At 48.4% G+C, this 70,533-nt stretch overlaps 2 protein-coding genes and 1 pseudogene across 2 annotated transcripts; 2 read left to right on the top strand and 1 right to left on the bottom strand.

The window, feature by feature from the left end:
- Positions 1-1,650, top strand: part of LOC128844497 (zona pellucida sperm-binding protein 3-like) — a 7,956-nt pseudogene extending 6,306 nt beyond the window's left edge.
- A 2,305-nt stretch (positions 1,651-3,955) lies between these two features.
- On the top strand, positions 3,956-8,365 carry LOC128844632 (zona pellucida sperm-binding protein 3-like). Its single transcript, XM_054042527.1, has 9 exons — positions 3,956-4,381; positions 5,711-5,829; positions 5,911-6,014; positions 6,459-6,636; positions 6,732-6,852; positions 6,944-7,035; positions 7,725-7,870; positions 8,024-8,131; positions 8,208-8,365. The coding sequence occupies exons 1-9, from the start codon at positions 3,974-3,976 to the stop codon at positions 8,294-8,296; spliced, it is 1,365 nt and encodes a 454-aa protein (XP_053898502.1). The 5' UTR covers positions 3,956-3,973; the 3' UTR covers positions 8,297-8,365.
- A 15,931-nt stretch (positions 8,366-24,296) lies between these two features.
- On the bottom strand, positions 24,297-67,709 carry LOXL1 (lysyl oxidase like 1). Its single transcript, XM_054042607.1, has 7 exons — positions 66,181-67,709; positions 35,202-35,310; positions 32,115-32,252; positions 30,795-30,951; positions 28,734-28,829; positions 27,732-27,847; positions 24,297-25,071 (listed from the first exon to the last, which is right to left on the bottom strand). The coding sequence occupies exons 1-7, from the start codon at positions 67,382-67,384 to the stop codon at positions 25,065-25,067; spliced, it is 1,827 nt and encodes a 608-aa protein (XP_053898582.1). The 5' UTR covers positions 67,385-67,709; the 3' UTR covers positions 24,297-25,064.
- Between the last annotated feature and the right edge of the window lie 2,824 nt (positions 67,710-70,533).

Genomic DNA, 70,533 nt, shown 5'->3' with positions numbered 1-70,533 from the left:
CACTACAGAGTATGGAGGCTGCTGAGTGGGAAGCTGATGGTTCTAGTTCTAACCTTCCACCCATGGTCTCCTCCTCCAGGTACATGAGAGGAGCCTGCAATTACACTGTGATGGGCTGTTGTGGCTCTGGATGTAGTTCTGTCCCTTGCTGCCCTGCTAACTTTGACCATATGCAGGAAGTAGAATAACTCCACTCAGGGCCGGTGCAAGGAAGTTTTGCGCCCTAGACGAAACTTCCACCTTGCACCACCCCCAGCCCTGCGGCAGCTCCCCCCCCCGAGCCGCCCCCCCCACGGCAGCTCCCCTTCCAGGGAGCCGTGCAGCAGCTCCTCACCCCAGCTCACCTCTGCTCCGCCTACTCCCTGAGCACGCCGCCCCCGCTCTAATTCTCCTCCCCACCCAGGCTTGCGGTGCCAAACAGCTGATTGGCGCTGCAAGCCTGGGAGGCGGGAGAAGTGGAGCGGCGACCGCGCGCTCGGGGAAGGGGGGTAGGAATGCTGTAAAAAAAAAATGGAGGCACTGCTTTTTGGCGCCCCCAAATCTTGGCGCCCTAGGCAACCGCCTAGTTTGCCTAAATGGTAGCTCCGACCCTGACTCCACTGCCTGGTCTGTGTATGATGTGCAAATCTGTACAATAAAGAGTAAACCCAGCTTGACTGGGGTCTGTGGCTGGATTGTCTGGGCCAAAATTGGTGGGAGGAAAATATTTTTGTGACTAATAGAAGCTGGAGAAGGTTGAAAAGGGTCCTGAGTGCTGACTTATCACTCAGTACAACTTTTCTTGCTCTGGGGGGCAGATCCAGTGCCTGCCATTAGGAGGAGTGAGGGAGAGACCTTCAACAGCCTCCTTGGCAGGGCCGGTTCCAGGCACCAGCGTAGCAAGCAGGTGCGTAGGGCGGCCAATGAAGAGGGGGGTGGCACATCCGGCCGTTCGGTGGCAATTTGGCGGCGAGGCTGTCACTCCCTCTCAGAGCGAATGACCTGCCGCTGAATTGCTGCCGTAGAATGAAGCGGCAGTAGAGCTGCTGCCGATCGCGATCACAGCTTTTTTTTTTTTTTTTTTTTGCTGCTTAAGGCGGCAAAAACGCTAGAGCCAGCCCTGCTCCTTGGAATGTTGACACTCTTCCAAGTGCTAATGGCCCAGCAGCCATGTGCTACCGTGCCTCATTCTCCGGGATGTCAGACTGACCCAGCTCCAGTCACTGCCTACTAACCATGCATGGGCTACACAGGAGTTAGACACAAATGAGATGACTGAAGCTGGGGAGGGCTTTGCCTGCCTGGGGAAGCACAATGGTCAAGCACCTGGCTGCCACTGGTAAATAGTCTGTGAAACCCTCATGAGGAGGGGGTGGAGATAGGCAGGCAATGTGCCTGAGCCTGCCTCTTTCAGCCCAAATGGAGGCCTAGATGCTCTTCCCTCACTCCTACCCCTCTTGGTTTGCTTGGGAAGGGAGTACAGCAAACTTCCATCCTCTCTAAGCATAGGGCGCCCCCTCCCTGCCCTGCTGTCTTTCTATGGGGCAGGCATGTATGCTACAGTCCCTTCCATCTACTCCAGTTAGGAGTCAAGCTCCTTCTCTTACCTCTTAAGACTCTCTCTGTTGTGTAATACTCAGGTGCTCTGGGCCCTTCATCAAGGGATCCTGAATAGTGGGGACAGTAGCTTGCCAGGTCTCACCCCAACAGACTGGGAGGGTAGAGATAACAGCTGGTCTTGTATCAGGATACTTTGGATGCAGTGCTTGCTGAATGCCCCTTGAAGACATCTCTCCCCTGGACTTCAGGCAGTATAGGTGCAACCCTGCTCCAGGTCTCTACCCTAAGCCAACAAGGAATACAATAACACCTACAACTCTCCCTAGCACTTATTCCACAGTTGCTCTAGCAGTGGTGGCAGCTACTGTAAAAGGACTAACGCAGAGTGGGCACAGGCATGTAACATTCCTCTTCTGTTGTGGGAATAGCTGCAAATAACTGAAGCAACATATGCAAAACTAGGGAGCAGGCCCCTGTTACTGGCCTATGGCATGTATAGAGTGTTCAGCACTCTGCAGAATCTGCTCTGTCAGTTCAGGTTTATGGTAAGGCCTGATCTACCCTAAAAACTTAAGTCAAGCCAGCTACGTCACTCACTGATGTGAAAAGTCTGCACCCCTGAGCAACCCAGTTAAGCCACTCTAACTTGCAATGTAGACAACAGTAGGTGAAGGGAAGAATTCTCCAATGCAAGATGAGGAGTTTGCTTACAAAGACTTAATCTAGCTCCCAAATGATAGGTATCATCCACATACCCCAGAGGTCTTTTGCCACTCTCTTCCTAAAACTCCCCAGCAACTTCCCAAAACATGAAGGAGGAGTTGTGTTGAAAAGGGTACTGTCTTGGGCCCAACATGGGATGATGTTAATAAACCCTTGGTTATTATAATATTAAACAGGTCAGCATCTGGGGTTTAGGTAAAATTATTCCTGCTAGCTCCCCCTGTAACAACCACCACTGAGAATCTTTTTAACACATTATTAGTGATAAAGGGAAAAGCAGTTAAAGCATTTGGAATGTCAAGTATTAAATGGCTTTCGGTTTAACAATCTTCCCCATTCCCTTTAGCTGCAGAGAGAGTTCATAGGGAAGTCCTCGCTATCAGTCTGCAGGTGGGATTAAAGCTGGTGGTAACTCTCTGGGGGAAAGACAAGCAGTAACTTGAAGTAGGGTGCTGCTGCTGTTACAAGTCAAACCCCGCTTCCCTGAAGCCAACCCCCACAGAAAGGCAGAGATAGGACAGCAAAGAGAGAAATTGCAGTGTCTGGCTCTCATTGGCAGCCTCCCTGCTGGAGAAACACAGGCCCAGCACACAGTCTGATCAGCCACTCTGAGACCTGGCAAACTCATACCAGCAGCAGGCTCTTTAGGGCAGTGCTTTAGCTGGTTTACAGCAGTATGTTGCAAAGGTAGAGTTGCCTCAGCCACATATGCCAGATTCTGATTAAATAGAGGAAAGCGAAGCAATAAGGTGGGGAAGGAAAAGGGCACGAAGGATGGGGTGACATCAGGAACCCAAGTATCATGGTCCAGGTGTTTGTGGTGATTGCCAGGAGATCCCTCTCTGGGCCTGTCTAGTCAGTGACAGGCTGGGCCACTATAAAAATAATTTTCCCTCTGTTGATACTTACACCTTCTTGTCAACTGTTGAGAATGGGCCACATCCACCATAATTGAATTGGCCTCATTAGCACTGACCCCCCTATTCGGTAAGGCCATCTTTTCATGTGCTGTGTATTTATATCTGCCTACTGTATTTTCCACTCTATGCATCTGATGAAGTGGGTTATAGCCTACGAAATCTTATGCCCAAATAAATTTTTTAGTCTCTAAGGTGCCACAAGGACTCCGCATTGTTTTTGCTGATACAGACTAACACGGCTACCCCTCTGAAATCTAGTCAGGATGTCTCTCAGGATCAGGAAGGCCCAGGGATGTGGTGGTGGGTCCCAGGAGATGGGGGTGGGGGCAGCCACGATGATGAAGTTCACTCCTTCCATTCTATCCTGCTCCCAGGATGCACCCAACTCCCACTGCTGGAACCCTTCAGCTTGTCATATCAAGCCATGACTTCACCAGGAGCCTTGAACACTCCTTATCACCATTCTTTTCACCCAAACAGTCCAGTGTGCACCTGCCTATTTGTCTCCAACTTCCGATTCCATCTATAAACAATTGTGTGTAACAGGCAGCGTGGGATTTTTGTTACCTTGGACAGTTTAGAGAGCAGGCCACTGATGGCCAGCTGGGTCTGATTCTCACTGTTTTCCCTGCCTCAGGGTCAGGGCAGTGGCTGTGATTGGGCCCCGGCTGCCTGCAGTCTAAGGGAGAGTGTTAATTATCTGGGCAGCTGGGAGCTGGCTTTAGGTCAGGGTATAAAGGACCCCAGAGTAGCAGTTTCCCTCCAGGCTAGGTTTGCTGCAGGCAGGTAGAATGAGGTACAGCCTGGGCTTTGCCCTCTTGTGCTGGGCAGTTGGTGGGGTGACCTGTTTCAATCCCTGGGATTTCTCTAGGAGTGACTCAGCCATCTGGAGACCCACCCCCAGGGCTGAGCCACCTCGCAGAGAAGCCCATGTGCCCTCTCTTGCCCAGCTCTACCCCTGGGCTCGGGTTGATGCATCCCAGCTCAGGACTGTGTCCCTGCTGCGGCCTGTCATGGTGCAGTGTGAGGAGGCTCAGATGGTGATCACTGTGCACAGGGATCTGTTTGGGACGGGGCAACTGATCAAAGCTACTGACCTGAGCCTTGGCTCGGCTGCCTGCCAGTACACGTCCCTTAATGCTGCAGAGAACACAGTGACCTTTGCAGCTGGGCTCCATGAATGTGGCAGCACCTTGCAGGTAAGCATCCCTCAGAAGCCTCCTCTTGCTATGTTGGGGTGGGAGGTGTCAAGAGCGCCCACTCCTCTATTTTGTATGTATAATTCTACATCTGGTGTTCTAGACATATGTGAAGTATTCTGTGCAGTATCTGAAAGAACTGTTAGCTCTGTGTTGTGACCTGATGACTGTGGGTGGTGTGCAGCTGTGGGTATCTCAGGGCCTGGCTGTAAGTCCTGTCTGAGCCAATGGGAACGTAGATTGTACAGAAGCATGGTAAGCTGTTCTATTGTGCTCTCCAAAATATGGGAGGAAAGGCTGTGGGGAGGGAATCCTTCTAGAGAGAAGATAGTTTGTAGTGACTGGTATCAAATCTCTCGTTGGTCTACTTCCTGGTCTCCTTGTGTGAGGCCTATGCTGACAAGGATGACCTGCAAATTCACTAACTATTCCCAATCTGGAAGGCAGAGTGGTGCTGGAGTAGGACTCTCACCTACTGGGTGGTGAAGGGCAAGTCACTTTCCCTGCTCTGTGCCTCAGTTTCCCTATCTACACTGAGGCTAAGGAATGATAGCTGCTTCCTTTGTAATGTGCTTTGAGATCTGCTGATGAGCAGATATAGATAAGAGGTTTGTGATCCTTCCAGTAAGGAACAAAACTCCTTCAAAAATGCAAAATCTCTGGTGGGATGCAAATTCTAGTTTTTGCATAGCTCTGCTGGACCACTTCCAATTTGAGCCATTGATTAGTTACCTCAGCTGTGGTTTTGTTTCTGCTCTCTCATTGTGAGCCTTAATATACTATAGTTACTAACAACTTACTGCTGGGGCAAAATTCATCACTATGTCTGACTAAAGCCCTCAAAATAGGGCGTATCTAGTGCACGAGCCTTGCATTGGCTCAATTCATCTCTAACAAATAACAAAGCTTAAAATTTACTGTCCTCTCAAGTCTTAGCAGCACAAAGAGACTCAAATGTCTGGGTCAGTGATCACTAAGGCTTGTATGGGGTGGGGGCAGAACTTGCTGTAGGATTCAAACATGCCCTTTACCCTACCTTCCTTTCTGTCTGTGCCAATGTGTGACTGAGTCTAAGCTGGCATCAATGTATGTCCAAGAGGCCCCCACAGTGTGAATTCATTCAGCTTAGATGCCTTCTAAATTCCCCTTCAGTCACCTCTCCAGTTGACCCTTCACTTCCTGATACCTGCCTCATGTACAAAATGTTAAACATGTAACTGAGCAGGTTGGAAAGATGGGGATATTGTGAATGCTCTTCATTAAACCCCTCTAAAGCAGAGGGGAAATGCCAATCTTACTGTGAGCCTTTCAACATCTGCCTCTTCCCAGATGACACCAAACTCCCTAGTCTACAGTACAAGCCTGTTCTACAACCCAACCCCTGCCAGCAACCCAGTGATCCAGAGAACCAGTGCAGCTGTGATTCCTGTTGAGTGTCACTATCCCAGGTGAGGTGAGACTCTAATCTTGTCCTTGCACTTAATGGCCATTCTGGGGTCCGTCTTAATCACTGGGCCTACCTCTCCCAGGAAGGACAATGTGAGCAGCAGAGCCATCAAGCCAACGTGGGTGCCATTCAGCTCTACCCTGTCTGCAGAAGAGAAGCTGGATTTCTCTCTGCGCCTGATGAATGGTAAGTGGGAGGTCCTGTTACCCTCTAGTCAGACATGCCAATAGCTGTTACATTGGACCCACTCTCTAGCTTCAAAGGGGTTGGGAGCTTTCCTGGAGCACTAGGACTCAGTACAAAGCTGGGCAGCTCTTGACACTGGCCACTGACCCCATACTTCAGGAAGGAGACTTGGATGGCAGAGCCAGAATAATCCACAGACCATGCAGTGTTTCCCAGCCAGCTTCTCTTGTCCCCAGTATGATTACCTTTGAGGCTTCTCTCCTATGGGGATATCCCACTAGCTTGCATTCCCACCTGCAGCTCTTATCTGCCTGTTTTCCATCCAGACCCTTTGCATCTCCTCCTCCAAGGGCAATGACTCCTCTCCATGTTGGCCCAGGAGCTAGGGGTCTATAGGAAACCATACCATCTGCCTGTGGTGCTCAGGGTGAACTTGCCTTGCAGATGACTGGAGCGCGGAGAGACCCTCCAATGGATTCCAGCTGGGAGAGGTCATGCATATCCAAGCTGATGTCCGCACTGGGAACCATGTGGCTTTGAGGCTCTTTGTGGACAGCTGTGTGGCCACCTTGGGCCCAGACAGGGACTCCTCTCCCCGCTATGCTGTCATTGACTTCAATGGGTAAGGGCTGGGGCCTTCTTCTAGAGGATATTTACTGTAGCTGGTGAGGATCTATACATGGTTAGCACCTTATTGACTATGACTCTTGTGTCTAGCTGCCTAGTGGATGGGAGATCAGATGACACCACCTCAGCCTTTGTATCCCCCAGACCCAGGCAGGACACACTGCAGTTCATGGTGGATGTGTTCAGGTTTGCAGGAGATGCCAGTGACTTGGTGAGATTGTTCCTCCCCCCTAAACCCAGACTAAGCAGATGTTGGTGTCCCCTTGTGTGCTCCTAACTCCTCTATTCCCCTTTCCCTCCAGATCTATATCACCTGCCATCTGAAAGTCACCGCAGCTGAGCAAGCCCCAGATGCCTTGAACAAGGCTTGTTCCTTCAACAAAGCAGGCAACATGTGAGTAGCTGGAGCACAAAACACTAGCATTTGATGAGAAAGTGGAGATCTGACCTACTGCATGGCTTGGATCCAGAGGCAGGGCTCATGCTTACACTCTGAATATAGGAAGTAGTTTGGTCCAGGCAGGGCCAGCTTTAGGCCGGTTTCCCCCGAATCGGCTTCCCTCCCCCGGCCGGAGCGCGGCAAGCCCCGCGGCCTCCCTCCCCTGGCTGGAGCGCAGCAATCCAAAGTGTCGCCGAAGACTCAGCATGCGCCACCTGGTGAGTACAAGCCCCACGAATCGGGCACCGCACTTGCTAAAGCTGGCCCTGGGTCCAGGGACTGTTGGGCTGGGGGCCCTGGGGTGAAGGATGCTGCCTGTGCACTAAGGATATGACTGATATAGGTCAGCTGTGACATCAGTCACTGGAATTACACCTCTGACATGTGATGTGCTCTTAGGAGTTGGGTAACTGCTCCTAGGGTCAAGATCACTTTTGTGGGGTGGCTGGAGAATCCTCTATGCAGGATTTGCATTGCTGATCTAGAAAACCTTCACCCTAGGCTCCCTTCAGTACCAGTTTTTCTGTGTTCACTTAATTCAGGAAGCTGTGGTGGGGAATCCTGTCTACAGCAGTTACTTGGTCTGGGGGGGGGGGGGGGGGGGAGGGGGAAATAAATGGGTAATCGTGCTCTTTCTATTCCAGCTGGTCTCCAGTGGAAGGCACCAGACAGATCTGCAGCTGCTGTGAGACTGGGAACTGTGGGCTGGTTGGAGGACAGTCCAGGAGCGTGAGCCCTCTGGACAGATGGTCAGGGAGGCGCTTCCAGAGAGATGTGCCCTGCAGGCATGGTAAGGTCTGGTGTGTTAAATATAGATAGATAGATATAATACACACAAATACTTCAAACTGTGAGGTTCAGCTCTGGCCATTCCTATGGGGCTCCATCCCAAATCCAGTGTCTAAGGTGTTACTGGTGAGTTTCTCTTCCATTCTCCATCCAGGTGACTCCTGGGGGAGAGAAGATCAGGCTGATGTTGTGGTTGGACCATTGTTCATCCTTAATCAAGGCTCAAAGGGTCTCTTAGAACATCAACTGGAAGCACCACAGGGTAAGGCAGCTGCAAGCTGTGACATGGCTGAAATGCCCATGGTTTCAGTTCTAATGGCCTTATTGTCTCTCCACAGGTGCTGCAGAAGTACAGGGCATAAAGGTGGGCCTGGTTTCCATGGCAGCGGCCATAGCTCTGGCCTGGTTTCCATGGCTGTGGCTGTAGCTCAAGCCTTTCTTGCCTTAATTGTTCTCTTAGGCAACAAAAGTGACTGTTTGCTTCCTTGGCTTTACTCTTGTGACTTCTCTAATAAAGCATGACAATGGGATTCTGTGCTAATGCTGAATTCTTCCTCTGTAGCTGGGAGGAGAATGAACTCTGCTGTGGATTGGGCTGGGGGGAGGCATGCTCTTTTAATGATGAAACTACCCCTGAGAGGGGTAAAAAATGGTGTGAGCAGGTAATGGAGATTCCTAATACCTGGCCATCAGTGAGAGAGAGTGTTCGTTCTGCAGGGGCTCTGAAACCTGGCCTACTATAAATACACGTAATTTATCCCAAGCATTGCTAACAGGGGTATCTTCATACTAATGAGAACCAACTATATCAACTGCCCTAAGTCTCTCCCTGCTGCACATCCATGTAGCAATAAACAAAATGTAGGGCTGGAAGGGACCTCTAAGAAGTCATCTAGTCTCTTTTGCGCATGCCCCTGGCTGAGGCAGAAGTAAACTTAGACCATCTCTGATAGGGGTTTGTCCAATCTGTTCCTAAAAACCTCCAGCAATGGGAATTCTACAGCTTCTTGGAAGCTTGTGCCAGAGCTTAACTTCCCTTACAGCTAGAAAGTATTTCCTAATAAATAACCTAAATCTCCCTTGTTGCACCTGAAGCCTATTATGTCTCTACATCCATCAAACATAGGGCAAGAACAATTGATCCTTGTCTTCAAATTGGCTACAGGCTGTTATAAAGAGGACTTATCAAGTGCTCCCTCGGTTGTCTTTTTCTCAAGCCTGAACATGTGCAACTTTCTAACCCTTCCTCCATGGCCAGCTTTTCTAACTCTTTCATAGCTCTGAACTCTCTAACTCATACACATCTTTCCAGAACTGGCCACCATACTCCAGCTGGGGCATCATCAAAGCTGAGCTGAGTGATGTATCTTACCTATGACACCCCTCTGGTTTGTGCCCCCTTTTTTTCAACTGCATCAGCTTGTTGTCTCAACTAAACTTGTGATCCACTGTAACTGGGGGAAGGAAGTGGTCTGAAACAGACCGATTGCTTCTTCCTTCCCTACCCCAGCAAGCTCTCTGAAGTGCCAGTGTGTAACTACTAGAACTGTTTGATTAGCCTTGGGTTGGGGCAGTTGCAAACTGGAAGGTGCTAAAGCTGTTCTTACTAAGCTGTAGAAAGTGAGTGTGAGAAGGGAAATCCTGTCCTCCATTGCCACCTTGTGGGGAAAGAGGGCTGGAGGTCATGGAACAAGAGCACTTCATAGCAGAAAAAGTTCCTGTGAGCCAAAGTCAACCCTAGCGTGATCTTGATTAGCTAACAGGCCAAACTGAACTCACTCTCCTACTGCCCCCCTCACCACTCTATACTGAAACATGATGCTGGTCTTTATGATCTCTTTTAGACTGTGGGTCCACTTGTGATCACTCAGACTGCCTTTGATGTGCTCTCCTGCTGTATAAGGACATGTGCACTAGTGCCACTAATGCTGAGAAGATGCAAGAAGCTGGAAAGTCAAAATAGAGGTGGAGGCAACTTTAACAGACCACCTCTTACATAGCCCTTAGCTCCTCTCATCTACCCCTTCCCCATGGGAATTACGTCTATTTAGAGTCCCTCTGATCCTGACCTAGCAGCAAATGGAGTGATGATGTGAAAAGGGGAGGAGTAAATGATTGAGACTAAGTTGGCCTGCTATAAACCGGGATGGGACAGGAAGAAAGCAGAGGTTACACCAGCTGGGTTTCTCTGCAGTCTCTCCTTTGGATTCTGCTGGCACTGAAATTTTGTAATATAGAACAATTCCCCTGAGCCTTATCCCATGTTAAAAATATTTCCAAATTTAAAGAGGTGTAAAGCCCTCCTGCTCACAGTGCTGCTGACTGTGGTTAGCCTTATCCTCCTGTTGCCACTTAAACACTTGTTGCACGTCTTTTTAAATAAAATCCTGCCCACCTACAACTTCAGACAGCTGCTGGTAGACTGGGTTTTTGAAGGACTTATTTTGCTAATCTGAGATACATGAATCCTACTCTTTCCCCCCCCCCCCCTGCTTTGATGCTCATTTGTCTAAAGTTTAGAGGCTTTATTTAAAAAAACAAGTTCCAACAACTATATTTAAATCCCTGCTTCTGAAATTCACAAGTAGCAACTTGTTTTCAGCTATAGCTCCTTAGCTGATGCATATCTGTGTTGTTCTATTGACTTCAGTTGATCAATATTGACACCAGCTCAGCATTTGGTCCTGTCAGGGCAATCAGGTTCCATCAATAAGCTGCCAATAACCGACTAGGAATTGCCTTCTGTTCTGGCTCCTACTAGCCGGAGGATATTCTGCCTGGTGCTGCTACCACTCGGCTGAACATCAGCCAGAGTAAAATCAATGGATTTCATTATACTAGCCATGAAAACAGGTGTCTTGGCCTCACTTCAACTGTGTGAGAGAAGAATAATGGATGTAAGGAGAAGGTGAAAATTTAATGTTTTCTAACATACAGCTTATTAGAAAGCACTGCAACTTATAGGTCCAGTACTGCATGATGCAACAGCATCTACCTAGGGTACTTTTATGGCCTCTTTGACAGCCATCTCTGACCACTTCCTATCCGTCAGGTATTGAGGTAGGACAGTGCTGCTCTTCCCTTTGTACAGGTGGGGCACAGAGCAGCTCAGTGATTTGCTGAAGGTCACTCTAGCAGCAGGGAACTCTGTCTGCTGTAAGAAAGAACGTAATATGTAGTGGGTGTGGGTGTGTGTTCCCCTCTGTGTTATCTGGGCTGGTGATCTGCTAGGTCACTCCAATCCTCGACTCTGGGAGCCAGCCTTACCCTGCTCTGCTGTGAGAACCCCCACTCCTGGGCTGTTCATGCACAGGATCTGGCATGTAAGCTGCTCCGTGGATTGTGCAACCGAATGACACTAGCCAATACCTCCAGTCCCAGACACAACCCAAGGACCTCTGTCCTGCAGTGTCCAGTTACGCCCACTGGATGCTGCAAGCTTCTATGAGTTTGTCAATTTAACAAAGAAATTGATATTTACCAGGCTTGTTATCCCAAGGGGACTCTCTGACACACTTCAAACCAAACGCACTGCCTCAGGTAGAATAAACAAACACATTTATTAACTATAAAAGATATATTTAAGTGATATTAAGTGATAGGCAAAAAGTCAGAGTTAGTTATCACAAGAAAAGAAAATATAAGCATGCAATCTAAACTCTCAACCCTATTAGACTGAGCAACATCTAGATTAAGCAGTTTTTCTCACCCCATTGGATATTGCAGTCCTTAATATACAAGTTTGTTCCTTAAACCTGGGCCAATCTCCTCTGTTGGAGTCTTGTCTTCTTCTCAGTGTCTTAGTTGCTTGCAGTGAAGGTGGGGGCAGGAGAAGGGCCCAGTATGTGTCCATTCTGTCTGTTTTATACTCTGTTCATGTGCTTGGGGAGCACAAGTCCAGGTGTGTCTGGGGGGTATTGCTGAGTCTCTCCAAGCAAGGTTGAGCAATTCCTCTGGTGTGGCCTCATGCAGGTGAGTCATTGCATTGTAGCTCCCTTGCTGGACAATGGCTGTTGATGGGTTGTTTCACACCCCGTCTTGGTGTTGGTTACTTTCCCCAACTTACAGCATGTTTCAGTGACCACCATATAACACAATTCTCATAACTTCATATGTATTAATGATACACATATATGGACAGAGAAATGTCTTTCAGCAGATCATAACCTTACAAGGCATGCTTTATATGTAAGATCACAATTATATGAAAATGAGGAAAATGGGGGTTACGGTAAGCTCCCTCAAGGTATAGAATATCACAGTGAGTTTAATGCAGTCGAAGAATGAGAACAGACAGCAGGGAATGGGAACTCCCTTTGTTCACCCTTGGTGATTGCTGGGTGTCTTTGGACCAGCTCAATTACATCTGTTTTCCTCTGTCTAAAGTAGATGCACTAACATTTCATTGTTTTTTTGGGAGGCCAGGAAGGTTAATTGCAGGCAAGTGCTGTGGGCTCTTCAGCCAGAAGTGGGAGGGGATGCTGAGGTCAGCAGGAGCACTGCTCAGCCCTGGCTATAGATCAGATGAGTCTAGTGGGGCAGCACTAGGGACTCTGATGTGTTGTTCTCACATAGCTCATTTACTATCCCCATTTAATGGCATAGGAAGCTTTCAGCCCAGCAAGGTGAAATGCTGCACCCCAGAGTATGGTTGGGAGCCTGGTGCAGAGCTGGCAATGGAAAGCAGGTCTCTTGAGTGCCAGTTCTTAGCATTAGCCCAAACCCCACCTTCCTCCTTGCACAGTGAGCTGGTGCAGAGAGGACCCATGGTTCCTGCCTGTGTCAGTTCCAAACACCACGCTAACTTTGGTGTTACGTGATGGGTAGCTTGTTCTTCAGGAGCAGCACTAATTCATGCTGCCACAGTTAACGGTCAGGTGCAGTCTCCTTCCACAGCCCTACCCTCACTGAGGTTTACCACTTGCCCATAAAAGTTCTGCAGTAGGTTGACACGTGGAGTGAGGGATCTCTGCTCACAACTGCCTTTTCTTTCCAACTGCCCCATTGTTGGAGGGGAGGGGGGATAAATCAAACAATCCCCGGAAATGTGACCCCCTTATCAACACTTCCTCAGCCCTTGCCCCTTCCTAATCCCAAGCCAGCCACCAAGTCCTCCTTACTCTAGGGCTGGGCCCAGCCCTGACTCTCCCTGTACCCACACACCTCCACACGTCCTGTCCCAGTAGCCAGGTTCTCGCAGCTGGCTTGCCTCCCTCTTGATGGGGCCAGGAAAACTGGCTGCCTGGGTTTGTGGCAGCAGGAAGAAGTGCTGCAGGGGCCTTTCCCCAAACCACAGGAGTGGCTAGCCCTCACTAGCACCATTATGTAGCCTGTCTACAAAACCTGAAATGAGGCAGCGTAGTCTAGTTGCTAGGGCCTTGCCCTGGGACTCAGCAGCCCTGATATCTATTTGCAGCTGTGCTACCTCGCTCATGCAATTGCTTGGGCAATCGCTTCACCTCCCTGGTTCGCTTGCTCTTTAGCCACCAAGACCTATCCTGCTATTGGCTGGGCCCTCTAGGCACTCATGGACTGGCTGTGGTGAGAAAATACTCACAGGCTGCAGTGTCAGCCTGCTGGCAGAGGGCCAGCTTTTCAAGGGTTAAACCAGTAACCTCCAGGGTTGGAGTGCTCCTGTTGCATGTGCAGCTTTGTCGCAAGGAGAGCAAAGCCGGCTGGCCAGCCTGGAGATTCTGGGATGCTGAGAGCTGCCCTGCGTTATGGAAATGACACATCACTGTTTGTTCTGCTTTCCCCTTAGACCAACTCCCACTGGCCCTGCTTTCTCTGCTTCACATGGGCTAGTACTGAATGTCCCAGCAGCCCACCTGAGTTCCGAAAACAGGTGTCACAATGATTGCTTTGCTGTCACTACCTTGCTAGAGGTCAGGATTGGCTGGCCTGCTCTGGGCTAGCTCTGGCAGGGGCTGCAGAGGACTGTGGAATTTATATTAGAGGCTGCAACTACCATCAGCATCTCATTGTTCTAGGTGCAGTCCCTGTCTCCAGGCACTTACAATCTGCATAGGCAGGACAGACAAAGGGGAGGGGAAGTGTCTTGCCCACGGTCCCTCAGCAGAGGTGCCTAGATCGCAGCCTGGTGCCCTAGCCACTAGTCTGCACTGCCTCCTGCCGCAGCATTGGCTGAGTATTCAGCCCTGTTGAGGGGAGAAGGGGTTTTATGTCCCTATGTACAGACCTCTCTGGCCCATTAAGGAGCAGCAATGACCATTGCTGAAACCTTTTCAAGAGTAGCCCCAATGCTGCTGGCTGCTACACCTGAACCTGCAGGTGACACAGCCACCTGCTCCCCAGCCATGCCACCAAGGTCTGTAAATTGGGGGTCGGGGGGAGGGAGAAAGGGCAACAGCACCATAGGGCATTGGGAAAGGGGTAAGAGGGCCACTAAAAAAAGGGTCTGGGAGGCTCCAAGCAGGTGGTTGTTGGGACAGGGATCGTTTCATAGAATCATAGAATATCAGGGTTAGAAGGGACCTCAGGAGGTCATCTAGTCCAACCCCCTGCTCAAAGCAGGACCAATCCGCAGAGAGATTTTTGCCCCCCAGGGGCCCTTCAAGGATTGAACTCACAACCCTGGGTTTAGCAGACCCATGCTCAAACCACTGAGCTATCCCTCCCCTCTGTGGGAAGGAAGCAGGCAGCCAGCTCAAGCAGCTGTTCTGGGCTGGCTGCAGGAGTCACTGGGCGAGGTTCTCTGGCTGGCGCTGAAGGAGGGTGGATGAGATGATCACAGTGGGCCCTGCTGGTCTTAAAACCCATGACTCAGGCTGGGAGGAGAGGTGCATTGTCTGGGAGCCCAGCCAAATGCTGCTACGCCCCTGCCAGCGCCTCCCAGGCAGGGTGCTTATGTGATGTGAAGGCTGGGCTGTGGAAGAACCAGGGTGTTTCCATGAATAACTCCACTGGCTGGGGCAAGAGGTAGGAGGGCTCAGTCCTCTGCGAGGAGTGCAACAGTTAGTTATGGTCTCGTCATCATCGCTCCTCCTCGACTGGGGCTGTGGACTCCCACAGCAGCCCAGGAGCTGGTCGCAGCCCTTGGGAGATGGGCACACAAGCACTTCAGAGGATTAATGTGCCCACCCCAAGTGGAGACACAACTTCTGGGGAGTCCCATTGCAGCTGGCACAGCACAAATGCCATAGCAATGCAGCCAGACTGGTGATCCCAGTGAGGGGCTGTGGGGGCCATGGGGAGGCCAGGAGACAAGACCATGGGGGGCTGAAGAGCAGGGGGTGGGATCGCTTAGGACTGAGCTAAGTAGGTTTGCTTGGCTCTATGGAGTACCAGGCTCCCTGAACTGGAATAGCAAGGGGAGATGGCAGCTGGGCTAAGGGGCACTGGCAGAGCTGTGTATGATTGGCCAGGAGTGGAGGTCAGGCTGCAGGTTGGGACTGAGGGGCATCACCGGGTTGGGGAGGGCTGTCAGGAATCACTGAAAGGGGGGAGGAGGACATTGCCAGGGCTGTCTGAGGGGCCCAGGCCTGGAATAGCAGGACCTGTTTGGAGCTGCATGGATGACATTTGCCGCTGTTCCTGGCTGCAGTCTACCTGCTGGTAGAGAGCTGCTCCCTCTACCAAGCCAGTTACTAGTACCTGTCCAGCGAGTGCTATCAGTGCCGAGCAAGGCAGTCGCCTTCCCTGGCCTCCCACCGACACAGCAGCAGCAGTGTAGGCCTGTGGCTGTGCAGCAGCAGCCTCCCTGGCTAGCGCTCCTGTGCCTCCTGCCAGCAAAGAGTTAAGAGTGGGAGGAATGTGTTGAAGGGCTGCCACATACCAGTCATTCCTGTCTGACTCTGCCTTGACCTGCTTTCCCAGGTCTTTGTTTTTCAAGGATTCCATTTCCTTGGCTCCCCTCTGGGAGGTTGCTTGGGTCTCCAGTTGGGGGAGGCAGAGGAAAGACATGCTTGAGGAGTCTGTAGGAATATGGTTTGCTTGTGGCCTTTACCCAGGGCCGGCTCCAGGCACCAGGCAAGCAAGCACATGCTTGGGGTGGCACCTGGTAAGGGGCGGCCAATCTTGGGGTGGTGGGGGGCAGCACGGCGTGGCATTCCGGGGGGGGGGGTTCCGGCGGCGCGGCGCTTGGCGGGGGGCGGGCTCCGGCGGCGCGGGGCGCTGCGCTCGGGGGGGGGTGTGTTTCCGGTGGCGCAGCGCTCGGCGGGGGGGGCGGCGTGGGGCGCGGCGCTCGGGGGGGGGGGTTACGGCGGGGCGGCGCTCGGCGGGGGGGGGCTCGGCGGGGCGGCGCTTTTTTTGCTGCTTGGGGCAGCAAAAAAGTTAGAGCCGGCCCTGCCTTTACCTCAGGGACAAGTTGGTTCTTGAAACAAGTCATCACAGGCAGCAAGGTAGGTTGGGAAGGGGCAGCCTCCCAGGTGCACAGCATATCTGGGCTCCTTGTTAGTCCTAAACCTCACCATTACTGCTGGTACCTTACATTCCAAAGAGACCTGCTCTGGCTGCTGCTGCTGCAGGGGTCTCAGAGAGGTAGGGTTTCTGGTTTTCCCTCTACTTGCCTGCCAAGCGCTCCAGTGACTTTACCTTCCCTAAAGACTGGGACATAAGATAGCTTCTTTGGTATCCTCAATGTAAGGTCAGAGCTTACATTTGGAGAGGGATGTGCCCTTAAAGTGCAGTGCTACTCTGAAAAGCCAGCGGGCAAAATGGTGCCTTGGAACTAAAGCCGGGTGGGCATTTTCCAACAAAATGTTTGGCATTGAAAAATGGCAAGGTAGTGAAACCAAAACTGTTTCCAAGCAATGGCTGGTGTTGATGAATCTCCTGCTTTGGAGGAAAAATGTTTCCAAATGGTCCTATTTCATCTTTTTTTTTTTTTAAATGAGAAGCTTCATTTTTTGGTTCAAAATTATTTTTGGTTTCAAAATTGTAGTTAATTTTATACTTAGAAAAGATTTAAACGGTCAAAATGTTTCAAAACTAGCTAAAGAAATCAGTTGATTGATCCAATTTGGGGGTGGAGGAGTTATTGGTTTGCAGATATTTTCAAGCTCTTGACTTTTCATCCCTATGCAGCATGGTAAAACATTCAAAAATGATTGTGGGATGGGAAAAACCATTTCCTGCTCAGCAATTCTGTAATAAATGAAGGCGGGGGGGGGGGGGGGGGGGAGCTCCCTTTTATGGACACCCAGCCAGCCAGCTAGCTATAAAATCCCTCTTGGTAGCTGTTCGTTACTTGCTTTATCTGTAAAGGGTTATAAAGTCTGACTGCATGCATAGGTAAAAGGAAGTGACACTTGGCCAAAAAAGCCAATGGGAAGGCTAGAACTTTTTAAAATTGAAACAAGACTCCTCTTTTGTCGGTCTGTCTATGGTTGTTCTCCCGGAGATGAGCAACAGGGCTAGAGCTATGCCATAAAAAGCTGTGGGCCAGGTATGAAAATCACCAGATCATACCTAGAATGACTTATTTGAACCCCCAGATATGTAAGTAGATCAGGAAATGTCTAGGAAGATGTGATTGGGTTTATCCCTTTTATTTCTGTATGGCTTGTGGACTCCTCTGTGCTAACCCTAGGTGCTTTTGTTTTGCTTATAATCTTTAAGATGGACCTTAAGAAAACCATTCTTGATGCTCAATTATTATATTTGCTCTTTTTAAATCTAGCAATAGCCTAAATTCCAGATGTATTTTCTTTCTTTTTGTTTTTAATAGACTGTACCTTTTTTAAGAACAGGATTGGGTTGTTGTGTGCTAAGAGGTTTGTGCATATGTTGTTTAATTAGCCAGTGGCAACAGCTGATTTCCTTTGTTTTTTTTTCTCAGCTCTTCCCCGGGAGTGGGGTGAAAGAGCTTGAGGGTATCCCACAGGGAGTATTTCCCAAGTGTGCCTTCCTGGGTTCAAAGAGGTTGTTTTTTTTTTGCATTTGTGTAGTGGCAGCATCTACCCATCCAAGGTCAGAGAGAAGCTGTAATCTTGGGAGTTTAATACAAGCCTGGAGTGGCCAGTATTAATTTTTAGAATCCTTGCGGGCCCCCACCTTCTGCACTCGAAGTGCCAGAGAGAGGAATCAGTTTTGACATGGTGGCAGAGCAGTGGGATCATTTTGAACCAGAAACACAGATCTCAGCATTTTAAAAGGACACATTTTTCCTTTTGGTAGCCTGCAAAGCCAGGGAATTCTTTCTTTCTTTCTTTCTTGCCTGAGGGAGAACAGGCATGCAAAGGGTTCAGCTTGCCAAGCCAGGGAGTCCAACAAGCAGTTTATTTTATTTTTTCCCCTAGGTTCGTGGCAACAAAATAGCTAGGCTAGAGTAGGGCAGCCCTGTGCCTGAGGTTGCGGTCGGGCACTGAAACCCTAGAGAAACCAGTCTTCCCAAAGTGGCACGCCACAGAGAAGACAGACCCAGATGAACCCCAGACATCCAGCTCCATGACAGAAATGCAGGGAAGGGGTGGGGTAATGGAGATGTCCCAGAAGGGAAGGGTCAGCCCTCCTCCAACTGAAATCCCGGTGCCAGGATGGAGGGATGCCCTTAACTCAGGCCGAGTTCTAGCTGAGGACGAAAGGAGTTTCTTCCTAGAGATGAATCGCTTGGAAGCGGAAGACAAGCGCTTGGAGGTGGAAGTGGAAATGAAGCGCTTGGAGGTGGAAGAGGAGGAGAAGAGAGAGGCGAAGCGTTTGGAAGTGGAGCTGAAGCACTTAGAGCTAGAAAAAGCTAAGCTGGATCAATCAGGTAGCCCTAACAATCCTTCTCCAGGTACCGCTCCCCATTCCAAAAAATTTGCCACATACAAGGTAGGTGATGATACAGAGGCCTTCTTAGAAAATTTTGAAAGGGCCTGCCTTAGGTACAACATTCCTACAGACCAGTATATGGTGGAGCTAAGGCCACAACTCAGTGGACCCTTAGCAGAGGTGGCAGCTGAAATGTGGGCCAGGTACCCACATTGTGAACAAGTACGAACTTTTTAAACACAAGGCCAGAATTAGAATGGGACTAACACCCGAGCATGCCCGTCAGTGGTTCAGAGCTCTAAGGTGGAAACCAGAGGTGGCATTTTCCCGACACGCCTACCACATTGTAAAAAATTGGGATGCCTGGATGTCAGGAGCAAATGTTAAGTCTCTGGAAGATCTGTCTCTCCTAATCCAAATGGAGCAGTTCTTAGAAGCTGTTCCTGAGGAAATAGAAAGGTACATCCTAATGGGAAACCCAAAACTTTAATAGAAGCAGGGGAGATCAGAGCCAAATTGGTGGAGGTGGCGGAGAAGAAGAAAGGTAGTAGCAGTTGGTGTGGATAACAGAAGGGGAAACCTGAGACAACACCCCACCATCGCAGTCAGCCCAAGGCCCCCACCTCACAAGGAACAGCCCTCCAGACAGCCAGGGAAACCCCAGATGACTTCTCATTCCACCACCCTACTCTCCAACCACCCACCTCGCCCCAGCCCACAGTTAGCTGTGTGATGCTTCAAATGTAATGAGCTGCGGCATATGAAGGCCAACTGCCCCAAGAACACCAGCTGACTGCAGCTCATCACCTCAGGGTCCCACGAGAGTCTTCAGGCCCAGATACCTCACAAATACCCCCAAAGCGAAGGGAAACTGTGAGTGTGGGCAAAAGGAAGATTACTGCATGAAGAGACACTGGAGCACAGGTTTCAGCTACCCACCAATCCCTGGTGGACCCCAAATTCATCGACCCCGCTGCCCCACCCAAGCTGCGCTGGTCTGCTTTGAGATGGACTGTGATGATGTAGTGATGGGGCACTGCCCTGCAGCGGTTTCTAGGTAGGGTTTTGTGTGTGTTTGTTGATTGGGCAGCCTCGAGGCTGTGTTCCCATTGCCATGGAAATGCACACTGGGCAGGAAGACAGCGGACATGCTGCAAGCTCTAGCACCCCAGGTCTAGGCCAGGAGTAGAATTCCAATATGACCCACACCAGCCTTGTTTATGAGACAAATCATGCGACTTGGCTGTGAAGGGTGGGCCCTGAAGGTTTCTTAGACGGCAGCTAAAGTAACAATAGGCCCCAAACCTCACCCAGCACTTAACCCAACCTTTTTGAACTTGAGATTTAACATTTTTCTTTTTACATTTCCTCCTGGCCTTTGTGCATCCTGCTTTCTGGCAGGGATCAAAAGCAAAACGAGGACTCTGCTCACCAGATTTACGACCTAGTGGAAACCACATCTTGGTGCACTTGTGGCTGTTTACTTGTATCAGCCCTCTCAAGCTTTGCCTATCGCTGCTCTGCAGGCATGCTGAAACCAGGGGGATTGGTACCAGCTGCAAATTGCCCATGTACACAGTGTGTCTGTGTACCACTACCCTTTAGTGGATGGCATCAGAACTGCTTTGAGTGAGTATTATCATGGCTCTGCCTAGTGGCTGGAGGCCCAGATCTGATAAAAGCCCTACTATAGCAAATGGAGAGTCTCCTTTAGCTCAGGGAGTAGAAGCTTGTGTCTATGGCACAGGAGAAGCTGAGTTCTCTCCCTGCTTATGGCTGTGAAGTCCAGGCATCCATGGAGTACATGTCAGAGGTGACAGCCCTTTGTCTGGAGAAAAGAAGAGAGGGAAGACCATGGGAAGAGAAGAAGCCAAGATTTCTCCCTCCCGTGGTCTGCCTAGGAGGGGAGATGGAGGGAGTGGAGAGCGCTGGGGCATGGGTGGAAACAGGAAGAGCAACAGGATTGAATTATTGAATTATGAAGGGCAGTCTCTTTTTTCCAGTGGGGGATTAATTTAGGCCGGGAGGAGGGTGCAGAGGGAGGGACAGGCATGGCCAGATTGGAGCCTGTTGAGATTGCGCTGGGTCTGTGCAACATCTCTGGAGTGGTCCTAGAGCCATGCAAGATGCATGGTGGCACAAAACATCCATCAGGTGACTCTGCTCTAGAGGCAGCATGGAGATTAAGCTCACATGACGCCAACGATCAATTCCTTCTGGCTCCTAGTGCTGACAGCAACGTGCAGCTCCCAGATGGCTCTGTTCCAATTCTCACTACTTTGTTCAAGACTACCTGGAGACAGGCCCAGAACAAAACCCAGAGCCAAATTCCCCTGAACTTTTGGAAGGTTGAGACCTAGAGCCAAACATTGCTGCTTGAGCTCATCTCTAAACATAACACAGAGGAGCCTCTCCAGAGTCACTGATAAGTGGATTCCTCATTTTCATTCCTGATCCAGCATGGGGGGTAGGGGAGGGAGAGGAGTATGGAAGTGGGGGCCATCCATGTCACATCAAGCAGATGGTGAAGAAATCAGCCCAGGGTAGCTCTAGTCCTTTAACAGCTCTGCTACTCATTGCCATATATTATAGCATCAGATACAATGGCAAAAAGCAGTTGGTACCTCAATAATAATGTTAATTTCCTGTATCATAGTGATTGAAAAAGGATTTTATTTCATTGGTTGGCTCAAAAATATAGTTGCACTGTATCACCTGTAATAGCTTTAAACCTTTCACTGATCACATATGGGTTCATTGAGCTATTGTGGTGCAAGACCAGAAGCCTTAGTCCTGATCCACAAAGGCTGGGTCCAGATCCAAAGTTCAGAGGGGACAGGGTAGTGTTTGGCTCTGGGGCTTTGTTCTGAGGTCCACCCATTCCTCCGTTATGGAGCCTGGGGAAATATAACACCATATGCAGCTGCAGCTGTCCCTGCAATAGTATTACTTAGGGTATATTTACACTGCAAAAGCTGTGCACAGCCTAGCAAATCTGACCTAGCTTGAATCCAGCTAGTGCAGGTAACAACAACCAAAAAGCCAGTGCAGTGTGGGCTAGTAAGCTGAGTACATACCCAGGGCTTGTACTACCTGCCCTGTGCTGTTTTCATTGCTATTGTTAGCCATTCTAGCTAGATTCATGCTAACCCCAGTAGACTAGCCCTGCACAGCTTTTGTGGTATAGACATACCCAGAGGGTACTTAACACAGTACCCCTTAGCGTAGTCACACTGAATTTACTTTGCATCAGCTTCGTGAAGAGTAAAATTCACTCCTTGTCAGAGAGCCAGCACAAGGATCTATTCACCACTTAGATCTTACTTAAGCTCTCCTTGCTGGTTTTCGCCACAAGGGAGAATGTTTCCATTTGTATCCTTCACTTGGCTAGTCAGTTTGACCCTCTGTTGTTAGTCAATTTCATTTCCAGTTTTCATTCCCTTAATCCCTGTGACACTGCACCTGATATTCTTCACAGTGATATTATGATATGATTATGGCATGATCATGATGCATTTTGTACAAGAGGGGTCATGTGAGGTGTCATTGGAAAAGTTATGATTTGCTGAATATAATTATGCTATTTGTATGCATGTTTCATTTTGTATCTGAAGTTTTGAAATACAGATCCCTAGTCAATATTCATATGGGCTTACTCGGGAAAACACCCACAGCCAGCCTTTCAGGTACAACAATGAGGAAGTCGGACGGGGCTCATGACCAATCAGCAAAGAAAATGGACTAATGGCATTCGGGGCTGTATAAGTAGGAGATTGCCAGCAGATCGAGAGATGTGATAATTCCCCTCTATTTGGCATTGGTGAGGCCTCATCTGGAGTACTGTGTCCAGTTTTGGGGCCTGCACCACAAGAAGGATGTGGAAAAATTGGAGAGAGTCCAGCAGAGGGCCACAAAAATGATTAGGGGTTGGAGCACATGACTGATGAGGAGAGGCTGAGGGAACTGGGATTATTTAGTCTGCAGAAGAGAAGAATAAGGGGGGATTTGATAGCTGCTTTCAACTACCTGAAAGGGGGTTCCAAAGAGGATGGATCTAGACTGTTCTCAGTGGTAGCAGATGACAGAACAAGGAGTAATGGTCTCAAGTTGCAGTGTGGGAGGTTTAGGTTGGATATTAGGAAAAACTTTTTTTACTAGGAGGGTGGTGAAGCACCAGAATGGGTTACCTAGGGAGGTGGTGGAATCTCCTTCCTTAGAGGTTTTTAAGGTCAGGCTTTACAAAGCCCTGGCTGGGTTGATTTAGTTGGGGATTGGTCCTGCTTTGAGCAGGGGGTTGGACTAGATGACCTCATGAGGTCCCTTCCAACTCTGATATTCTATGATTCTATGACTGTGGAATAGTTTAACCTTCCTGTGGGCGTTTTGACTAGCCTGTAAGCAATGGTTGCTATAACACTGCAAGATCATGTGACCAGACCACATGTCTCTGGACTTCAGAGATCAGTATTTTCCTCACAGATTGGGCTGGGAACCAAGTTTTAAAACAAAGGGTTCCCACCCTATGCTAATGCTATATAAGGCAGGGGAGTGACATCATCTGTTCTTCTTCACTCCCCACATGAGAAGACTCCTGGAAACACCTGAGGAACAAAGACTGAACTGTGAGGAAGTGCTAGACCCAGGTTAAAGGGATTTCTAGCCTGTGTATGAAGTCCTGAGAAACCCAAGCTGTAAAGTGCTTTAAGAATCTACAAGTCTGCCTGTACCATCAGTTAGGGTGAGAATCTGCTATTCTTATCCAATCTGTCTAGTATAATGAACTTAAGTTGCATTTTTGTTTATTTGCTAGGTAATCCACCTTGATCTGTTTGCTATCCCTTATAATCACTTAAAATCTATCTTGTGTAGTTAATAAATTTATTTTATGTTTTAATCTAAACCAGTGAGTTTGGAATGAAGTGTGTGGGAATCTTAGCTCAGATAGGCTGTTGCATATTCCTCTCCACATTGAGGAAGGAAGTGGCGAAATCTATGAGCTGTAGTTCCCTGTACAGTGCAAGACAGTATAATTTTGGGTTTATGCTCCAGAGGGGCATGCACGCCTGAGGAGCTGAGAGTTACTTTGGCTTTAGTCAGAGACCCTGCATGTAACTGCAGCTGGGTGTGTTCCTACCTCTGTATATGCTGGTGGAAATGTAAGACCAGGAGCGTGTCTGCAGCTTGTCACAGCAGTACAGTTTGAGAAGGAGCCCAGGCTGGTGGGTTAGAGGGCTCGCTGGCACCCCAGTTCCAGGTGGCACCCCATGGGGAACCTGTCACAATCCCCCTGCCCTGTTGGTGTTGGATTTACAACACTGCAGGGAAAAGTTTAACAGTAATTTTTAAAAAAATTATAAAACAACCTGATGTGATTATTATTTTTCTTTTAAATCATAAACTAAAATATTTCCAGTCATATTAGGTATTTTTTAATCCCTTCTGGCTTTTTAAACAAAATATAAATACTCAGTTTACAACATCCCTTTAAACTGAATAAAAATTAAAACTCCACGCCAGATTCTGATCTCAGGTTCACCAATGTAAATCAAGAGTAACCCCTCTGACTGTGACGTCAGTACTAAGTGGCGTTACATTGCTTTACTTAAGTTGTCAATTCTTTGGATGGGGAACGGCTTGTTCTGTATCTGAACAGCACTTAGCACAATGGGGCCTGGGTCCATGACTCGGACTGCTAGGCACTATGGCAATACAAATAATAAAATAACTTTTTATTAACATTACAGTTACTGAGAGCAGATTTTAGCCCTAGAGATTTGGCTAAATGTTAGGTATCCTAAAGCAGAACAATTTGGGCTTGATTTCAGAAGCCCTGAATACCCACTATTCCAGCTGAAGGCAATGGGAACTGCAGGTGCTCAGTACCTCTGACAATCAGACCCAAGAAGTCTTAGACTGAGCACTCAAGAACATAGACAAAACCAGAAGTCGCATTTGAAACTTTTCACCTTAGTTCCTATTTGGGGTGCATTGGTGTCAGATTATAAATAATAAAATACACCCAGATCACAGCTGTATTCTTACTGTGAGGCTGGGGACTAGGATTTGTAACGTCACTAGCAAGCCTGCACAAAAATACAGCCCCATATTGTACAGCTGGGCACAGTTTAGACTATAGAGCTATCTACCGATATAGCATGTAATCTGCAGATACTGGTAGTGCCTGGTACAGTAATAACCTTTGTTTTATTTAACCTAAATCATCAGCAAACTCCACTTGGAAACAGAGAAAAGCCCCAAGATTGAAGAAAAGTATAAAAATATTTAAAATAATCACTCATTTCCCTCATGTTCTTAAAATTGAGAAATACTTTTTTGGTTTCTAGGGGCTACTGGAATGGAGAAACGTTTTATACCCCACTGTATCATGCACCCCAGAAGCGGACATCTCAAGCACCATCTTGAAAGTGTTGAATTTGGGTTGGGAGGTGGGGTCAGGTGTCATGCGTCCCTCCCTGTTTGGATCAAGACCTACAAGGGGAAAATAAGAGCACTCAGCAAGTGGTTGGAAAATGCTCATTCCTCCCCCGCCCCCACCAAAAAATAAAGTCCTGTGTGGCCCTTCCCCTGCCCCTTTTTTTTGGCAAAGATGTGTTTAGTAAAAATTTTCAATTTTTGAAAACCAAAAACTAAACTGAAAAACTAATATGTTTACTGGAAATATGCAAAATGGTCAAAAAGCTAATTTCCACTGAAAAAAAATTTCAATGGAAAAATTTGACTAAATTTATTGTGGCTTGTTATGTGAAGGGAGGGGTAGCCCAGCTAAGGTTCAGCTGTCAACTAGCACAGCCATCATGGCCCAGATCCTGAAAGGGAGTTAGGTACCAGAGAGCTACAGAACAATCTGGAAATCCCAGACCCCATAAAATACAGCCTGGTCTTCCCTGGGATCTGGAGGACCTGTGGATGAAACCCTGGCCCCACTGAAATCAATGGCAAAGCTCCCACTGATGTTAATGGGGCCAGAATTTCAGCCTGTGAGTTTAATTGAAATCCACAACTCGTAGAATGCTGGCAAGGCATCCTGTCCCACTGCGGCATGGAGCACTGGTGGGGGAAGCAGCTCCCAGGACCCCTAGCAGTGCCTGGCAGGAATCCCTCCATCTTGTAAGGCTGTGTGATGTCTGTAGCCCGCACTCCTCCCTGACAGTGCCTTGGCTGGCCATGGGAGTTTTTTTTTTTTTTTTCCCATTCAGGATCAAGCGTGAGCCAGTTGCAAAGTATGTTTTTTATGAGAAAAATGTAAAGAAAAATAATTTAATTTCCCCCCCCCCTTGGTTACTGTGTCCAAACCAACTGCTGTCACTTGGCAGTCCTGGGAGAGCTTCTCCCCAGCAGTCCTGTTTGTGCTGGTTTCCCTAGCTGTGCGCTTATAGTGTTCACAGAGACACCACAGTGCTTCCCAAACACGCACAGAGAGGTTTGCGATGGGACCTGTGTAGGGGCAACCCTGGGCTGAGGAGGGGCAAGGTGGGGGATGGTGGGGCTGGGGACAGAACACAACGTGTTTCTGTGCTCCTGGCTTGTGAAGCAGGCTGTTTGGGAGCTGCCAGCACTGGTGGAAGTTAGAGCAGCCCTGAGGTTGCTCTAACTTGTTCCAGGGTCAAACTGACCTTATCCAGTGGAAAGGTAGCATAATTCCCCTACGTGCACCAAGTGCTGCTTTGACTCACTTGGGTAACTAGCACCTTTGGCTGAGGCTCTACATGTGCTTCACAGACAATCCCTTAATCATCATGCCCCCTGTGCAAAGATTCACCACACCTTACAGGTTGAGACCTAAGGAGGTTAAAGGCCTGATTTCTAGAGGTGGCGAAGTCAATGAGAGCGGCTAGTGCTCAGCACCTCTGAAAACCAAGCCAAAGTGACTTGCCCATAGTCACCCAGTGGATCAGTGGCAGAGGTGGGACGAGGCCCCAGAGCTCCGGGTCCCTAGTCATGTGTTTGAACTACCTTAGGCTGTGCAAAGCAGCAGAGTGTGGGGAACAAGCCTGCACAGGCCTGGCATGGGGGAAGCACGTGGTAGGAGTGGAGGAAATGACATAAGAGGCACGTGGTGTTTCTTGCTTAAGAATTAACGATGGAGACATCTCATGGGAATGGTGTTGATGAGACCACAGCCTAACATTGAGCAAGGGAGCAAAGCAAGGTATGTTTAGTTCTGTGGCAGAGGGCTGCTTGGGGAGCAGATCATTCTGAAGGTGGCAGCTGGATACAGAACTACTCCATTTCAGGTGGCAACTGTTGCTCCACTAGACCAGGGGGTCTCAAACTGTGGGTTGGGACCCCATTTTAATGGAGTCACCCAGACAGGTGATGGCCCTGGGCCCCACCATGTCTGAAACCCAAGCCCAATCCCCACCCCCCAGGGCTAAGGTTACATGCCCCCCGCCCAGGGTAGAAGTCATTGGGTTTCAGCTTTGCCTCTACCCCCCATCCAGGCCAACAAGGCTCAGTCTTTTGTCCCCTCTCCTGGGGCTGTGTAGTAATTTTTGTTGTCAGAAGAGGGTCATGCAATAAAGTTTGAGAATTGCTGCACTAGACTCTCAAGTCTAGTTCTGGAAAGACCTGTCTCTCTCCCCCCCCCCATTCAAGTACTATTTCTGCATTTCCCATGCCCCTCCCCAATAGCAACTTCCTGGCAGCTCCATCCTCACATTTCCCTTTTCATCCTTAAGTCCACACCATCAAGAAGTGATGGAGGCAGAAGAAGAAAGAGGTGAGATGCTTGGACACAGCAGCAACGGGCAGGGCCACCCAGAGGATTCAGGGGGCGTGGGGCAAAGCGGGGGAGCTTGTACTCAACAGGCGGCGCTCTGAGTCTGCGGTGGCGGCATTTCGGCAGCAGGGGGCCCTTCAGTCGCTCTGCGTCTTCGGCAGCACTGAAGGGCCCCCTGCCGCCAAAATGGTGCCGAAGACCTGGAGCGACTGAAGGGCCCCCCGCTGCTGAAATGCCGCTGAAGACCCGGACCGCCGCCGGGTGAGGAAAGGATTCTCGGCCAGGGCTTGCGGGGCCTGGGGCAAATGATCCCACTTGCCCCCACCTCTGGGCGGTCCTGGCAATGGGCACCATGGAAGAACCCAGGGAGACAGACAAGGAATGGGAAGAGTTTCACGAGTGCTCTTACTGGGCAATTTTGCAGTTTGTAGTGGCAACGTAGCGTCCAGTATAGTGAATATTGCACCTCACAACATTGTTTGTGAAGTCTGACTCCAGCACCATGTACTTGGGGTTCACTTGAACCTGAGAAAACAAGACAAAGACCACATCAGGAAACAGTTCCTCTGATAATGGAGGTGGAGAGAGAGAGAGAGAGAGAAAGAGAGCGCGCTTGTAAGTTAGTCAGGGCAAGGACTAGCTACGACTCTGTGGTTGTACAGCACCTAGTGCAACGGGGCCTAGTTCTTGGCAGGTCCCTAGGCTCTACTGTAATGTACATTATCATATGTAGCTAGATTTTTTTGCAATGAAAAATGCACATTTATGGGATGTGGGGGGGGGGTAATTCCTTTTAGGGAAATAAACTGTCATGGGCAGTTCTGCTTTTATACTGTCACATTTTTTAGTTTTAGGATTTCTTCTAAAGGTAAAATGCCTCCACTTTCTTCCAAGAAAACAGCTTGTCATCCTGAGGCAACCATCTTGCTTCTCTGTAGCAAATGGTAAAAAAAAAAAAAAGTGTAAACAAAGTCAAATTCAGCCCTGGTGTAATTGGGCTTAGCTTCCCTTGAACTGAATGGCATTGTGCCTGCTTGTAGCAGGGCTTAATTTGGTCCTACAAATGTGTTTGAGTATGAGTACACAATGGCTCTCTTTCCATCTGTTCTCAGGGGTGACCAGCTATTGTTTAATTTTCATACCCCTCCCCCACCCCCACTGTTGCAAGTTATGCATTGGCAATTAGCAGTGACTAGCCCTCCATGCAGTTGCTTCTGTCCTCAGAAGAATGTCTGATCAGCCCTGTTATTCACATGCTGTGTGGATGGATGTTCACAACCAAGGGGACCGGCAATGGGGCCGTGGACACACACAAACCAAAATCCAGTACCATAGATTTCATGAGTAACTGCCTAGCTCTATTCATGGCAATGGCCCATACAGAGAAGTCCTACATTACAGGGAAACCAACCTTTAGGATGTAATTTCCAGGCTGAATGTCTGTTATGTCAATCCATTGGCAATCGATGTCAGCATTGTAGGTGTCATAGCAACCGGGACTCAAGCCCTGACAGAAGGAAAGAGCAGGGCTCATGTCATAAGGCCCAGACAGAACCATCAGTTCATCTAGTCTGACCTGCATAATACAGGTCTTTATAATACTTTGTTTTTTATCTTCAGCATTTCTCATTTTTCCTTTTCTGTTGTTCCCTCTCTTTCTTTATATAGAAATATGTTCAGGAATTACCCACACTGCTCAATTCTGTGCAGGTGGCCTGCCTAGTCTGCGACTTCTGCTAATGCAAAACACATTTTCCTCCCAGGAGCAGTGTTGCAGAGTCCATTCCATGTGAGCAAAGTAATCCAGTTCAGGTTCTTCTCTTTCCCAAGGGCTGCATGCAGAGTCCATTCCGGGTGGACACCATAATCCAGTTCAGGTGTTTTGAATGAAAGGGAATGAGCAGTCTGAGGACTCTGTCCATTAAATGTGATGCCTGTTATGGCTATATGAAAATACTGGAATGGATTCCTGTGCCCATCTGGAATAACTATTTTACCTCATTTCAGGAAAAATTGGTGCATCTGTGTTTTGCTCACCCCAGCACTCAAAGCATCCTCTGGTAGCTAGTGGCTCACCTGCCTCATGCCCCTTCTGGACCCCAGTGCCCTTTACCTCAGGGTTCTGCCCCAGCAGTACCCCCACACTCTGGGTCTCCCCTCCCAGGGGAACCCCCAACCCTCTACACCCACCTTGCCTCAGTGGCTACTGCTAGTCATCATCTAGCCCCCACTCACTGGGACAAACTGCAGTCTGTCACGGCCACTCACCATTAGCAAGGAGGTTAGATCAGCTGCCTCTGCCTAATCCCAGGCTGCACTTCCCAGCCCCAGTACCTGCATAGGCCCTTAACAAGGCCTCAGCCTGGGGAGTTGCCAGGCTGGAGCTCCCCAGCACTGCTCTGTTTCAGGTACCCTATTCCCAGTCAGCTAGGTATTTCTCCCTCCAAGACTCCTCCCTGAGCCCTTATAACAGGGCCAGGTGTGGCCTGATTGGGGCGAGGCCCCAGCTGTTGCTGCTTCCCCAATCAGCCTAGCTTTTTTCCCACCAGAGCAGGGTAACTGCCTAGCTACACCTATATAGGTGAGCATCAGAAAGATTCAAGTGTAGAGTGCATATTAGTTCTATATACATATAAAAGCACTACTGAGTGCTCAGCCAAAGATACTGCTGCCTTGGGTGCCTCTCCTTCCCCAGCACTGGGCAAGCCCAGGAAACAGAGGCGCCAGAACTGGGGGAGGGGGAGCCTTGCCAGTCCACTTTTCACCAGGGTGGACTCTGCCCCCTTCTCCTCCTCTCCAACCCCCTAGCCAGGCCAGTGTGGAGGGACCCCGTCTGGGGAGCCTGGGCAGCAGCTGTGGGGGAGACTGGGTCCCTCCACCTGCCAGGGGTGTGAGGCGGTTGAGGGCACCCCTGGCCCGTGTTCCCCGCCCAGGGCAGATGGAGGGACCCAGGCTCCCCACAGCTGCCCGTCTGGCTCATATCATAGCCGGGCTATAGCTCTGAGGCCCTTTTCCTCCCCTCCTCCCCCGGGCTGGAGCCAGGTCTGGGAGAGCGGCGCTGGCAGCTGTGGGGAGCCTGGGTCCCTCTATGTGCCCTGGGCGGGGAGCCCAGGACACAGACAGGGGGCTGCTTTCGCTCCCCAGCCCCACTTTGGCTTGGCGGGGGGTGGATCACCCCCCCCCTTTGGGGAAGTGCCAGGAAATCAATAGGACATGTCCACCTGAGCCTTCTTGATATTCCAGAGGGAGGTGTAACACCTGCACTGGTATGATGCCATGAGGGAGATTCCTGACCAGGTTTGGACACTCACTAATCCCTTCCCCAGCTCCCAGAGGTGACTGTCCCTGCCCACTCACACAGCTGGGTGTCCTAGGAGACTGGGTCCAGTAGGGGAAGAAAGCCCTGCACTAAATCGCAGTCAGAAGGTGGAGTGGCCCCGGATCTATTGGATACATCTCCCCCTCCTCTCACCTGGGTATGTGAAGTGCAGGCATAGCGCTTCAGGTTCCCAAAGTCGCAGGTGGTATCCTCCAGACAGAAGCTAGCCTTGTGGCCCTCGGCCACCTTCCTCCCCGTGGGCGCATCCAGCAGGTCGTAGTGGCTGAACTCGTCCATGCTGTGGTAGTGCCTGGGGAAAACCCAGGGCAGAGGCATGTACAGGGCCAGCTCCAGGCACCAGCTTCTCAAGCAGGTGCTTGGGGCGGCCGCTCCGGAGAGGGGCGGCACGTCCAGGTATTCGGCAGCAATTCGGCGGACGGTCCCTCACTCCGCCTGGGAGCGAAGGACCTCCTGCCGAATTGCTGCCGCAGATCACGATTGCGGCTTTTTTTTGTTTGTTTGTTTTGTTTTAGCTGCTTGGGGCGGCCAAAACCCTGGAGCCGGCCCTGGGCATGTACCACAGAGCTATTCACACATGCATGCTGGGTGGGTGCAGGGGCATCAGAGCAGCCAGGAGTGGGTGGGGGCAGGGAACGTGGCAGGATCCCAGATCCTCCCCACCTCACATCGGGAAAATGCTGTGGCTCTGAGCAATGGAGTGTGCGGCTTCTTGAAAACCACCTGCTCCCATAACACATCAATCACAGCATTAGAAGCCCAACCTTCTTTTTGCCCATGGTGCTCAGTTCAGGGGTCTGTGATGATGTGGCCTGACCCGTTGGGTGGGGAGGGATAGCTCAGTGGTTTGAGCATTGGCCTGCTAAACCCAGGGTTGTGAGCTCAGTCCTTGAGGGGGCCACTTGGGGATCTGGGGCAAAATCAGTACTTGGTCCTGCTAGTGAAGGCAGGGGGCTGGACTTGATGACCTTTCAAGGTCCCTTTCAGTTCTAGGAGATGGGATATCTCCATTAATTCTAATTCTTCACCCTGAGCAGCATGGGGCTTATGGATACATGAAGGGGAGCTGGCAGGGAAATGGGGTGGGATAAATAAATTTTGCAGAGAAAGGAAGAAAGAAAAGAGGAGCAGAGGAAAAAAGAAAGAAGAAAAGGGTTGGAGTGAGGGAACAAGAAAAATGGAGAGAGGAAGGCAAGGTGGGTGCAGGAATGGAGGAGGCCAGTCCATTGATCTATAGCCAGGGGTGGCTCTCACCCTCAGCATATTGACGTAGGCCCCAATTCAGCAAAACGCTGAAGCATGTGCTCAAGCTACTTTACTGAGCCAGAGCCTGGGTGGCTCCCCATGGCTGGATACCAGCCTCTGCCCACCAAAGGAAGGTCCCAGTGGCAAGGCCCTGTCACCCAGAGATGGACTAGTAAGGTGCTGAAGAGTGCCAAGTTCTCCTCAACTTACTGGTGGCAGCTGTGCCACTCCCAGTTGTGGCGGGGGCGGTTGGGCAGGAAATCTGCTGTGCCCTGGTTCTTCACCCGCTGCGGGAACCTCAGCAGCACCCGGATGTCATAGTCGGTGGCCTCGGGGGTGTAGGCAGTGCTGAAGGGGTTAAAAGGAAGGAAATGGGGGAGATGGGTGAAAGTCACTTCACCCTGAAAGCAGCTGGGGACAGCTCAGCACTGGAGGGGCTGAGGGATGGGGCTGGGTGAGCTTCTACTTGGAGCGGAGGGAATTTTTTTCAGTGAATAGATTTTTTTGCTGAAAAATGCATTTTTTTTTGGCTCAAAAAAACTGTTCCTGAATTTGGGTTAAAGCTGATGTATCCCTTTTGGATTTGATTTTAAGTCAAAACTTTTCGTTTCAGCTTTTCAGTTTGAAGCAGCATTTTCTTTTCCAATGTGGCTAGTTAAAAAAACAAATGGGTGGTAGTGGTGAAAACACATGAAGATGGCTGAATCAGAACAAAAAACTTGAAAGCAGATTAATTTCAAAACGAATGCAACATTCCAAAATTAGATTTTCCAAGTTTTCAATTTAATGAAATATTTTGAAAAAACATAGTTTTCGTTCGAATTGAACCGGCCTTTTCTTCAGCCTAACTGAAAAATCCATTATTTGCTCCATTCAGCTTGTTATAACCTGCCCCTGGGGGTGGGAGGTGGGGGTAAAATGCTTAGTCCTATTTCCAGGCAATTTGGGCTTATTCTAACATTTATTCAGTTGATGAGAACTTTTCTATTGATTTCAATAGCTGTTGCAGCAGACCAGATTTTCAAAGGAGCTCAGGGTCAGATTCCCAGATGCTCATCACCCAAGTTCAGCATTAGATTTTGCCAATGGACTCCACTCCCAGTAGTAGGGTGACCATATTTCCCAAAGGGAAAATGGGACACCACACAGGGCTGGCCTGAGGCGCCCGCCTCCCTCCCCGCTCCTCGCCGCCTCCGTGTGGCGCTGGGGAGGGCATTGCTGCTTGCTTGAGCCCTGCCTTCTCCCCAATCAGGGCTGGCACTACTGCTTGCCCCCCCCGATAGGTTCCTCTGCACCCCACTTTTCTGACAAAACTGGGCATTTGTCCTGTTTGCTCTTGCCAACTGATCAAGTCAGCAAAAGCAAATGGGACAAATGCCCACTTTTGCCAAAAAAGTTGGGATGGCCGGGACAGGGCTTAAAAAAGGGACGGTCCCGACCAAAATGGGATATGGTCACCATATAGTTAGGCTCCCAAATAAGGGCCAAATTTTCACCAGGGCTCATCCCTCAATGACTCCCGGTGTGACGCTGATGGGCAGATTGTCAAAAGAGCTCAGCGAACAATATGCACCCAGTGCTCTGGGTTCTGGTGAAAATCTGGTCCCTTATTTTGGTGTCTAGAGCGCTGAGTTCTTCTGAGTATTCTGGCTGTAGCAAGTGGCTCTTTGAAGCTTTGCTCAGCAGTATGGGAGCTAGAGCAGATTTGAAAAATAACAGCAAATAAATCTGTATTAAGATTCTCCTTAGCGGAAAAAAGATTTTTTTTTTTTTTAAAAAAAGGACAGAGCCTCCCCACCTTGCAAAGTCATCCCCCCCAAACTCTCAGCACTCACATTTCCCCCTTTTATTACCATCATGGCATACCCTGTTAAAGAAGATCAGAAGCTGCTCCACATTGGCGAGGAGATCTCACTTCTTCTACCAGGAAAAGGCTCTGCTACCCCATTGGAGGAAAAGGGTTATACAGAGTGTGACAAGGCTGAGGCATCAATTGCTAAATTGTTGGGTTTAAGTGGTGCTAAATTTGCTGTCCCCCATCGTAGAGTCCAGCTGAGAACAGCTGCCCAGCTCCGAGTGGGCTCCTCACACAAAGTTCATTTTGAGCACAGGAACTGATTGCAATTCTATGTGTGCTCTCAACTTTACAGTGCGGAGAAGCTGAGATGAGTCATTGCAAGGGGAACAAAAATACATCAAGTAAAATAACCCAGTCCCTCATTAAGATCACTACGAGCCACATCTGCTAATACTGTGCATTCCAAGGCACATCTGCTTAATTAAGGCCAGATTCTGATACCCTTACTTCTGTCAAACACCTTACTACATTGTTGTTAATGGCCTATGTGCAGAGTAATATACTACCCAATGTGTGCAGCAATATCAGAATCTGGTCCTTACTAAGCAAAGGCAATGTTTCATTATATTTAGCACAGCACTGCCTTAAGCAGCTAAAGAAATGCCAAGTAAATTCCAGAGACTATTATTGCTGTTGGCATCTATCTGTCTAATTTAATAGAACATAATCACCAATATATTCAGTGTATGAACCAGGAAGAACAGTTACACTAATCTTCAAATTCCACTGAATCCACAGTGAATGAGGGTAGATTTTCATAAGCACAAATTATTTTTTCTAATAAAAAAAGTCTTCATTGAAATATTTTGACCCTTCTCGGAAATCTGGACATGTGCCGAAAAGGGCTGTACAATAGTAAAAAAAGAATCCTCAGATTCATTCTCTCCTAGACTTCCTGTTTAGTGCCTTTGCTGGCCACATGTTTGCACATCTCTGAATTCACAGCTGGCACCGGAAGCGGAAATGTTATTGCAATATCTCTTCCTGTTCAACCAGAACCAAGCAGTTCTTGGGACTACCCACATGATCTATGGGCCCCAAAAGCTTTCCAAATTCAACCAGATTTTTGGCTAACCCATCATTAATATCAAGGTAGCGACAACAGTATCACGAACTCCAAACATTCAAAAATCATGAGTTGGTCATTCAAAAATCACGAGATCGTTCAAAATCATTCAAAAATCATTGTCTTAAAAATCATGAGATTGAAAAAAATTGGATTCTTTTTCTTTGTCTTCAGGTTTCTGGGCCTTTAAGTTTCATGTTTTAAGCTTTTCTCTTCAACCACGAGGGTTAGAAACTTCTTTTATAAAGGAAAGTTCAGATTCTCCCCTAATCTCCTGACTCCAGGAGCTGGGGATTCAGAGAGAACCCCAAATAGCACAAAACTCATGATATAATCACAAGAGTTGGCAACATGGGATCACCCATCTCCTTACCTGGCGAGGCACTTTTCCTCAGCAGCACAGCGAAGAGAATAGAGGTGAGCTCTCTGGATGTAGGTGGAGGCCTGGACATAGTTTGGATCAGGTACTAAGTCAGGGAGGCCTGTAAAAGATGGAGATGCAGCCTGAGAAAAACCTGAAAATACACCAGCCACTTAAAGACTGACGGGAGCTGCTCGCTGTGTGCATCTGACACAGCAGTATTCTCAGACTTGGAGGCAGCTGCTCCTAACCTTGTTGGGAAGGCTTGCCTTGGTGACTGCCATGTTTTTTTAATTTCAGCTAGAGATGGAAAATCCTCCTTGCTTCCCCCCTCTAACCCCCGTTTCATTGGCAAATCAAACTCTTACATTTCCAAAGGCTGGCTACTCCATCCAGCCTCCTGGAACTGATTAAATGAAAGATTCCATTGGCTGGGTTACCCATCAGATTTGCCATTGATTGTGGCTTCTTTTCCCTTCCAAACCAGCAGAGATAGCAATTACTTTACTACCAACCTGGCTGGGGATACAGCACCTGAAATGAGTTCTTCCTATTTAATGATTTATTTTTAAGTGAATTTAGTGGGCATGAAAGGTGTTAAATTAACAATCTTGGTAACATGCTAGGGAATCCACAGACAAGTGATAGCACAGAAATCAGTAAAGGAAGCTTTTGATCTCTTCACTCCTTTTGGCGAGACCACACCACCTCTCCGGGTGATTTACTAGGAATCTGAAAAGGAAAAGAGCAGGGCCGGCGCAACCCATTAGACTCATAGACTTTAAGGTCAGAAGGGACCATTATGATCATCTAGTCTGATCTCCCGCATGATGCAGGCCACAAAAGCTAACCCACCCACTCATGGAATTATTCTCTCCCTTGTCTCAGCTGTTGATGTCCCCAAATCATGATTTAAAGACTTCAAGTCGCAGAGAATCCTCCAGCAAGCGACCCCTGCCCCATGCTGCGGAGGAAGGCGAAAAACCTCCAGGGCCTCTGCCAATCTACCCTGGAGGAAAATTCCTTCCCAACCCCAAATATGGCGATCAGCTGAACCCCGAGCATGCGAGCAAGATTCTCCAGCCAGACCCTCCGGAAAAAAGTTCTCTGTAGTAACTTTTAATATCCCATCATTGACCATTGTTACTAATTACCAGCGATGGCACGTTATTGACCTATTGACTAAAATCACGTTATCCCATCAAACCATCCCCTCCATAAACTTATCAAGCTTAATCTTAAAGCCAGAGAGGTCTTTTGCCCCCACTGTTTCCCTCGGAAGGCTGTTCCAGAACTTCACCCCTCTGATGGTTAGAAACCTTTGTCTAATTTCAAGCCTAAACTTCCCGACGGCCAGTTTATATCCATTTGTTCTCGTGTCCACATTAGTACTGAGCTGAAATAATTCCTCTCCCTCCCTGGTATTTATCCCTCTGATATATTTAAAGAGTGCAATCATATCCCCCCTCAGCCTTCTTTTGGTTAAGGTAAACAAACCGAGCTCTTCGAGTCTCCTTTCATACGACAGGTTTTCCATTTCTCGGATCATCCTAGTGGCCCTTCTCTGTACCCGTTCCAGTTTGTATTCATCCTTTTTAAACATGGGAGACCAGGGCGCTAACATTTGGGGGGCAGCGACCGGATCTTTGGCCGTGCTGGTCGTCGTCGGTATTTTGGGGGCGGGACCTTCCGCCGCCTAGGGCGGCAAAAAAGCTGGCAGCACTCCTGGAAAAGAGGCTGCCAAGATGCTGTGCATTCTAGTTCTGGGTGCTGTGATGGTTACAAATGGTACTGACAGGGCTTTTCCAGGGAACTAATGCCCTCTGCATTAGACAAATCTGTTTGCTTAAATTCTCTCTTGATGTTCCACTGAACTCAGAATGTGTCATACTCAGAAAGGGGAGGGCATAATCTTGGCCCCAGTGAAGTCAATGGGAGTTTTGTGTTTGGCCTCAATGGGGTCAAGATTTCACCCCGAATGTTCATCCTTTCCTCTGAATTCATTGACTGGTGCTTGGTCCTGTTTTAATGTTGTTCCACTTCAGCATTGCTTGCATCTTAAATACATGTGGTATTTTCATTTTTATAAAAAAATCCAAGTTACTTCCAGATATCTCCATTTCTGTGTTACTGCAGCATTTCCAGTGTGCAATGGTGCAGGGCGGGAAGGAGATCTATTGCTTTTTCATGTTTATTTTGTGTGTCAAAATGAAAAGCACAGCATTTTGAGGGAGGACAGGGATATGCGATGGTTAGAGCTGGGGAACTGAGTGTCTAGGCTATTACCTTCTATTCCCTGCTCTACTACTGTGTGCTGTTAGCCAGATCTCTTAGCCTGTCTGTGCCAAGTTTCCCCATCTCTAAATGGGAGAAACAGAATGGCTCTGTCTCTTTGGAATGTTGTGAGGCTTAAATACCGAGTGGTTGTAAAGTACTTTGAGATCCTTTGATGAAATGTGCTATCGAAGGCAAACATTTTTATTATTCACTTATGTGGAAATGTTTGATAGATAGATAGAGTTCACTAAGGGCCCAATCCAACTCATGTTAAAGTCATTGGAAAAAAAAAAAACTATCATTGGGGATTGGATTGAATTATTATTCAGTGGGTTAGATTGAGCTCTAAACTCCCGAAGTCCTGTCCCAGCAAGCACAGGGATCCACAGAAAGGTGTGTGTGTGAGGGGGGCAGGATTCTCTGGGGACAGACAGACTCTCCTTTGGTTATTCCCAAGACCTGGTCAGGAATGTGGCAGGGATATCACCAGGACATTACAAACACAAGTTTCAGGAATTCTGACCAGGCAAAGGATCTGGGGATGGGCTTGTGGTGAAATACACTTGGACTATATACAAAAGTTGGCGGCAGAATGCTAACGTAACTTACATTGATCAAACCTTATAGGATAGACATAGTCTGTGAAACCAACAAGCTGGATACTAGTGAGCGGAGAATGATTATTTCAACACTACAAAAGGGCTGTTGCTGCCTTGCTGGAGTATGGGACACCGTAACTCTGGTTGAGATATAACAGGAGAGAGATTAATATTTGGCAAAAGTACAGAAGGTGGCAAATAGGGAGCTAATCTAGTTATAAGAAGAGGTGAAGGGCCAAGATTTACCTTCCTTTGCACTGAAAGGGATGTATGATGCAGATGTTTCCACAGCTAAACAGGAAAGAGAAGGTGGTGCCATAGGTGCTGACTCTGTGGGTGTTGCAGGGCTGGAGCACCCACGAAAAAAAATTAGTGGATACTTAGCACCCACCGGTAGCTAGCTCCTCCCCCTTCTGCTCCCACCCAGTGCCTCCTGCCCGCTGAAGATCAGCTGTTCCATGGCATGCGGGAGGTGGTGGGCAGAGGGGGAGAAGCAGTAATGGGAAGAGGCAGGGCAGCGGTCGGGCGGGGGTGGGGGGAAGGGGTGGAGTGGAGGTGGGACTTGGGGTGGAGCGGGGATTGAGCACCTCCAGGGAAAGGAAGAAGCCGGAGCCTGTGGGTGGTGCCATCAAAAGGTCAATTGCAGAAATCAGAGCTGCAAAGTCTGTAGGTGGCCAGCCGATGCAGGCTTCTCCTCCATTTTTAAGTACATCAGAAGCAGGAAGCCAGCTAAACAACCAGTGGGGCGACTAGACGATTGAGATGTTAATGGAGCATTCAAGGACGATAAGGTCATTGTGGAGAAACTAAATGAATTCGTTGCATTGGTCTTCACGGCTGAGAATGCGAGGGAGATTCCCAAACGTGAGCCATTCTTTTTAGGTGACAAATCTGAGGAACTGTTCCATATTGAGGGGTCATTAGAGGAGATTTTGGAACAAATTGATAAATTAAACAGTAATAAGTCACCAGGACCAGATGACATTCACCCAAGAGTTCTGAAGGAACTCATGTGAAATTGCAGAACTTCTAACTGTGGTATGCAACCTTTAAATCATTTAAATCACCTTCTGTACCAAAATGACTGGAGGATAGATAATGGGACACCAATTTTTTTAAAGGGCTCCAGAGGTGATCCCGGCAATTACAGCCTGACATCAGTACCGGGCAAACTGTTTGAAACTATAGTAAAGAACAGAATTGTCAGCCACATAGATGAACATAATTTTGGGGGAAAAGTCAACATGGTTTTTGTAAAGGGAAATCATGCCTCATCAATCTACTAGAATTCTTTGAGGGGCTCATCAAGCATATGGACAAGGGGGATCCAGTGGATATAATGTACTTAGATTTTCAGAAAGTCTTTGACAAGGTCCCTCACCAAAGGCTCTTAAGCAAAGTAAGCTGTCATGAGCAGGGCTGGCTCTGCTTGCCACCCATCATAGCGCCGCCACAACACACCCCCACAGCACTGCGCCGCCACCCCCCCTCGCAGAGCGCCGCACTGCTGAACCCCCCCAGCCCCCCGCAGAGCGCCGCCAAACCCCCTCCAGCCCACTGCAGAGCGCCGCACTGCAAACCCCTCCCAGCCCCCTGCGGAGCGCCACCGAGCCCCCCCAGCCCCCTGCAGAGCGCCGCCAAACCTCCCCAGCCCTCCGCGGACCGCTGAACATGCCAGCCCCTGTGGAGCGCCGCCGAACCCCCCTGCCGAACCCCCCAGTCCCCCGTGGAGCGCTGCTGAACCCCCCCCCCCACTGCGGAGCGCTGTGCCGCCGAACACTCCCGCCACTACACACACCTCCCGCCGAGCGCAGCTAAACGCCCCCACTGCCGAGCCATGCTGCTGAACACACCCTCCCCGGGGAGTGCCCCGCCGCACCACCCCCCCTCCCAGAGCGCCGCTGCCGAATCCCCCCCCAGCCGCCAAAACAAAAACAACCCACCCCAACCCCAGCGCCGTCCGACTGAACCCCCCCACAAAAAAACGAAAAACCCTGAGCGTCCCTCGCCACCCCAAGATTGGCCGCCCCAAGCACATGCTTGGTCGGCTGGTGCCTGGAGCCAGCCCTGGTCATGAGATAAGAGGGAAGGACCAGGGAGCTTTGCGACCAGGGGCTGCTAACAGGGAGTTTCGCAAGGGAGTTCTCCAGGTGAAGGAGGAGCAATACAGCACCCTTTTGGGGTAAGTGACTGTCTGTAGTGTGTGTTTGTTTGTGTTTGAGGGTTACTTGCTGTGAGCTGAGCTTGTGTTTGTCAGTCTGTTTGTTTGGTTTTGGTTGTTTGAAGGACCGTGTGCTGTGGCTGGCAGTTGGAAGGTTTGAAAGCTAGAAGTCTCTGGTAAGTGGCTGAGCCTTCATCAGTGGGCGGGGCATTCATACAGGCCAGGGCTTTATAAAGCAGCGCACAAGTGACCAGGGAGCTTTGCGACCAGGGGCTGCTAACAGGGAGTTTCGCAAGGGAGTTTGGAAGGGAGCAGGAAGGGGGCGAGGGTCCCTTGCCAGTTCCATCTGTTCTCTCTTGATTCCTCTTAATACCTATAAAGCAACTACATTCATAACTTTTCGCTTAAACAACCCTTTCAGCTGACAGGGGGCTGCAGACGGGAGTTTGACAGAGGGAGGCTTACGATGGTTAGGAAGACCCGCAACACCTGTGCCAGCACTGCTACTGTCTCCTCCACCTGTGCCTGTAGCCAGACAGAGTGCCTAAGCATGGATGCCTCTACCCAGATCCTGGTGTGGTTTTGCAAAGACTGTAACTTGCAATTTCCACTTACTGATATCCAGACTGAGGGGACCATTCAATGTGAGAGGTGCCTGCTGGTGGAATCTCTCAGGCAGCAGGTGGGAGAGCTACAGGAGGAGGTGGCTAGGTTGAGGAGCATCCATATCCATGAGCAATTCCTCGACAGTGTCCATGTGGAGACAGCTGAGGTAGCTGTCCCAGTACACAGGACTGCTGATACACCACTGGTGGAGGAGGAGATGGCTCAGGGTGGACACTGGCAGCTGGTTACTTCTGGCAGCAGGCAGTGCTCCACCCTTGCTCCGAACCCTCCTGCCGTGGTTATAGGTAACCGTTATGCTCTTCTTGACACAGGAAAGAAGGAATCACTCCCTACAGTAAAGGAGGAGAAGCCTCGTACCCCTAAGGCTGGAAAGTCTGCTGCCACCACTGCGAATAGGAAACGTAGGGTAGTGGTGGTCGGAGACTCTCTGCTGAGGGGGACGGAGGCGCCCATCTGTCGCCCTGACATTTCATCTCGGGAGGTATGCTGCCTGCCGGGGGCCCGTATCCGAGACGTTACGGAGGCATTGTCGAGGATTATCCAGCCCTCTGACTACTACCCCATGCTACTCATCCATGTGGGCACAAATGATACTGCGCGGTGTGACACTGAGCGGATCAAGAGTGACTACAGGGCTCTGGGAGTACGGGTGAAGGAGTTTGGAGCGCAGGTGGTATTCTCTTCAATTCTTCCTGTCAAAGGTAGGGGCCCGGGCAGAGACAGATGCATCATGGAGGTGAATGCCTGGCTGCGAAGATGGTGTCGCCAGGAGGGCTTTGGCTTCCTAGACCACGGGATGCTATTCGAGGAAGGACTGCTAGGCAGAGATGGCGTTCACCTTTCGAGGAGAGGAAAGACCCTATTCGGACACAGACTGGCTAACCTAGTGAGGAGGGCTTTAAACTAGGTTCGACGGGGACAGGTGAGCAAAGCCCGCAGGTAAGTGGGGAACATGGAGACCAGGGAGATGGGTCGGAAACGAGAGGGAGTGTGGGCTATATTGGCAGAGAGAAAGGAGAGTCGGGACAAAACTGGGAGGAAAGATCAAACCAGTATCTTAGATGCCTATATACAAATGCAAGAAGTATGGGGAATAAGCAGGAAGAACTGGAAGTGCTAATAAATAAATACAACTATGACATTGTTGGCATCACTGAAACTTGGTGGGATAATACACATGATTGGAATGTTGGTGTGGATGGGTACAGCTTGCTCAGGAAGGATAGACAGGGGAAAAAGGGAGGAGGTGTTGCCTTATATATTAAAAATATACACACTTGGACTGAGGTAGAGATGGACACAGGAGACGGAAGTGTTGAGAGTCTCTGGGTTAGGCTTAAAGGGGCAAAAAACAAGGGAGATGTCATGCTAGGAGTCTACTACAGGCCACCTAACCAGGTGGAAGAGGTGGATGAGGCTTTTTTCAAGCAACTAACAAAATCATCCAAAGCCCAAGATTTGGTGGTGATGGGGGACTTCAACTATCCGGATATATGTTGGGAAAATAGCACAGACTATCCAACAAATTCTTGGACTGCATTGGAGACAACTTTTTATTTCAGAAGGTTGAAAAAGCTACTAGGGGGGAAGCTGTTCTAGACTTGATTTTAACAAATAGGGAGGAACTCGTTGAGAATGTGAAAGTAGAAGGCAGCCTGGGTGAAAGTGATCATGAAATCATAGAGTTTGCAATTCTAAGGAAGGGTAGAAGGGAGAACAGCAAAATAGAGACAATGGATTTCAGGAAGGCAGATTTTGGGAAGCTCAGAGAGCTGATAGGTAAGGTCCCATGGGAATCAAGACTGAGGGGAAAAACAACTGAGGAGAGTTGGCAGTTTTTCAAAGGGACACTATTAAGGGCCCAAAAGCAAGCTATTCCGCTGGTTAGGAAAGATAGAAAATGTGGCAAAAGACCACCTTGGCTTAACCACGAGATCTTGCACGATCTAAAAAATAAAAAGGAGTCATATAAAAAATGGAAACTAGGACAGATTACAAAGGATGAATATAGGCAAACAACACAGGAATGCAGGGGCAAGATTAGAAAGGCAAAGGCACAAAATGAGCTCAAACTAGCTACGGGAATAAAAGGAAACAAGAAGACTTTTTATCAATACATTAGAAGCAAGAGGAAGACCAAAGACAGGGTAGGCCCACTGCTTAGTGAAGAGGGAGAAACAGTAACAGGAAACTTGGAAATGGCAGAGATGCTTAATGACTTCTTTGTTTCGGTCTTCACCGAGAAGTCTGAAGGAATGCCTAACATAGTGAATGCTAATGGGAAGGGGGTAGGTTTAGCAGATAAAATAAAAAAAGAACAAGTTAAAAATCACTTAGAAAAGTTAGATGCCTGCAAGTCACCTGGGCCTGATGAAATGCATCCTAGAATACTCAAGGAGCTAATAGAGGAGGTATCTGAGCCTCTAGCTATTATCTTTGGAAAGTCATGGGAGACGGGAGAGATTCCAGAAGACTGGAAAAGGGCAAATATAGTGCCCATCTATAAAAAGGGAAATAAAAACAACCCAGGTAACTACAGACCAGTTAGTTTAACTTCTGTGCCAGGGAAGATAATGGAGCAAGTAATTAAGGAAATCATCTGCAAACACTTGGAAGGTGGTAAGGTGATAGGGAACAGCCAGCATGGATTTGTGAAGAACAAATCATGACAAACCAATCTGATAGCTTTCTTTGATAGGATAACGAGCCTTGTGGATAAGGGTGAAGCGGTGGATGTGGTATACCTAGACTTTAGTAAGGCATTTGATACGGTCTCGCATGATATTCTTATCGATAAACTAGGCAAATACAAATTAGATGGGGCTACTATAAGGTGGGTGCATAACTGGCTGGATAACCGTACTCAGAGAGTTGTTATTAATGGTTCCCAATCCTGCTGGAAAGGCGTAACGAGTGGGGTTCCGCAGGGGTCTGTTTTGGGACCGGCTCTGTTCAATATCTTCATCAACGACTTAGATATTGGCATAGAAAGTACGCTTATTAAGTTTGCGGATGATACCAAACTGGGAGGGATTGCAACTACTTTGGAGGACAGGGTCATAATTCAAAATGATCTGGACAAATTGGAGAAATGGTCTGAGTTAAACAGGATGAAGTTTAACAAAGACAAATGCAAAGTGCTACACTTAGGAAGGAAAAATCAATTTCACACATACAGAATGGGAAAAGACTGTCTAGGAAGGAGTACGGCAGAAAGGGATCTAGGGGTTATAGTGGACCACAAGCTAAATATGAGTCAACAGTGTGATGCTGTTGCAAAAAAAGCAAACATGATTCTGGGATGCATTAACAGGTGTGTTGTGAGCAAGACACGAGAAGTCATTCTTCCGCTCTACTCTGCTCTGGTTAGGCCTCAGCTGGAGTATTGTGTCCAGTTCTGGGCACCGCATTTTAAAAAAGATGTGGAGAAATTGGAAAGGGTCCAAAGAAGAGCAACAAGAATGATTAAAGGTCTTGAGAACATGACCTATGAAGGAAGGCTGAAAGAACTGGGTTTGTTTAGTTTGGAAAAGAGAAGACAGAGGGGACATGATAGCAGTTTTCAGGTATCTAAAAGGGTGTCATAAGGAGGAGGGAGAGAACTTGTTCACCTTAGCCTCTAAGGATAGAACCAGAAACAATGGGTTTAAACTGCAGCAAGGGAGGTCTAGGTTGGACATTAGGAAAAAGTTCCTAACTGTCAGGGTGGTTAAACACTGGAACAAATTGCCTAGGGAGGTTGTGGAATCTCCGTCTCTGGAGATATTTAAGAGTAGGTTAGATAAATGTCTATCAGGGATGGTCTAGACAGTATTTGGTCCTGCCATGCGGGCAGGGGACTGGACTCGATGACCTCTCGAGGTCCCTTCCAGTCCTATAATCTATGAATCTATGTATCAGTAACTGGTTAAAAGATAGGAAACAAAGGATAGGAATAAATAGTCAGTTTTCAGAATGGAGAGAGGTAAATACTAGTGTCTGCCAGGGGTCTGTACTGGGACTAGTACTATTCAACATATTCATAAATGATCTGGAAAAAGGGGTAAACATTGAAGTGGCAAAATTTGCAGATGATACAAAACTTCTTAGGTTATGTCTAAAGCAGACTGCAAAGAGTTACAAAAGGATCTCACAAAACTAGGTGACGGGGCAACAAAATGACAGATGAAATTCAATGTTGATAAGTGCAAAGTAATTCACACTGGAAAACATAATCCCAACTATACATATAAAATGATGGGGTCTAAATTAGCTGTTACCATTCAAGAAAGAGATCTTGGAGTCATTGTGGATAGTTCTCTGAAAACCTCGGCTCAACATGCAGTGGCAGTCAAAAAAGCTAACAGAATGTTGGGAATCATTAAGAAAAGGATAGATAATAAGACAGAAAGTATCATATTGCCTCTATATAAATTCATGATGTGCCCACATTTTGAACACTGCATGCAGATGTGGTCATTCCATCTCAAAAAGGATATATTGGAATTGGAAAAGATTCAAAAAAAGGCAACAAAAATGATTGGGGTATGGAACAACTTCCATGTGAGGAGAGATTAATAAGACTGGGACTTTTCAGCTTGGAAAAGAGACGACTAAGGGGGAATATGACAGAGGTCTATCAAATCATGACTGGTATGGAGAAAGTAAATAAGGAAGTGTAATAGGTCCGTGCCGGGGCTCGACCCTTCCGGGCAGGAGGGGAGCCACACCGACTCACTACTGGGGGGGGCGGGGAGAACAAGCAGTCCGTTAGTCCAGAAGCTCCGGCCCTCTGGTGCAGGGGCGGAGCAAAGCCAACAGCTAGCTCAGGGCTCAGGCCCTCAGGCGGGGGCTGAGCAGACAACCGGGAGTTCAGGGGCTCAGGCCCCCTGGTGCAGGGGCTGAGCTGTCAACAGTTAATTCAGGGCTCAGGCCCTCTAGTGCAGGGGCTGAGCAGACAGCAGTCAGTTCAAGCCTCAGGCCCTTGGTTGCAGGGGCTGAGCAAGCAGGCAGTCAAAGAGCCCAGGCCCTGGATCAGGGCGGGGCACACCCAGTTAGCTCAGGCCCTTGGTTGCAGGGGCTGAGCAAGCCAGCAGTCAAAGAGCCCAGGCCCTGGATCAGGGTGGGGCACACACAGGGATAGCTCAGGCCCTTGGTTGCAGGGGCTGAGCGAGCAAACAGGTAAGGTACACCTAGGCTCCTGTAGCCGAGCATTGGGTGAGGGGGAAGCCTGCCACCCGTGAGCGTGGGTGGCAGGGGGGAACGCAGGCCCACCCACTCCACTGCGTTCCAGCCCGGGGCCCTAGCAGCGGTTACTGCCGCTGCTGGTCAGTGGGGTATCCAGACCGCAACACACTGACATTGGCTCACATTCGTCTGCAGCTGGACCGGGGTCGGCTACCCCCGGGCTACTTCCAGGATCCCCCTCAGAGCCTACCTCGTTCGTCGCACCGGGCTCGGACCAGTCCATCTGCATGGGCTCCTCTCGGCCAGGGGCTTGGTGGCAGGTCCGGTAGCTCCGCCGGGAAATCAGGCCAACCGCACTCGGGCGGCTCCTCCGGGTAGCAGCAGAGGCAGAGGGGTTCTGGTGCAGTCTCGCCTTCCGGGTTGGTGTAGGGGGGCTCCCAGGGTTCCTCCCAGCGACGGGAGCGGACAGGCTCCGGCGGCTCCTCCTCGTAGCGGGCCTGGGGTAGCTCTGGCCAGTTAGGGCCCTGGCCTCGGAGGTCTCCTGGCCGGGAGCTCCCAGCCGCACGCCTGCTCCCTGTGGTGGCTGGCCACCGACTGAGCTCTGGCGGCCGGCCTTTAGACTTCCTGTCCCGCCCCTTGACTTCCGGGGGGCGGGGACAGGCGGCAGTGGCTCCACCCACTCTGGTGCCTGCACGGGGGCTCCCTCTTCTGGGCAGGAGGGGAGCCACACCGACTCACTACAGGAAGTGTTATTTACTTCTTCTCATAACACAAGAACTAGGGGTCACCAAATGAAATTAATAGGCAGCAGGTTTAAAACAAACAAAAGGAAGTATTTCTTCACACAATGCACAGTCAACATGTGGAATTCTTTGCCAGAGGATGTTGTGAAGGCCAAGACTATAACAGGGTTCAAAAAAGAACTAGATAAATTCATGGAAGGTAGGTCCATCAATGACTAATAGCCAGGATGGGCAGGGATGGTATCCCTAGCCTGTTTGCCAGAAGCTGGGAATGGGTGACAAGGAATGGATCACTTGATGATTACCTACTCTATTCATTCCCTCTGGGACACCTGGCATTGGCCACTGTCGGAAGACAGGATACTGAGCTAGATGGACCTTTGGTCTGACATGATATGGCTGTTCTTATGTTCCTCTAACATAGTCTCCAGTGCTTTGTGCAGCCCCGTTTGTACAGTCCAAGGGCTGGGGCTCCCACTCCTTCCCTTGGGATGTTACATCCCAGCCAAAGATTCTAAAGCAAGGGGATGCAGCTGAAGGGGAGAAAGGCTCCTTTGGGAGAATTGCTTTTACAGAGGGGACAATTATCCCAGGGAATGGACTTCAACCAGGAGCACAACAAGGGAAAATGCTCAGAAGATAGTGGGAGAGACATCGAGAGCAGGGCCAAGTTCAGACCATGGGGCGCCCTAGACAAAACCCACATGGTGCCCCTATGGCCCTATCCTTGAGTCACGACCCTCCTCCCACTCCTTTGGGAGGCTGCAGGAATCAGAATTAAGATGAAAGGGGCAATCCACACCTCTTGAAACTATGGTTTTGGGCTGCCTGTAGACTCAGGCAGGCATCGGTTACACCCAGTTCACCTTGTCAAGCTTTCTTTGCGTCCATGAGGGCCAAACACAATGTTTGTGTTAGCTGAGGCTCTGCTCTCAGGTTGTGACTCCAGGAGCCAGGGCGCTAGGCACAGGCGCTAGTGCCCTGAGCCAGGCATCAAAACACGTTGCACATTGCACACATCTGGCAGCTAGTGAGGCAAGTGTACAGAGCAGGAATGGGATGCCTGGGCTGCTTTCCATCCTGGATTGTTGTTATTTTGTCTCCTGGCCCTTCATGCTCCTCCAGCACATTCCCATCAGACTCTCCTGTTTCCAGGCTCCAAAGCAAGGCAAAGTAAGTACTCAGCGCCAGCCTCCCTGACGTTGCCAAGGGATGTCTTCCCATCTCGCTTTAGAAGAGTAGATTAGCTTGCAGTGGCTTAGCATCAGCTTATCCTCGTTCTTGTGCCGTATCCCCAGACCAGCCTCACGCCCCAGGAAGGAGGCCCCTGCTGGAAGATGAAGCCTCATAGCAGAAGCAGAGGGAGGCAAGATGTTGGCAATGGCCGGGAGAGGGCTGGGCTAGGAGATAGGGCTGGGCGGAGGCCAAGTCATTACAGAGCTCAGCTGGAAGTAGAGCCTCAGTCTTCAGAGTCCCTGAAGGGCAGTGGCAAGAAAGTGACGTGATCCCATTACTATGAATGGGGGAGTGAGTTTGGCCTGATGGTTGGACCTGGGGGGAGCTGGGACTCTTCCATTTGCACCTCTGCCCTCAGTCCCAGTGTGACAATGACTGGGGAAATTGCTTCACCTTGCTGTGCTGCAGTTCCGCTAACCTCCCTCATGGGGACTCATGAGGCTGGACAAGTTTGCACTTATAAAAGGCTTTTAGAACTGCCGCAGAGTGACTATGGTCTAGAGGGCTAGACTTCAGGGGATCTGGGTGCTATTCCTCAGCTCTGCCATTGACTCCCTGTGGGATCTTGGGCAAGTCTCTGCTATGTGCTGTGCCTCAGTTTCCCTCTCTGAGGAATGGGGATAATGCTGCACACCCCTGTTTGCGAACCACCATCACCTCTATGGGTGACATGCTCCAGCTGTTATTTAAATACCTGGATACACTGTGCGGTACAACTTGAAAGATTACCACATAGCCCCAGCATCAGCGCTGATGCCCCAGCAGACCAATCCCCAAATTTTACAGCCCCCATCTCCCCCTTTCTTCTGTATTTCAGAGTGCATTCAGACCTCACTGTTATGGCATAGTCCTCCTCCTTTGACTGCAATTTCTAATGGATCTGCAGCCCAGCTTCCCACAGCAGAGCAGCTCAGGTGAGCTTCAGACAATCTGGGATGCTTGTGCAGAGTGAGCTTTACGGGGCTCACCCTTTGCCAGTGTTGCAACAAGCCTTCCTCTGTGCTGCCATGGGTTTGCTGAATTCCAGAGACTTCAGCTCTGCTCCAGCTCCTGCTACAGTCAGTGGGAACCTTTCCATCGGTTTGGGTATGGTGGTTTCAACGGGAACTGGATCAGGTCCTGAGTGTTTTTTGTTTTTTTTCAGAGAACAATGCCTTCTTGTTTCTTGGACTGCTTTCCCTGGAGAAATCACGTCACTAGATTGGATCTTGTTTCCTGCCTCTATGCTTGGTCATTTCTGGTGATGTAATGCACAGGGGGTTTTGAACACAAAGACAAGGAGAAGGCATCGGGGAAGCAACTGTTTTTTTCAAAAGAAACTGTTCCCTAAAAAGAAAAGAAAAAAAGAACACCCCAGGCTGATCAGCCATGCTTCGGGGAACGAATTCAGAACTGGGCCCCGTCCTTCTTGCTTGATGATTTGTGCCTACATTATAGAAAGGAATATTGCCAGGGGTTTGGTCATTATTTATAAAAATGTTTCCTTTTCACTGATGTTTATAATAAATCTTGGGAACTTGAGACAGCAATCAGATTCCTTTACCAGCATGGATCCTCCCTCCCCCCAAGTTTCTGCACTGCCTTATTATTGTAGGGCTGCTCAAAAGCACTGGGCAGAGCACAGTGGTTTGTTACTGTAGGGTTGCTTATGAGTGCAGGGCTGCACTCCCTGATTTGTTATTCTAATCACTCAATAGTGCTGGACTGTGCATGCTGGTTGGCAATCAAAGGGGGCTCACTAATCCTGGGTTGCACATACTGGTTTGTTCTTGTAGAGTTGCTTTCAAGCGCTGGGCCGCATGACCTGCTCAATCAATGGGAGTTCTGTCTGCAGAAGCACTGAGAAAGAATGGCAAGCTTTGATCTTTATGTCAAGAATCCTCAACATATTTGAATAACTGAATATAAAACTTTCTTGATTGTGAATTAAGCAACTGTCAAGTGTACCTGTTAAAGAACTACAAGTGTGCTTGAGGACAGCATTAATGGATGTACAAGTCTTACAAGGATCATTTAACTAAGTTCTTCTGTTCCTTTCCAATCAAGATGCTAGTCTTTCTTTCTTTCTTTCTTTCTTTCTTTCTTTCTTTCTTTCTTAATTCAGTGCTGGTAAAAGGAAGCAGATTGGCAGCCTCACTACACATGGTAGCTTAAAGAAAGGGGAAACATTTCATGAAAATTTCATCAACATTTCCCCACACTTTTTTGAAAATTGAAATTTTGAAAATTCCTCAAAAAACAAACAAAAACAATCAAATAGGCCTCCCCTGCCAACCAAATCCAATCTGACTAGCCCCATAGTTAGTTGAAAAATTGTTCATCAACATTATCCAGATTTTTTTTGTTTTGAAATTTCATGTCAACATCCAAAAAATGTTGATTAAAAAAACTTGTTCGTTGCCTTTTTTTCCTATGGCTTCACTACAACAAGAAGTGGGGGTTTACATCGAGATAGTGATGGAAGTGCTGTTTGGGGCACAGAACAGAGGGCTGGGAGTCAGAACTCCTGGGTTATGTTTCTGGCTCTTGCCACTGACTTGCTGTATGATAAGTTCCTTTCTTATAGTTTATCCTTCCATAAAATGGGTATGGTGGTTACCTGCACAATGTTAGGAAAGGAGCTAAACAAGTGTAGAGTGTTATTGCAAAACACCTCCAACAAGTGATGTGTTTGAAATGAAACCTGGCAGAGGCCGGAGGGAGGAGACAGCAGGATATGGAACCATTTGCTTTAGATCACCAGTTCAAACCCATTTGTTAGAGGGCAAGTGACTCCATCATCAAACCACCCCTGCAATATGTGCAGATTATCGCCTTTGTCTCAGAGGAAGGCCAAGAACTGATTGGGCCATGCATGTTGAACTGTACTCTCCCACCTTGAGCCCCAGGTCAGGCCTGAGGCACACAAGGCTGAAGGCAAAGTGAGCTGAGCTTTGCATTTTTGCTACTGGGGCTGTGGCAAGGAGAGCCTTCTGTCCCCAGAGGGATCCAAGTGAACTTGAGTAAAACTGAGATCTTGTTGGCAATGCAGCCCCTTCCCACTTTTAGCTCTGTAAGTCAAACCAGCTGGACGCAGAGTTAGATGAAGCAGAGCTCATTAAACCTTCAGCTTTATGTTCCTGTACATGTAAGTGCTTCAGTGCCCAGATACTACGGTGATGGGTACCCTTTAAGGATCCGATCCATTGTCTGCTGAAGACAGTGGAAAGACTCCAGTTGGCTTTAATAAGAGTTGGCCCTAAATTCCTGATATAAACAGACTGTAGAAAGCCCAAGGAATCAATGAACCACAAAAGTTGGAAAGAAATAGAGCAATGGAAAGTGACCTCGCTCCATAAGATAGGAATGTAGTGGAGACATATGCGTGAGGAAGCCTCTGGCAATTGTGCCTGTCTGTGTGGAGATGCAGGATGCTAGTTGGTTAAAAAATAACAGTGATTTGTAGGAATTTTTGGAAGGGATTGCTATTATTGGTCCACAGTGAGCACAGTCCATGTGGATCAGCAAGCTGCCCTGTGTGTGTGTATAGATAGATGTGTGTGTGTGTATATATATATATTAGGGCTGTCGATTAATTGCAGTTACCTCACGCAATTAACTCAAAAAATTAATTGTGATTAAAAAATTTAATCGCAGTTAATTGCAGTTTTAATCATAGTGTTAAACAACAGAATACCAATTGAAATGTATTAAATATTTTGGATGTTTTTCTACATTTCATATCTATTGTATTCTGTATTGTAATTGAAATCAAAGTGTATATTATTTTTGATTACAAATATTTGCACTGTAAAATGATAAACAAAAGAAATAGTATTTCAATTCACCTCATACAAGTACTGTAGTGCAATCTTTGTCGTGAAAGTGCAACTTACAAATGTAGATTTTTTTTTGTTACATAACTGTGCTCAAAAACAAAACTATGTAAAACTTTAGAGCCTTCAAGTCCACTCAGTCCTACTTCTTGTTCAGCCAATTACTAAGAGAAACAAGTTTGGTTACATTTATAGGAGATAATGCTGCCCTCTTCTTATTTACAATGTCACCAAAAAGTGGCACTTTTGTAGCTGGCATTGAAACGTATTTATGTGCCAGATATGCTAAATATTCATATGCCCCTTCATGCTTCATCCACCATTCCAGAGGACATGCTTCCATGCTGATGACGCTCATTAAAAAAATAATGCATTAATTACATTTGTGACTGAACTCCTTGGGGGAGAACTGTATGTCCCCTGCTTTGTTTTACCCGCATTCTGCCATATATTTCATGTTATAGCAGTCTTGGATGATGACACAGCACATGTTGTTCATTTTAAGAACACTTTCACTGCACATTTGACAAAAAGCAAAGAAGGTTTTGACAGGGTATACAGATGGCTACAAGAGAGTGGTCGAAGGTAGATACATTAGTTCCAGGTTAAGCAGGTAACCTTTTCCCTAGGTAAGATAACAGGGATTATTCCAGAACACTCAGGAACTTTCTAGAACTAATTAAGGCAGGCAGGCTAATTATGACACCTGTAGCCAATTGGGAAGCTGCTAGAATTAATTAAGGCTAATCAGGACACCTGGTTTAAAAAGGCTCTCACTCCAGTTAGTGAGGTGTGCGTAAGGAGCTGGGAGTGAGAGGATATGCTGGAGGACTGCGAAGTACAAGCTGTTCCAGAAGGCACGCTAGACAGCTACAGTCCACAGGGCCCTGGGCTGGAACCCAGGGTAGAGGGCGAGCCCGGATTCCCCTCAAACCTCCCAACTCCTGATCCAACACAGGAGGTTCCACCAGAGGGGAAAGTCTCTGGGCTTTTCCCCAACACACATGGTGGATTAGCAGAAACTGCAGGGATTGTTCTTACTCTTTTTCCCCATACTGGCCAGTGATGAGATTATCTGAGTGAACAGCAGATTTGAGCCACGAAAGTGGCCAAACTGAGGGCTACTGTGAATCTCTGAGGCAAGCAAAATCCGCCAATAAGCGCAGGACTCACCAAGGTAGAGGAGGAACTTTATCACAGTACCAATGTGAGATTTCTAAAGATAGCTACAGCACTCAACTCAAGGTTTAAGACTCTGAAGTGCCTTCCAAAATCTGAGACGGAAGAGGTGTGAAGCATGTTTTCAGAAGTCTTAAAAAAGCAACACTCCAAGGCGGAAACTACAGAACCTGAACCACCAAAAAAGAAAATCAACCTTCTGCTGGTGGCATCTGACTCAGGTAATGAAAATAAACATGCATCAGTTAGGGTGACCAGATGTCCCAATTTTATAGGGACAGTCCTGATATTTGGGGCTTTTTTTTATGTAGGCATGTATTACTCCCCACCCCGTCCCCATTTTTCACACTTTCTATATGGTCACCCTAGTGTCGGTCTGCACTGCTTTGGATTGTTATCGAGCAGAACCCATCATCAGCATGGACGCATGTCCTCTGTAATGCTGGTTGAAGGTTTATATGAAGAGACATATGAATCTTTAGCGCATCTGGCACATAAATATCTTGCAATGCCAGCTACAACAGTGCCATGAGAATGCCTGTTCTCACTTTCAGGTGACATTGTAAACAAGAAGCGGGCAGCATTCTCTCCTGCAAATGTAAACAAACTTGTTTGTCTGAGCGATTGACTGAACAAGAAGTAGGACTGAGTGGACTTGCAGGCTCTAAAATTTTACATTGCTTTATTTTTTAATGAAAGGTTTTTTTGTACATAATCCTACATTTGTAAGTTCAACTTTCATGATAAAGAGATTGCACTACAGTACTTGTATTGGGTGAATTGAAAAATACTATTGCTTTTGTTTTTTTTACAGTGCAAGTACTTGTAATAAAAAATGAATATAAAGTGAGCCCTGTACACTTTGTATTGTGTTGTAATTGAAATCAATATATTTGAAAATGTAGAAAACATCAAAAAATATTTAAATAAATGGTATTCTATTATTGTTTAACAGTGTGATTAATCGTGATTAATTTTTCACTTGAAAAGCCCTAATATATATAAAAGGCTCCAGAGGCAATGATGGAATTACAGGCCGGTAAACCCAACTTCAGAACCAGGGAAATTGGTTGAAACTATAGTAAAGGACACAATTATCAGACACCTAGATTAACACAATTAGTTGGGGGAAGAGTCAACACAGCTTGTGTAAAAGGAAATCATACCTCAACATGTATTAGAATTCTTTGAGAGTGTCAACAATCATGTGAACAAGGGGGATACAGTGGATATAGTGTACTTGGACTTTGAGAAAATACAACAAAGGCTCTTAAGCAAAGTAAGCAGCCATGGGATAAGAGGAAAGGTCTCTCGTGGATCAGTAACTTGTTAAAAGATAGGAAACAAAGGGTAGGAATATAAAGTCCGTTTTTACCATGGAGACAGGTAAATAGTGGATACATCCAAGCAGGGTGCCGGAACAGTGGGGGACCAATAGGCCAGGCCCATCCACTTTTTGCCACGAGCCTGACCCCTGCCCGTCCTCTTCCTCCCAAGATCCTGCCCCCCGGCCAGGCCAGAAGCTGGAGCCTGGCTCAGGTCAGAGCATGCCATCTGAGTCCCCCGCCCAGGGCAGATGGAGGGTCCGTGGGTCCCCACAGCTGCCCGGGTGGCTCTTATCATGGCCTGGCTGCAGCTCTTCGGCCCCCAAGGCCCCACCCCCAGGCTGTAAGCCAGAGCTAGGTTGGAGTAAGAGTTGTGCAAGCAGCTGTAGGAAGTCATGGACCCTCCACCAGCCCTGGGCAGGATACCCCGGGGTCTGGGACATGGGCCAGGGGCTGCTGTCAGGTCCCCCACCCCAGGCAGGTGAAGGGGCCTGGGCTCCCTGTCCCAGCTGGCCAGGGGGCGGGGCCTCAGGGGAAAAAGGAGGAACAGGGTGGGGCCACGGAGGGGGAGGGGCCTTGTGGACCCCACTTTTAGAAAGAATCCATCGCCCCTGCTCCCAAGGATCTGTACTGCAACCAGTGCTGTTCAACATATTCATAAATGATCTGGAAAACGGGGTAAACAGCGAGGCGGCAAAATTTGCAGATGATATAAAAATTATAGAAAATAGTTAAGTTCAAAGCTGGTTGTGAAGAATTACAAAGGTATCTCACCAAACCACAGAACTGTGCAACAAAATGGCAGATGAAATTCAATATTGATAAGTGTAAAGTCATGCACAGTGGAAAAAATAATTCCAACTATACATACAAAATGATGGAGTCTAAATTAGCTGTTACCAGTCAAGAAAGATCGTGGAGTCATTATAGACAGTTCTCTGAAAATATTTGCTCAATGTGCATCTGCAGTCCAAAAAGCTAAGAGAATGTTAGGAACCACTAGGAAAGGGATAGATTATAGGACAGAAAATATCATGCCACTATATTAATCCATGCTGTGCCCACACACAGAATAATGTGTGCAGTTCTGGTTGCACCATCTTAAAAAAAGAACAGGAGTACTTGTGGCACCTTAGAGAAGCCCACTTCTTCGGATGCATACAGAGTGGAATAAATATTGAGGAGATATATATACACACATACAGAGAAGTGGGCTGTAGTCCACGAAAGCTTATGCTCTAATAAATTTGTTAATCTCTAAGGTGCCACAAGTACTCCTGTTCTTTTTACGGATACAGACTAACACGGCTGCTACTCTGAAACCATCTTAAAAAAGATAGAATTGGAAAAGGTACAGAGAAGGGCAACAAAAATGATTGGAGTATGGAACAGCTTCTGAACAAGGAGAGAACAGGACTACTCCACTTAGAAAAGAGACGACTAAGATTGGATATGACAAAGGACTATAAAATCGTGAATGCAGTGGAGAATGCACAGTCAATCTGTAGAAGTCGTTCTCAGAGGATGTTGTGAGGGCAAAAGATGTAATCTGATTCCAAAAAGAACTAGATAATTTCATAGTCAGAACCTTGCACAAAAGTGTTAGCTCCCTCTGGACAGCAAGGGTCTCCGCAAGACCCACGCACAGCAAGTGCAACTATCACACTGCAAACACCAATCATGCAGGAGGCCTGCTGTGAAACCTGCCCACCAGCTGGCAGACACAGCATGGGGGGAATCAATCTTATCTATTGTGTCCATAGCACACATGCATCAGTGTATTGGTGGGCAGAGTGAGAGTATGTCATGTGTGACTGGGGAGCAGCGTGCAAGGAAGCAGCCAGCCATGGGAGAGGTCTCACAGGGCAGCTTGCTGAGCCACATGGACTGTGCTCACTGTGGACCAATAACAGCAGTCCCTTCAGACAGGCACAATTGCCAGAGGCTTCAACTGAGTTGTGCCTGAATGAGGGCTGCAGGATTGAGCTGCCCTGCTGATAACTACACATGTCTAGAGCTAGAGACCAGGAAGACCTGGGTTCAGTTCCCAGTTCTGCCAGTGACCCATGTAGGATGTTGGGCAAGTCCCTTCACCTCCTCGTGCCTCAGTTTCCCCACCTGTAAAAGGGGGATAGTGGCAGGGTCGGCCTTAGGGGTGGACCACCCAGGCAACTGCCCAGGAGTGTGATGCACAGATATTGCTCAAATCCCTCCCACACAATGTTTCTCCATGCTCCCCTAGGGGGCTGTGAGTGGGGAAGCAAGGTGCAACTCCAAGCACTTACGCAGCCTAGGTGGGAAAAGTGACCTGGATGCAGGGGCCCCTGATGTCAGTCCTCACTTCCCCCTACAGCTCCCTAGGGGTGTGCGGAGGAGCAGTGTTGGGCAGTGGGGAGAGCAAGCAGCAATGCCAGCTGCTTCATGCTTCTAGGTCAGTTTCCCCACATGTGTGCAGGAGAGGGGTGCAGGGCTTAAGGGGGCACAATGCAGGGGTTGGGACACAAGAAAGAGGCAGGGGTTGGGGATACAGGTGGGGGGTCAGGGCAATGGGAGGCGCTGCACCCAGAGGGGTCAGGAGCACCAAAATGCTAGTTCACACAGGGTGCCATTTTCCCTGAAGCTGGCCCTCATTAGCAGTACTGAGCTCTGTAGAGGAGCCGGACTCAACCCTGCGGCGCCTCCTGCTGGTTGTCCGGGGAATTAGCTCATCAGCCTCTGGAGCGCCCTCTGCAGGCCAGTGATCTGCCTTGTCCTCTTCTGGCCCCCATGTCCCTCCCAGGACCCCAGTGCCCCTTGCTCTGGGTGCTGCCCCCTGGCAGTACCCACACACTAGGTCTCCCCTCCCTGGGGAACCCCCACCCACTATCCCCACCTTGCCTCAGCACTAAGCCACTGCCAGTCACCAACTAGCCCCCGCTCCCTGGGGCAGACTGCAGTATAGGCCACTCAATCACTGGCAAGGAGGGTTTGGACCTGTTGCTGCCTTGGCGTAGCCCTGGGCTGCCCTCTGCAACCCCCAGTACCCCTTGGCCTTCCGCTAGGCCACAGCCTGGGGCTATCGAGGCTGGAGCTCCCCAGCCTTTCTCCAGCCCTGCTCCACTCAGGTACCCTGTGTCTAGCTCCCTGCAGCCAGGCCCTTCTCTCTCTGAAGACAGAGAGAGACTCTTGAGTGTTTGGCTCCCTGCCTCTTATATAGGGCCAGCTGGGGCCTGATTGGGGCGTGGCCCAGCTGTGGCTACTTCCCCAACCAGCCCAGTAGCTTTTCCCTTTGCCCCAGCCCTCTGCCAGGGCTGTTTTAAACCCCTCAGGCAGGAGCGGGGTAACCACCCCGCTACAAGCTCCTTTGTAAATTGATTTGAGATTACTGATGAAAAGAGCTAGGTATTATTATTACTGACTGTTTCCAAAGAGGGAGGAGTTTCGAGGGTTTGGAGCGAGGGACCCCAGGATTCTATTTCCAGCACTGCTGCCATTTTACTGGGTCACCTTGGGCATGTCACTTACTCTGTCAGTGCCTTGGTTTCCCCACCTATAAAATGGGAATAGTAACATGGACCTACCTCACACATGGTTCATTCGTCAATTTTGCAAACTGCTTTGACACACACACACACACACACACACACACACACACACACACACACACACACACACACACACACACACACACACACACACACACACACACACACACACACACACACACCTCTGGACTGGAACATGGCCACTCTTCTCTACTAGCAACACTACCCAACAGTTTATAGGAGGAGACTAACTTCTCTAACTGACGCTGCTCAGGGACTTGCAGCTCAGCCAGAATGTAATTACTCAGCCTGGAAGCTGGCCAGGACACTGGGGCTAACACCTTCTGTGAAAAGTGTCACAGGAACTTTAATGCCCACAAGCGGTCAGGCCCTGGAGTTTATGGCTCAGTGGAAGGACACAGGAGCCCCACCTGTGAGTGCTGAGAGAGCAGTGGAGGGAGGGGGTCTGTTATTCCACTGGTACCCTGAACTCATATGTGCTAGTGAATGTGAAGAAAAATCCCAGCCCTCCAAACCAAGCTGCCTACAGAGTGAACACAAATCCCTGTGGGAAACCAAGACAGCTATGCTGGATTGAGCGGTTGCTAGGTGACCTGAGTACATATATGGAAAGAAACATGAAAATAAATCTAATCAGAGACATGTGGAGGCAAGGGGAGGAAAGATGTTCTGATGCAGAAACTGCTCAGAGCAGAATGGCCAGGCCTCCTGGAGACAGCCCTCTCCTTGACGGGAGCTGAGGAGGCCAGGCAATGGGATGACCCCTTCAGTACCCCGCCAGGCAAAAGATCACATCTTCTTTAGATGTTTTATAAGGGGTGGTTGTCCCTTGCCCTATTCTGTTCCTTATCTCGGATGGAGAGATTGGCCAGAGACACAAAGTTCAGACCCAAACATTTCAAGCTAGCTTTACTCCAGTTACCATAGTACTGCAGCAGCGAAGTGGCATCAGAGTGCACTTCATGAGGGTTTGAGGTGGGCTGGTAGGCGCACCCAAGTGCTGCCACAGCTTCGCTACTCCAGTGCCTGACCTAGCTAGCTCAAAACTAGCTCTGGTACATCCACATGAGCTGCAATCACACCCCAGAATCGCACTGCTGATGTACCCTTAGAAGTTGAAATTTAATGGCCCTGGAGCGCTCTGGTCCCAGGTCCCATTTGGGAGCAGCTGCCAGGCACCCTGCAAGAACCACAGGTTTTGTCTACCTGGTTTTGGGGGCAGGAGAGGGGAACTGAGGGAAGATTGGGATGGTGTTTGACTCATGGAACAATCCTGTCACCAGTACAGTCCCCTTGGTTCTCCTGGCCAACCAGTCCACTGACAGAGAGAGCTTTCCTGGGATGACTGGTCACTTATGAAAAATACCCTTGAGAGAGGGGGCAGTGTAGCCAATTCTCACAATTTAATCCCAAGTCTCATGATAATTGGTGTTTGTTTTAAATCTCCAGCTTCTGGAATCATGTGATGATGATGATGCTTTAATTTTTTTAAAGTAAGTTTCTGGTCCTTGTGGTTGGAGAGAGAAGCCTGAGGACAACCAGAAAGCAAAGCAAAAGAACCTCAGATTTATCAAGGATTTTTTTAATCACACAAGTTTTAGGGCCTGACTCGCAATTTTTGAACTTTCTGGATTGACCAATGAGGATTCTCGTTATTGTTTCAATTCCCCAAGTCACACATTCCCTGTGGATCTTTGTCTGGATTGCTTAAGGACAGAAAAGTAAAACATGTAAGTGGGTTTCCAATGAAAAGGTGTTAAACTAGATCAAGAGGCGAGAAGGACAGAAAGAGACAAGAGACAGAGACAAATGGCAGCAGATGGAGCGAAAGAGAGAGAAAGAGAAATAGAAGACTTAAATATAACAAAAGATGCAATGGAGAAAGTGTAGCAAGTGCTGGAAATAAATATTAAGGTAAAAGGAAGGAGAAAGAGAATGGATGGGGAAGAGGAAAGAATTGACACCAGAGAGCATGTTAACAGCAGAGAAAGAGAGAAAAATAAATGGTAGTGTAAATGGAGGAAAGAGCATGGGGGTTGCGTTTATTTTAAAAAGTTCACATGTGTTTAGTATTGCAAGTTGACAAGAATATATACACACTCAGCTCCCCTTTGCCTCTGCAGCCCCTTGAGCCAGGCCAGAAGGAAATGAGGTCAAGCTCATAAAATTAGCCCTTTGTTCAGTGCTGCTTGCATGAAACATGGACTTGGAGGGATCTGATCACAAGCACATGCTCAACGCCAGCTATGCCCGTGAACGCTGGAATTTTCCAGGCACAGAATCTCAGCAGAGGCTGGGTTTCTTTCTGAGCTGAAGACACCTGCTCAAGGTGGAGTTCCACCCAGACAGTCCCACTCCTGCCACCCAGTGAGTTCATGGCATTTTGGGAGGAAGGGAGGGAAAGGTACAGTGGAAAGACTTGCTAGGTCTCCATCACTGATATCTAAGTTCGAGTGGTTGGACACCGCGGAGGTGCCTAGAAGATTTCTCAAACATCCATCCAATTGTTTGCTGGTTGCATTGGGGTCCTTGAGTTAAATGTGCTTTGGATCAGGTCCACAGCATTGCAGTGTCATCACCTGACATTTGGGCCACATGGCTCCTATTGTTGCATCATGCTGCTGGGCCCCATAGCTCTGCCCACAGGCAGAAGGAGATCAGGCTGAAGTTTAGATTCTATAACTTCAGTGAACTTTGTAGCCAACAGCCGAAGCCAGGCCTGAGCTTCTCAAGTTCAACTCCTCCTGGAGCCTCTCATCTCTGTCCCAATCCTGCCTTCTCCCTCTGCCCAGAACTGACCACCCAGCTGGACTTTTATAAGTTTACAGTAGGCCCCTGTGGAGATTTTTGGACAACATGATCAGTTCGGGCCTCCTGTGACCCTTTTCCTCAGCAGTAGATCACAGGTATGTTTACTCCTCATTGACTTTTGCCTTGAGTGTCATGTCCTGATCACTAGAGCTGGACACAATTTATCAGCTGAAACTTCTTTTTCTGGCTGAAAAACACGTTTGTGTTGACCAAAACATTTTTCAAATTCCAGTTGAATTTGCCAAACTGGTTGTTGTTGTTGTTGGGCGGGGGGGGGGGGGGGGGGGAGAACAGAAAAAAATGCTGAAAGATCATAAATGTTTTGTTTTGATATTTTTGAAATGAAACATTTTGATTTTTCCACTTGAAATTCTGTTTTGTTTAGGATTTCACTGAATTTTTATTAATAGGTTAAAAAACCCCAAACCAAAACAAAATGTTTCAGCTCAAATTCAGTCTTTTGTCTGATCTAAATTAAGTTTTTATTTTTTATTTTTTTTGTTTCACTGAAAATAATTATTTTGGGTTGACCCACAATGATTTTTTCCCTGATTTTTTGGTTTGGCCACTGAACCGAAAATTCAGGTATTCACAGAACTCTATCCTGAAGGGTCAGAGTGAATCTCAGTGACTCAGAGACAACAAGGAGTCTGGTGGCACCTTAAAGACTAACAGATTTATTTGGGCATAAGCTAGGGTTATCATATGTCCAGTTTTTCCCGGACATGTCCGGCTTTTCGGCAATCAAACCCCCGTCCCGGGGGAATTGCCAAAAAGCCGAACATGTCCGGGAAAAATACCAGCCGGGCACTTCCTCTCCCGCGGCTGCTCTGCTCCTCCCCGGACTCAGACTTCGGCTCTGTTTAAGAGCCAAGCTGCCCGAGCCAGTGCTACCATTTGCAAATTTAACACCATTAATCTGGGCTTGAATAGGGACTGGGAGTGGCTGGCTCATTACAGAAGCAGCTTTTCCTCTCCTGGAATTGACACCTCCTCATCTATTATTGGGAGTGGACTACATCCACCCTGATTGAATTGGCCCTGTCAACACTGGTTCTCCACTTGTGGAGTAACTCCCTGCTCTCCATGTGTCAGTATATAATGCCTGCATCTGTACCTTTCACTCTATGCATCTGAAGAAGTGAGGTTTTTACCCATGAAAGCTTATGCCCAAATAAATCTGTTAGTCTTTAAGGTGCCACCAGACTCCTTGTTGTTTTTGTAGATACAGACTAACACGGCTACCCCCTGATAAGTGACTCAGAGAGATTCACTTGGCTTTATAGCTGAACCATATGCTGGCCTGGGCTCACTTGAAAACCAGATTGCATTGACTCCAAAGGTTTTTTAAACTCTCAGTGAATCTGAATGCAGTCATTGCTGTGGGAATGAAACCACAGATTTGCCCCAGTTTCACCTGGTTTCAGAATTTCTTGTGAACATTTTGGACATCTCTGCCAATCATAAGTAGGAACCTTTCCTAAATCTCTGAAGTTTCACCCCTTCTCTTTGAGAGACCCTTGTGTTGACTAATATATGCTGGCTAGCATATAAATATATATCATATTAATAACATGTATTATCCACACCATATATATTAGTATCCATTAAGCACTAGTAACATTAAGCACAGTGATATAACCTAAACTGGACTATACTATAAGATTGTTCACTTATAAGTATATTAAGTATCCCATAACTCCTTGTATTTGCTGAAATAAACATATGGCATAAGCAGATAGAAAACTTGTCAAAATCAAGAGACATTCGTTCTATATCTTAGTACATGCTAGGAAGTTCCTTCATGGACCAGTACCTGGAATGCTAGTATCCACAACAAAGATAAGGACAGAGCAGAAGAACAAATTAGGGAACTGGGACAAACTAATGGGTTGGATTTTAGTGATGTATAAAGAGATGGTCTGAAGTAAATAGGATGAAATTCAATAAGGACAAATGCAAAATACTCCATTTAGGAAGGAACAATCATTTGCACACATACAAAATGGGAAATGACTGCCTAGGAAGGAGTACTGCGGAAAGGGATCTAGGGTCATAAACTAAATATGAGTCAGCAGTGTACCACTGTCACAAAAAAGGCTAACATCATTCTGGGATGTATTAGTAGGAGTGTTGTAAGCAAGACACGAGAAGTAAATCTTCCGCTTTACTCCATGCTGATTATGCCTCAACTGGAGTATTGTGTCCAGTTCTGGGCACCACATTTCAGGAAAGATGTAGACAAATTGGAGAAAGTCCAGCAACAAAAATGATTAAAGATCTAGAAAATATGACCTATGAGGGAAGATTGAAAAAAATGGATTTGTTTAGTCTGGAAAAGAGAAGACTGAGAGAGGATATGATAACAGTTTTCAAGTACATAAAAGGTTGTTCCAAGGAGGAGGGAGAAGAATTGTTTTTCTTAACCTCTGAGGATAGGACAAGAAGCAATGGGCTTAAATTGCAGCAAGACTGATTTAGGTTGGACATTAGGAAAAACTTCCTAACAGTCAGAGTGGTTAAGCACTGGAATAAATTACCGAGAGAGGTTGTGAAATCTCCATCATTGGAGATTTTTAAGAGCAGGTTAGACAACCACCTGTCAGGAATGGTCTAGATAATACTTAGTCCTGCCATGAGTGCAGGGGACTGGACTAGATGACCTCGCGAGGTCCCTTCCAGTTCTTTGATTCTATGTGTAAATTGTAAAATCATATAAAAAATACCAGCTGAAACATGTAACTTGGGGATCACACCTTCTGTGTTAAGTGACATCACTGCACGGGGCAGCTTGGAGACTGGTATTATATAGAAAGAACCTTTTTCTCGTACCATATTAATAAACCTCACTGACATTGGTTATTTGGTCTTAGTATATACTTCATAATGAACCAAATCATGGTCAAGCCATTGACTACACAACTGATCAGCACTTGTCACCCTACCTTCTTTAACTTCTCAGATAAAACTATTTAGATAAGCTCCTACTTACTTTGTGACTCTAGGCCAATCACTTTGCCTCCCTATGTCTCAACTTCCATGTCTGTAGGATGGGGCTAGAAAGATAGAATGTCCATACAGTGCACAAAACCAAGCTCACACAATCCAGTGATCTGGCTGCTTGACTAAAAGGTGATGTAACCAGCTCAGTTATTGGGTTGGACTTTTGTAAATTCCTTTCAGGCCATGAGCCGTGACTTGGGTGGATTGAATGTTTAAAGAGATTAGAAACAGCAATTAACATTCTAAAGGTGATTTTACCAATTAAAAAACCTGCCTGAAACCGCCACCAAGGGAGGCCATCAGGAAGCCAGAGCAAATCACGGAGTACAGGAGTGAAAAATGAAGCCCTGGGGGCCTCCAGTGGGAGTTCGAATAGTCACCCAAATCCCTCTTGGGGAGTGCTCAGCGAGGAAAGAACAGACACCAAGAGCAGCCCCCTCCTCTCCTGCTAGAACTTCCAAATGAATCAGCAACACCTCGTGATCAACAGCACTGATGCAGCTGAGTTGACAGATTGATTGATCTTAGCATGGACACTGATTCCCATACAATCTTTGGCTTCTCTGCTGAGAATGTCAATGAGAGGGCCAATTAATGCCAATTGTGAGACCAGTTTTCATGATGTGAGACCCATATTGATTAGGAACTGGACTGAGACCCACCAATTAATCACATATAGTCCCCCAAACCACTACTGATGGCTACAGTTCTTGGGCTCTACCATCCATGGCTGGCTCCAAACAGGTGTCCTCGGTTTCTATAGTCCGTTACTCCTAGATTGTCTGCACTGAGACATCCCAGCCACACCTTGCTGCACTGCCAGCATGGAACCTGTAGCCTTTGCTGAGCAGCAGCAGCACACACAGGGCCATCATACTCATCCAGTCTACACCAGCATGTAGGGCTTCCCCAGGGGAACTGAGCGTGGAGCTTGGAGAGGTTTCTTGGTTCTTGCGTATCAGCCAGCCCATTCTGGATGTGCTTATCTCAGTAACCACTAGGAAGCTGGCTAAAGGAATCACAGGGATCAGAGGGGTCTGGTGAGCTGGGGTTTCCGTGGGTTCATCCAAATTATTTGGGGGGGAAGGGGGAGTTAAATTCCACGGGTTTCCTGTCACACACGCTAGCCTTTGTTTTAAGTTCCAACTTAAAACAAAATATGCAAAGCAAACCTCAGCCAAAAGCTACAACACTGGCCTATTTTGGGGTCAAAATCATGTGAAACCACTGAGTGTCCCTGTTCTGACCTTGACGATGCTCATCACACCAGACCCTCCTGCACAATGCAGTGCTAAATAGTGCAACAGAGCCTGTACCCTATCCCCTGTACAACTGCAGAGCAGTCCATGGTGCAGAATACAGGCAAGAAACAGGGCATAATTACAAATCGGTTCATAGCTGGAGTGCACTGCAATTGAAATTTCACGATGCAGTGCTTCTGAGCCAAGGAGCACAGCACACATCACCCCCACAATGCAGTGCTTCTGGGCCCCAGGAGTACAGCGCAGCTCAGCCCCCGCGATACAGTGATGCTGGGGCCCAGGAGCACAGTGCAGTTCATAGAATATCAGGGTTGGAAGGGACCTCAGGAGGTCATCTATTCCAACCCCCTGCTCAAAGCAGGACCAAACCCAAGACAGATTTTTGCCCCAGATCCCTAGATGGCCCCCTCAAGGATGGAACTCACAACCCTGGGTTTAGCAGGCCAATGCTCAAACCACTGAGCTATCCTTCCCCATGATGCCATGCTGCTGGGCCCAGGAGTACGGTGCAGCTCAGGCCTTGCGATGCAGTGATGCTGGGCCCAGGAGTACAGCGCAGCTCAGGCCCTGCGATGCAGTGATGCTGGGCCCAGGAGTACAGCCCAGCTCAGGCCCTGCGATGCAGTGCTGCAGGGCCCAGGAGTACAGCGCAGCTCAGGCCTTGCGATGCAGTGATGCTGGGCCCAGGAGTACAGCGCAGCTCAGGCCCTGCGATGCAGTGATGCTGGGCCCAGGAGTACAGCCCAGCTCAGGCCCTGCGATGCAGTGCTGCAAGGCCCCATTCTCAGGTTTGCCACCCAATTCACCCTGATCTATATAAGGTGTTAACAGGGTGTTGATCACCCTAGTGTATAATGGCACCTTCCCCACATATGCCCCCACCCACTACCTGAATATGCAGGAATGCCTCCCTCTGTCCACCACTGGCTCTGCTCAGACCCTGGGGTCCCATCCTCATTACTCAGGCAGCCGAACTGCAGTAGATGACTTGGGCTGCTGTGAGCAGCTGGGCTGCTTGTGATTCAGGTAGACCCTCCTGCCCACAGTGTCCCGGGGAGCGGAAGGGAGTTGACGCAGGTGTAGGGGAGTCTCTGCTCCCACAGGGCTCTGCCCTCTGGCGTGTCCCTGAAAAGGCTGTGGGTGAACAGGACATAGTGTGTGTCTAGCTCAGGTACTATGCAGCATTCCTTCCCCCTCCCTCCCTCCCCCCCACACACATAGCCCTCAGGGCCAAGGACTCACCCCGTCCATTCTGAGGGGGTCTGTAAACACTGCCCACGCTGACCCGGGCTTGGTTGTCAGATATCACTTGTGGGGCTTCCGGGCTCCTCACAGGAAGGTAGGGTTCGGGTCGTGGAGACCCATAGGGATCCAAGCTCCGGAAAGGTGGCTGGGGTTCCACGTTGTGGGGCGGGACATAGGGCTCCAGTGGCACATTACCATAAGGGGGGTATTGCCCCAATCGTGGGTCAGTTCCATACCCGGGGCTGGCCCCCAAAGGGGACCTTGGGCTGAGCTGTAAGTTGTCCATAGCGGGGACCCGTTGTCCCATTGGCTGCTGGTTCTGAGCTGCCGAATAAGGCTCTTGGAAGCCTTGCTCTGCGGTGGCACCAGTGTCATGATACAAGCTGTGGGAGTACCTCCTATCCAGCCCATCAGCGGGCTGGGGCTGTGGGGGCACTGCCACATAGGGCCTCTCTGGAGCAGGATAGTAGCCTTGGGCTCGGTAGGGATTCTGGTCCTCCCCATACTCCTCATGCTGTGCCCTGGACTGGAAGGGGTATAGGACACCGACACCAGCAGCAGCTGATGCAACAGCACCCCCTCCGTTTCCTGTGCTTCGGTAGTATAGGTAGCCTTCGTCATAGCTCCGAGACACCTGGGCATCATAGGGCTCATGCTGGTTCCCAAAAGGGGGATGGGGGAAGGGGAACTGTGAGTAGGAGGGCTGCCCAAAGGAGGAGTGTGAGAACGAAGAAGAGGCGGCGACGGCAGCAGCAGAGGAGCTGGTCTGTCGTTGCCAGCTGGTGGATGGCCTGATCCGTTGGGAGCTGGTGCTGTCTCCGACGGGCCCTTCACGCCAGTTCTCCGGGACTTGGCCAAAGCCGAATGGATGCCGCGTCTGGCCCCGGATGGTGTCTGAGCCCGCCCTGACTGGCAAGGTTGGCGCTTGCCTCCTGAGGTTCCCCTGTCCCCTTCTGCTTTGGCTCCTCGGGGTGTCGGCTAGCAGGACCCTGGTGCTGCCATCCGCCGGCTCCTGGCCAGCGGGCACATACTCAGACCCTGTGTTCAAGAGGCTGTACACCCTGCCATTGTTCTCCCACTGGATCATCTGCCTCCACCGGTTGCCGTCTGTGTTGCTGCTCTGTGGCTGCTGCCCGTGGACCAGCAGAAAAACCCCGCAGCCCATCACAGCCCACCAGTCCCATAAGCCACAAGCCGTCATTGTGGCCAAAGAGGAACGGATGCTTTAATGGCTAGTATTTGCAAAACCAAACCAAAGAGGCAGCCTGGATGGCCTCTGCCAGCTGTTCCTCTCTCCAGAGCCTCTACCGCTGCTTCTTGATGTGAACAGCTCTAACTCTGTCCATTCCTGGCCTGTTCTAAACTGCACAGCTCTCCCGCAGGCTGCATGGCCAGGCCAACATATGTGGAATTGACTTGGGAGATGAAAGGAGGAAAAGAGCGGCTTTTGGTCTCAAGGCTTCAGTAAAGTTTGCAGGGCTTCTCCGTGAGTGGTTTTCACATTGCTGCTATGTCCCGAGCAGGGATGTTCCTCTCTCTCTTTCTCTGGGCTGGATGGATTTACTCCTCCTGATCTCAATGAATAAGTCTCCACTGGGTCCTAGAGCCCATCAGTTTCCAGTAATTCAGCAGCACTACACAATTTCCCCAACACTATTTTATATATGGTGTTTGAGTAAAACAGCCTCAAGATGGAACACTATTTATGAGCAACAAGTGTCTGTGCAGTTCAGTGCAATCGTCGTTTCTTCCTGAAACAGCCAGCTTGAATAAAGCTGACTGTTTTAACAGTAATGGGCACTTTTTGCCCAGAGATCTCAAAGCTCTTTACATCAGAATCCTCCTGTTACTGATGGAGTCAGTGAGATGCTCAGTCAGGTAGAGTGACCTGAAGGTCACAAGAATGAGTTAGTGACAGATCTGAAGGCAGACCCCCACCTTTCCTATCTCGCAGGACCCCATTTCAGACTGCAAAATTCAGACCTGGCTACTGATACCCCGCAAGTCTGGGGCTGTATAGGTCCAGAGCCCATCTCAAAATGAAATGCATTCCTGGATTTCAGAGGTCTTAAGGCCAGAAAGGAACATTCTGATCTAGTCCAACCTCCTGTATAGCCAGGCCAGAAAACCTCACTCAGTGATTCCCATATTGAGCCTAGTTGACCTTGAAAGTATATTTTAAGAAGACATCCAATCTTGATTTAATATACACTATACATCCCTAATATAGATGGAGAATTTACCACAGCCCTTGATAGTATGTTCCAATGGTTAGATTCACTGGGAATTTTTTCCTCCAATCCTTTCCATAGCTTTCACCCTTCAGTTTGACGTCTTCTTGAATATAAAGAGTTCAGGATTCTCTCTGAGATCCCCTGAATTTTTTAACTACTACCTTAGCCACAGAGTGTGGGTCATGTTTTCAAACTGGCCTGTATCTCTCAGATTGTGCCTGTAAGTTTTTGCATTAGAGCTGGTTGAACAAACAAAATGTCTGTTCCACTGGAAATTCTATTATATTGAAATTTGGTTCTGTCCTTGTGACGGGTTGGACTAGCTTGAGGCCCCCTGCTGGAGGCCTTTTGGCCCTGCCACACCCCGCCCCAGAAAAGGGCAGTAGAGAGGTCCTCCGAGAGGTGTACAATGGCTGTGTGGGACGCAGCCAATCAGGGCCCAGCAGGCTAGTATAAGAAGAGCTGCAGGGCCAGAATGAGTTCAGTGCCTTGCTAGAGCTGGAGTATGGATGGCGTGTGGCTGGCTGAGGTAATGCTGCCAGAAGCCAGAGAGAGCAAGAAGGAGCCCTGAGCTGGTTGCGGGGATTCCATCAGGACAAGGGCCTGAGGTAAGGGTGAAGATGGCACAGGGCTGCGGGGAAGTGGCCCTGGGAATTGTAGCAGCAATGCAGTATATTTAAAGGAACATTGTCGATGGCTGCTATCTATAGGGTCTCTGGGCTGGGACCTGGAGTAGAGGGTGGGCACAGGTCCCCCCTACCAGCCACTGGGAAAATGGCATGGTCTTTGAGGCACCCCAGAAGGGGAACTGAACTGCAGTGGCCTAGCTGATGAGATGGGGCCAGAAAGGCCCTGAGAGAGTGAAGACACTGCCTCCAGGGAAGAAGCCCTGGGGAACTGCTCAGTTCCGGAGCAGGGACAAACTGAGAGAGACATCACAGAGGGCACTGAGAGAGGCCCCTGTTGGACTTGTACCCCAAAAGAGATTTGCTTTGCTTTTATCTCACAGACAGACTGTGTATGACTTGGCTGGAGAGCTGAGTCAGTGAAGACCCACCACGAACAGGTAGAGAGCGTGAAGGCACAGGCACTCAGCCAGGGGCGCTTGTGAGAGGTGAGTGTGACCCCGTTACAGTCCTAAATCAGGATAAAAAGTTGAAATCTTAGACTTTTGTTGTGACATTAAATATTCCCAAAATATTTCATTTAAATTTTATTGAAATATTTAGTTTTGACTTTATCATTTCCACCCTTGTATTACACCTCTACCTTGATATAACGCGACCCGATATAACACAGTTTCACCTATAACGCAGTAAGATTTTTTGGCTCCCGAGGACAGCATTATATCGAGGTAGAGGTGTATTTGTAACAAGGTGTTTCAAGCTAATTTTCTCTCATTTGCCATGAAACATTCAATGAAATTAATATGTTCTCAACATTTTGATTGCATTGAATCACCATTTTCCATTGGAAAACTAGAGCTCATTTGGAGGTTTTCCAATGAAACTTTTTTTGGTCAGAAAATACCAACTCATTGAAATTAAAACCATTTGTGGAAAATTGTTGGCTTACTCAAATTTTGGAAACACTAGTTTTGACATTGTCCTGTTTCAGCATTTTCTAAGTTTTGCTTTTTGTGTCAAAACAACTTTTTGTTTAGAAATGTAAGATTATTTATAGTAAAAAATGTAAATACAATTTTAAAAGATCAAAACTGAAACATAACATTTTGAAATTATTGAAACAAAATGTTTCAGTGGATCCAATGCTATTTGTTCACAGATTTTCGATTTGCAAAACCTCAAGATTTTGATGATTATTTTGTCCCAATTCAGGACAGGAAAAAAATGCTGAAATATCACATTCTCACAGGAGAGGAAAACAATTTCCCACCTAGCTCTAAGTAAAACTGTTCCATCAGAACATACTTAACCCCACCCCACCCTCCCACTCCACTGTGGGGGTTTTTTATGTTTTTTTTTTCATAAAGGAAACGTCACCAAAAATTGTTGGAATAATCGAAAATTTTCAGTACAAAACTAGGGTTTCAGGAAATGGAAAAAGTAGAAAACAATTTAGCAATGGATATGGATAAAAATGTAGCAAAAATATT

The sequence above is a fragment of the Malaclemys terrapin genome, chromosome 10, assembly GCF_027887155.1.
Source record: "Malaclemys terrapin pileata isolate rMalTer1 chromosome 10, rMalTer1.hap1, whole genome shotgun sequence".
In the NCBI taxonomy this organism is placed as follows: Eukaryota; Metazoa; Chordata; order Testudines; family Emydidae; genus Malaclemys; species Malaclemys terrapin.
Note: the sequence above shows the minus strand (reverse complement) of the source record. Positions and strands in the feature narration are given on the sequence as shown.

Coding starts and splice junctions, on each gene's coding strand:
- LOC128844632 (XM_054042527.1), top strand. CDS start 3,974: ATGAGGTACAGCCTGGGCTTTGCCCTCTTGTGCTGGGCAGTTGGTGGG. Junction 6,637..6,731: donor GCTGTCATTGACTTCAATGG/GTAAGGGCTGGG, acceptor TCTTGTGTCTAG/CTGCCTAGTGGATGGGAGAT. Junction 7,036..7,724: donor TTCAACAAAGCAGGCAACAT/GTGAGTAGCTGG, acceptor TTTCTATTCCAG/CTGGTCTCCAGTGGAAGGCA.
- LOXL1 (XM_054042607.1), bottom strand. CDS start 67,384: ATGACGGCTTGTGGCTTATGGGACTGGTGGGCTGTGATGGGCTGCGGG. Junction 35,311..66,180: donor ACCCCCTCAGAATGGACGGG/GTGAGTCCTTGG, acceptor CATCTTTTACAG/GCCTCCCTGACTTAGTACCT. Junction 32,253..35,201: donor GAGGAAAAGTGCCTCGCCAG/GTAAGGAGATGG, acceptor TAACCCCTTCAG/CACTGCCTACACCCCCGAGG.